Raw genomic sequence first — 71941 nt, forward strand, 5'->3', positions numbered from 1 at the left:
CAGACCAAAACTCATCATAGAGAACCAACTCTACCTAGGTATAAAACCTATGGGAGCCAGAAAAAAAAACAACTGAGCCAGACATCATCAGTACACCCAGACTTAGATGAGAGGACTTCACATTACAAGTCATGTGACTATACCCTAAAATTGGGGATCCAGGTAGGGAGGCACAAAAACTAACACAGAAGTTCAAATTTCCATGTAAAGGATACAGATTCAAAATGGGACTCAACTTATTTTAGTTATCTCCAAGTAATACATCATAACCACAATCAACCCAAAGAACCCTAAATCCACCTTATATGATACAGACCCACCTCTTGAAATTCATTTCAAGAGACAATACACACTGAGAAAACCAGAGTCAATACCTTAAGGGGTTCCAAAAGAAATTCAAGGAACCTTATACCAAATAAAGACATTTAAGAAACAGAAGGCATCTATTCTATATCCTCCTAATCATGCATAGACATAGCTTTGGTAACTCCAACAAGTACCTCAAAAGATCCACACTCAGCACAAGTTATGTACGACCTTCCACAGAAGACAGCGTCTCATACAGAGGACCCACTATATTCCTCAAACAACACATCATTCCTCAAACAACACACCAGTACATGTTTCCAAAAACCCACCTCAGGGTCCCATATTCATCTCAGAAAACAAGACTCAGCTAAGAGGATTGGAACTAGGATAAGGAGTTCCCAAGGCTTTATCAGGGAAGCCTCGCCATGTAAAAATACATCAGAGAACACATACCCAGAGGGCATTTTATTTGTGTGTTTTACAAATGACTAAAACAATTAGGACCTTAGACACCAACAACAGGTTCCAGAGCATCTCTCTAAAAAGCCAGGGAATACAAGTCTCATCCCAAGGAATAGCAAAGGAGTCTTTCCACATCAAATATCCAGAATATCATATGTATTTGAGAACTAGCACCATATTGAAAGGAGCAGAGGGTCATAATGGCTGCAGAATCACCTCAAATAAATCAAAATACACCTCAGGGATCCAGACCCACCTCAAAGCATCCAGAATTACTTAGGTCAACCAGGATATATTTCACATATCCAGAATAAACTAGGGCATCCACAACAATGGGATTTCAAAACATGTCTCAGGGCCCTCCAACAAAATTAAGAGAACCCATATTTGATTTATGGATGCAGATTAATCTCAGGAAGTGCAGACCAACCTCAGAGAACCCAGGTATTGCTGTTGAACCCCAGACTGACATAGGGAACCCACACTAAACACATGTAATGCCATACAATAAATCTTAAGTCCCTGAACCATCTGAGGCAGCCCAAGACCTCATTGAAGGATACATACTCACCTAAACACTGCACATGTAAGCACTTTTCTACCAGACTCAGGACAAGAGACTGTAGAAGTACTTAACAAAACAGTGAACTTGCTTTGAGATAATTAAAACACTGTAGGACACAAAACATTACAGGAGACCCTAGGCAATCTTAAGGGTCCCCAGACACATGTCCACCAACCCCAACACACCTCAGGAGGCCCAAACAACATGTGAAGATGTATACTCAGTTTAGGATCCAGTTCATAAGTGCCAGATTCAATTTGGGAGACTCTAGAACTACCTGAGGTAACCTAGATCAGCTCAAGAGACATCAGACCCACAAATCACCTAGGAGTATACCAGAGAAACCAGGTAAACTAGATTCAGATCAAGGACCCCCAGGCATCATTGTAGGGTCTCAGGCTTTCACAATAAACCTGTATATGCCTCACTGGATGCTGCTTTTGTTTGGGGAAACATACACTGCTCAAACATCCCTCAGACAATACTCCATAGTACCACGGGAAAAACATTTTATGGATTAAGATCTTTCTAAAAGATACAGATTAAGCTCAGGGGACCACTACATTAAACCTAATATCCAACTCTGTTCAGGAATCTCCAGATAAAACTCCAGATAAATGGGCTTCCTATTTATGACAGGGACTCAGTATTCCTCAAGAGTTTCAAACAGCTTAGGGCACACAAGACAATATAGCAGGTCATTCTAACCACAATCAGTCCCAGACCTACAGGAGGGTGCTTAAAACCTGTTACATATGATACAAGATGCAACAAAAGGAAATCATACTTACTATGTATCAATCCAATACAGGCATTCCCAAATGATATCTTTCCAAATCAACTCTTTCACAGAAAGGAACTCAACTTTCTCAAGGATCCCTGAACCCAAGTGAGGGAACCATGGAGACATTTCTCAGAATCCATACTCAGTTCAGGAAACCCTGGATAACACACCATAGAACTCCAGAGAATTTAAATGACTTCAGGAAAAATTAAAGGTCCTAGTATTCCTGGAGAAAAATATCAAAATAAAGGGAATAAGGCTTACTTCAGGTATCCACAAATAACACCATGAAAGTCTACAGTCAGTGCAAGAGTTATCAGACCCAACACAGGGAATCTCAAATCTACCAGATTCAGCAGAGTACTCACACTCAACTAAGAATATTCCAGACCCCGCTCTAAGGGACACAGAATCAACTCAAAGAAACGCAGAACCACATTAGGGTACCAGACTCATTTCTGGATGCAGAGAATATCCAAAAAAGAAATCATTCAGGTGAGAAAATAGCAGATAAGCCAAAGACACATAACACAGGTGAAAATAGTCTCCTCAAAGTTCTATAAATTATTCCAGACACCTTTCTGATCTTAGTACCTCAAAAGATGTCCCAGACCTAGTTCCCGGAACAAAGAGTTGGTTCAGAAGATATCAAAAAGGGGTGCCTGGGTGGCTCAGTGGGTTAAAGCCTCTGCCTTCGACTCAGGTCATGATCCCAGAGTCCACATCAAGCTTTCTGCTCAGTAGTGAGCCTGCTTCCCCGCCTGCCACCCTCACTCTGCCTGCCTCTCTGCCTACTTGTGATCTCTGTCAAATAAATAAATAAAATCTTTTTTAAAAAAAGATATAAAAAAGATACACATGCCACTCAGGCATCCCCCATACAACACATGAGGTGGAGGGGCCCAAGAGCACATTTCAAGGAACCTAAACACTCTCCTACAGGACTCTTGGACTAAACTCAATAAACTAAGATCTTTGACATTTGATTATATATCTACCTGTTGATTTCAAATTCATTCATTCCCACCAGGATACACTTCAGAGTTCCACCTGTCCTGAAGGAGATGTGATTCAATTCGAAGGATACTGACATAAAGCCAAGTAGACCCAGATCAATCTTACAAAGTTCAAGACTTAGATGAAGAGGTTAAAGAGCTAAAGAAGTCCCAGTGCCAACTTAGGAGACACATAGTCTGTTCAGAACCCCGACTCATCTCAGGCATTCCCAAATAATATACCAGTGGGCCTACACTCACCACAGGAGAATTTAGACACAACACAATGACTCAGACTCAGCTCAGGAGGTAGCAGCCAAATGGTCCCAGGCCAAATTCAGAGAACTACAACCCTAAAGAATGGGGTCAAGTACCCCTAGAGCAGATGCCACAGCTCTTGACTGACTAGGACTTAGCTCACACATGTACAAGTAATACTCAAAATACCCTCATTCAGTGTATGATAAATCAGACCTAGTTTAGTGAATAGATTCAGATACTCTGAATCAGGAACCCCAAACCTGATCAAAATACCTTAGTATACTTCAGAAACACCAGACTAAGCTCATATATTGCCAAGCAATATCTTAGGCTCAGAACTCACACTCAGCTAATAATATTCCAGATATAGCTCAGAGTAACCCAGAACCAACTCAAAGAAACAGAGAAGCACAATAGTGAATCCAGAATCAGGCCAATGCCCCTGTTAAGGGGCTCTGATACACTCTGTGGGTCCCAGAATAACTATATTGTTAGAACCACTTCGGGACTTTCAAAACACACTCTACAAACTGTGACTCAGCTCAGGCCTCTCCAGAAGACAAACAAGATCACACAAAACACAGGTTAGGAGATGAAAACCAAACCTAAGAGACTTATGTTATGCCAGAAAATAAAATATTAAATTTATGCCTACCAAAATGGCTAAATATACTCCCAAAACTACTTCAGGATTTTCAGATCCATATCAGAAGATATGGAGAACCAGAAAGGGCTCAAGAGTCTTAAAATTTCATACCAAGTAGACTGGACACAGCTCAGGTGTCCTGGGGTTAGTTCAGAAGATTAAATTCAATCTAAATATGGGGAGGTAGGTTCAGTTTAAAATATATCAGATCTACCTTGAAGATGACAGATCCAAAAACAAACAAGATCACAGATCCACTTCAGGGGACCCTATATACACTTCAGGACATTTCAAACCCATCTTCAAAAACCCCAAACCCAAACTACTTTAGAGAATCTAGAACCAACTAATGGGACACAGATTTAGAAGCCCCCAGACACAATTTGGATATCATAGATCCATCTTAGGCTCAGAGGATCATCCTATCAAGGGTACCAGATTCACCTCAAAAGTCTCAAGTCTACCTCAAAGGAACCTACCTGAATTACCAAGGGATTATGGCCCACCTCAAAGGATATATCCAATCTTACGCAACCAAGATTAGTTCAGGGGACCACATACAACATGCCAGGTGGCTTCAGACCAAATTATGGGAATTAGATTCACCAAAAAGCATTTCTGACCCATATAAGATAATACAGAGTAAGGAAAGGTCAATGTCACCCGCCTCCAGGAACATTCAATCACTTCAATAATATCAGACACTGCATAGGTATCCCCAAGCAATGTATCAGGTGACTCAGATACTCTTAGATCACACCAAGTCTGCTCAGATGATTCAAAACCATCAGAGATGACTATAAAAATTTCTTCAGAAGAGTATTAAGTTCAGGATGCCCCCAGATCCCCCTTGTAAATAATAGATACACATCAATGACCAAAGTCCCATTTTTGGAGTTACCTGGGTAAGTTCAGGAATTGATGGGCATATCTAAGAACACCCAAACACACTTTTTGTCTATATCCATATGAAATTCAGGTAACCTAGACTCAATTTAAAGGGCCAAAACTTACTTCAAGGATCCCAGACTCATTTCTGACATCCCTACATAACAACCCTCAGGAGTCTCAAATCCACATACACACACACAGACAGACACACACACACACACACACACACACACACACACACACAACCCCACACCAGAAAATCTATAACCAGCTCCAAGGAAGAGAAGCACAAATTAGAGAATGCAAGCTTATTTCTGGAGTTTCACATTCACCTCAGGAAAACATAGACTCATTTTACTGTTTATACACTCAGAATGGGAATCCAAAGACATTACTCCAAGTCTTAAAAACCCAGCTTATAGTGATATAAGTACTACTTACAAAACATGGATGCCTGAATGACCTAAACCCAACTGAGGAACTCTAATCCCAATTTAGGAGATACCAGAATAATACTTGGAAACAAAACATATATTCCCAACAACAACTATACATACAACAGAAACACATAACACATACAACAGAAACACATACAACAGAAACACATAACACATAACACATACATTTGCAGACCCAGACAAATAAAATATCCCCAGATGACATGCAGAGTCTGCCAGTGGGATATATACTCAGGCCAAGAGAGAATACAAGTAAATCCTATTTCTAAGGACTACACACCCACATTAAACAACAAAGAGTCTGATCAGAAGATCCAGGATTCATCTTTAAAAAGCCAAAACCCACTTCTGTGGAATCAGACTTTGCCAAGCATCCAAGACTCTATATTGGGAAACCAGACCAACTTCATGGCCTCTCCAGATGTACCAAGGTGACCCCTTACTCATTCCAGGACACCTGCCATAACTTCAAGAGACCTTGACTCATTTCAGGTCATACCAAAACCTGATGCACCTAAAAGTATTTAGACTTATTTCAGTCGACACTATACCAATCTCAGGCAACTATAGTCATCTCAGAAAATCCCTGATTCATTTCAGAAGTCTCCATCTCAGTGGACACCCGACCCCAAAGGAACTAGACTTACCTCAGGAGATCTAGACTTAACATAGGACTACCAGTCTTGGCTAAAGAGAACCTCGTTTTCCCTTAGCAGTTCCCAGATCCACTTTATGGGTCCCAGACCCATCACTGAGGAGCAAAATCCAAATCAGAGGATCTAGAATCATCTCAGAAGTCACCATCTCTACACACTAGAGCCCTAGACAAACCTTAAAGAAACACAGATATATCTCAGGAGTAATTCTCAGTCCAGGAGATCCCATATCCACTTCATAGATACATGGAAGGAACCCAGACCCATTACATGCATCCCTTGGTATAATTTCAGTTCCAGACCTCCCTCTGGAACTCCAAACTCATTTCAGGGGATCATATCCCATCTCTATGATAACAGCTTATCCCTAGACGAAATGCTAAGTGGGCAATAATATTTTCAGGGAGGTCATCTCAAAGGAACCAGATTCACCTCAGGGAACTTTAGTACAACTCTGAGAGGATGACCTAGTTCAGGATACTAGATATCCATCCTCAATATGGCAGACCTACCTTGCATAATGTCAGACTCATTTTAGAGAAATGTGCCTCAGTTTCATGGACCCCAGATACACCTTATAACACCTGAATTCACATTTATTTTCCCACACCAAAGATGAATCTAGCTCAATAGCTAGATACCCAACTTGTGATCCCAGACACACACACACACACACACATCTCATAGAACCCAGACTCAGTTATACCATCCTCACACAATACAGAAGAGTTCTGTGACCCTTAGAGTAGCCCAGCACCCACATGAGATGATCTGGAAACAGCTAGGGGACACATTATGTGTTCCAGCAAAGCAAGACAGCCCCTAAGGACCTGAAATGAACTTCAGGTAATTGAGACTGTTTTCATGGCACACAAACAAAACACAGGAGATCCAAGAACTACCACAGTGGATACCACACCCTAGATACTCAGGATACAGAATCCTATTCTGCTCAGGCCTTCCTATTTAAAATCCAGAGATCTGGAATCATCCTCTGGGGATCGAGACATCATCAGGGGGAACCAGACTTAGCTCAGAAGCCCCATTCAGCAACCTCAAAAAGAGAGACAATATTTACAGAGTCCACGGGTGCCTGGGTGGCTCAGCGGGTTAAGCCTCTGCCTTCGGCTCAGGTCATGATCTCAGGGTCCTGGGCTTGAGCCCTGCATCAGGCTCTCTGCTCAGCGGGGAGTCTACTTCCCCCTTATATGCCTGCCTTTCAGCCTACTTGTGTTCTGTTTGTCAAATAAACAGATAAAAATCTTTAAAAACAAAACAAAACAAAACCTTATGGAATCCAACAATCCCTATGATTCCAGACCCAGCACTGCGGACTGTCTTGGAATAAGAGCCTCAGCTTATCTCAGGACTGTCCCAAGGAAACCACAACAGACGCATGCCCAAGCCCTCCTTGTGGAATACAGACTCACAATTTGGGTCAATATTCAATATATTAATACTAAGAAACCTGATCCTATATCACCATAGGGAGCAAAGATATTCCTATATTTTCTGTATTTGGGAACCAGTGCTCAGCTGCAGTACCTACAGACACTACTGAGACTCTCCCATGGAAACCGGACTCACTTCTGGAGATCATGTACTTGCATAAAACACAAGACTCTTTATAAATCCATAGAAAATTCCCAAGGTAACCCCAGACACTTTTTGACATCCTAATCCCCAAGTAACTCAGGTTACTCAGTAAATGGACTCAAAATCAACTCAAGAAACTGAGACTGCTCTCAGAGGCTCTACCCCACTCTAGTTGACCTCAGACCCACATGATTCAATTCATGTATCTCTAGACTACAATCAGGAATTCCAAGATCCACTCCATAAGCCAAATATCTCTAGCAAAGAACAAATATTTTAAACATTTCCACCCATAACTCAGACTTTGCCTGGATCAGTTACAAATTGAAGATCCCCCTCTAAGCAACAAGCAAAGATTAGGCATATCCCGAAAATACTCCAGGAAAACTGTAGCTTCTCCCCCAGGCTCCACACTTACCTCAGGAGAACTCAATCCTACCATAGATGACCTTACACCCAATTCAGCAGTATCAACTCTGTTCAGGTATTTGTATATAGGTAGATCTACCTCATTACACACCATATTCACTTCAGGGGTTCCAGATGAATGTTTTCACATTTCAGGTGGCCAAAGACTGACCATAGGATAAACATAACTGAGGAAACCCCAGATCCATCAACGGAGATGCCAGCTCTATCTCAAAGGACCTTAGTCCTATTTAGTGTACCTAGACAATACCAACAGACTTATTAGCCACACCTCTTTTGGGGCCTACATATAGATAGAGATTCTAGACTCACCTGAGAGCAGGTAGGCCAAGCTCAAGAGACCCAAGACTTATCTTAAGGCTATAGATTCAGCTCAGGAATTCCAATATAACAACCCAAAATGCAGACCCATTTTGGTGGCTTATATCTGAGTCTGGGGGCTCAAAGCCCATTTTTTGAAAAAAGATAGACTTAGTTCGGAAATCAAACACATATCTCAAGCATAGAGTCAGTTCAGGTAATCCTGAGACAAGGTCCCAGAGTAAAAAACCCAATTCAGAGGCACAGATCCAAGATAGCAGATTTACATATAAACTTGGTGACTGAAAACTTAGCTCCAGAAACTAAGACTTAACCTCAAGGGAGCCAGACTCAACTTAGCCATACACAGAAAACACCACACAGCCACCAACATAAGAATTCAGCCCCAGGTATGCATGGGTGGCTCAGTCAGTTAAGCACCTGCCTTCAACTCAGGTCATAATTTCAGGCTCCTGGGATCAAGTCCCACATTAGGCTTCTTGCTCAGCAGGCATCCTGCTTCTCTCTCTGCCTGCCACTCCCCCCTGCTTGTGCACTGACACTCACTCTCTCTCTCTCTCTCTCCCTGGTGTAAATAAATAAATCAACAAATAATAAATAAATAAATAAATAAATAAATAAAACCTTAAAAAGAGAACTCAGTCCCAGCTCTCACCCCAGCTTATTACCAATTTAAACAAATCCACTTCAGGAGATACCAGATCCATTTACGAAACCCCCGACAAACCTCACAGGATTCACACTTATCTCCAAATACGTAAATAACATCAGGCGACCCCAGAATCATCTCTAATGACTAAAATTGTGGCAAGGAGACTCTAATCAACCACAGGAGAATTGAGATTCAACTATGAAGAATCAGACTCATTTCAGAAAACTCGAGATCCATCTTGGACAGCTTAGACCCTCCCTGAGAAAACTGGTTTATCCTGAAGAGGTCTCCTTCCATTTCTGGGACCTTAGTCCACTTTAGGGTTTGTAGATTCAGTTTGGTATGTCCCAGACTCATCAAACCTATTCAGGAGACCAAGTTCCTGCCCAGGATACCACAGAAAATACCATGCATGACACTAAGTCTATCAATAGCACCCCACCTTATGGAGAACCTAGATAAATCTCCGTGGAACTAATCTCAGCTCAGGAGACCCCAGACAAACTTTAGTGTGCTCAGAATTAGTGCATATGTCCCCTGACAACAACCACACGAGTCCCAGTATTGGCTCAGAAGAAACCAAATTGCCTCTTTGTGTCCCATATTTATCTAGAAGGACCTCGGAATATCTCAGATGGCACAGACTCCGCTCATGAGATCCTGGACCTACCTCAATGTATCCAGACTCAATTCAGACATATCCATATTTCACCCTTTCAGAAATTAGGTCTACCTCAGCTATCATAGATGCATTCTAAGGGGATCCACACCTAGGTCAAGGAACCCCAAGGAACTAGATAAAATCTAGTGAAGAAAACCCCACTACAAATAACAGTTCAGTTTAAGAAACTCTAGACATTCCCTAAGAGGCCACAGTCCAACCTCAAAGGTCGACAGATTTACTACATAGTACCTGAAATTAACCATGGCATACATTTACAATACTTCTGCAGGTCTTAGACTCAGGTGGGTCTCAACAAACATTAAGAAATCCATACTTAGCTCAAGAGCCTCCAAACCTACTCAAGAAGTACAGAGCCATTTCAGACCATAAACCCACCATATATATATATATATATATATATATATATATATATATATATATATATACACACACACACACACACACACACATATACATACATATATATGGATAAATATGCATGTATATGAATATTAATCAGCAATTAAAAAGTGAAATCTTGCTATTTTCAACAATGTGGATATAAGTAGAGAGTATTATGCCAAGCAAAATAAGTCAGTCAGATAAAAACAAATACCATATGATTTCACTCATATAAGGAAACATAACAAAATGAGCGCAGACAAAAAAGAGAGAGAGAGAAAGACACTTAACTACAGAGAACACACTGATGGTTACCAAAGGGAAGGTGGATTAAATATGATGGATGAGTGTTAAGGAATACAATTATGATGCGCATGAGGTGTTGTGTTGAAGTGGTGAATCACTATCATGCATGGCTGAAACTAATATTACTGTATGCTAACTAATTAGAACTTAAATAAAATCTTAAGAAAGTGATGCAAACTAAGCTCAGAAGCCTTCAGACAAAAGTAAAAGATCTAGCCTCAGCTCAGATTATCCAAATTCCACTTCATGGGATTCCAGAACCATTTCAAGAGCCTTCAGACCTACTACACAGAATCAGAGACTCATATCAGCAAACTAGATTAATTTAAGGCATCTCTGGAAACATACCAGGGACTCCAGATCCATCAAGGGACCCAGACTTTAGGTCACGAGAACCCAGAACCAATTCTTGATTTCCAAGACCCAACACAGAGGAGCATAAATCCATTCCAAAGGAATCAAACTCTACTCAAAGAGTTATCTAGGGAATTAGGATACCCCAGTCCTAACACAGAACTGGAGACCAATTTCAGGCAGAACCCCCTCTCACCTAAGCAGTCCTAAACCCACTTTAAAAGCCCAACCCAGTTCATCCAGATTCAACCTGCGATCTCAGACTCATTTCAAGTGAACATAGTTTTATCTTCATATTCTTGTTGTCCTCAAAGGACTAATTATATCTTCTATTGAGTGTGCTGCTAGTCTGACAATTGTTGATAAATGTACCTTGGAATATAATGAAACAGGACTACTATTTAAGGTTGGAAAAATATGTAAAACAAACAACTGAGCTTGAAGGGAGCCAAATGAGAAAACTCTAGTACATGAAGCCCAAAATGTCCTTAGATGCCAGCATAATGGTTAATCTAATCGATTTCCTAGTCATGGTTATTTCCTGAATCGGACCATGGAAGATGAAGGGACTTCTTTCCAAAGGTTATTTATAAGTAATATGCTGGAGCAATGAACTCTTCTAAGTTTACTTGCAATCTCTTACTCTCTTTTTCTATTTTTTAAAAGGTTTTTATTTATATAGTATTTATTTATTTGACAAAGCAGGACAGAGAATGAGAGCACAAGAAGGGAAAGCAGCAGAGGCAGAGGGAGAAGAGGGCTCCCCTCTGAGCAGGGGGCCCAATGTAATGCAGGGCTCAATCCCAGGACCCTGGGATCATGACGTGTGAAAACAGCAGAAACTTAACCAACTGAGCCACCCAGGTGTCACCCTCTTGTTCTCTTTCTGTAAGGCTTCTTGATAACAAGGTAAGCAACAAAGTTCACATCCACAGTTAGAGGGATATCTGTACTGATTTGCAGTTATCACATGCTTTTGCAGTTTTTAAAAAATAATCCAGTGCCCAGAAAACTTAAACCACAAGTAAAAGTGATTAAAGAAAGAAAAAAAGGCAGTCTGGCTAACATGTTCACAGGAACTAATGGAATTAATGCAATAATAGATGACACTCCAGTTAGTAGGAAGATACAATGCACATGTTCACCTGCAATAAAACATCTTATTAGCAACAACCTAGGACTTCTAAGAATAATTGTCAATGTATTTGTATTTTAGAGTTCATCTGATTCCTCTAAGTGGCTGTAATCCCATCTAATTAAAGAAAGTTCTAGAGGTTTTGTTTTTAGAACACACAGTCCCAAGTAAAGGTGGGATTACACTTGGATCATCTGAGTATTTTATACATATTAGGATCATCTGAGTATATTAGAACATGAATTTTTGTTCCCCATAATAAGATTGTATCTGTATTGTATTTAAAGTATTTGCATTGACAAAGTAATGTAGTTGAAAATGCATACATTTCTGAACCAACTCTTGGTTATATTACAGTGAAAGTATACACTGCTTCTTCTAAAAAGTACTGAGATTTATAGAGGTTCCTTTCAATGTCTAGAGAGAAAATATGAAGCCCCTTTCAAGTGTCAACATAATGGGCGCCTTTAAATCTGAGACAGTTGTAGGAGATTGGGGAAAAATGGAGCTTCCCAAAAGTATATAACAGGAATCAGAAGTAGAACTGTGAGATTTTGTTCTGAGTTGTGTAAAGGAATTCCATGGATTTGGGCATCTTTGGAGGTACAGAGGAATTATGAGGGAATCTATTTTGAGCAAGAAGAGCCAGAGATAGTGCAATGTAATTATCATTACGGGAAGCTATATTTGTAATGGGAAAAATTACATGGAAAACAAAGGTAATGTTGGAGTGAAGAGAAGTGAAAAAAAAAAAAAACAGAAAGGAAGACAAAATGGTGAGTACTGAAAGGTAAGAGTCTTCTGGGGGGTATGGACTTGTTCTGGTACCTTGGTGAGAAGCCAAGCCCTTCTTGATGTCATCTTCTCGATTCCAACTTCTTGGGAAAGCTATTTCTTTCATGGTGGTGTATATCCTGGCCTCTCAGCTTAAGTTCCCCAGTTGGAGTAGACTTCCACTCAGAGTAACTTTTATATCTTTTCAGTTAAACATGAAAAACAATCTGAGGGATTTGAAGTGGCGGGAGGGTGCAAGGTTGGGGTACCAGATGGTGGGTATTATAGAGGGCATGGATTGCATGGAGCACTGGGTGTGGTGAAAAAATAATGAATACTGTTTTTCTGAAAATAAATAAATTGAAAAAATTAATAAAAAAAAAAAGAAAGAAACATGAATCCAAAGTTGGGTCCTGAGAGTTTGGCAGCACTGTTAGCAGGATGAAGACTAAAAGGTCCTTAGCATTTTGTTCTAACACAAAACAGCAGAAACCTGAAAAAAAAAAACACAAACAAACAACAAATTGGGAATTAGATAAGAAAGCACAAAACTGCCTAATATAATAATGTTCCAATGTTATAATCCATAAGTAGCTCAAAATCAAGAAGAAAAAGTCTTTTTTTAAAAGGAAGGGATAAGCAGAGCTCACAGGAATTTACTGGCCGATAAGCGTATTGATGAACAGGAAGCAAAATAGATGCATTTTAATAGGAAATTTCTGAGCTGATACTATAATGGGGTGTTAGGAAATATGTTAGTGCTTGCCCAAAAAAGGTTAAGGGATTCTGAGCAGGAGAAAAGCTTGAATATAGTTAGCCAAGACAAGTACATAGGTAAGTAATGGGAATAGGTTGTTGGTTATCACATTACCAGATGACCTAAAAGCATATGAACAAACAATTTCTAAAATATCATTAAATAAATGTGTACTCATATTGTTTTTTTTCTTATGAGCAGTAAAGCATTTTAACAGTTTCTTTGAAATAGGATCCAAATAAGAATTGAACATTGCTATTAGTTTGTATACCTTTAAGAATCTTTTAAGGGTTAGCAAAGTCAGTGGGGTATCCACCTTCAGTTCAGGTCAGGATTCTGAGGTCCTGGGATTAAGTCCCACTGAGCAGGATGCTCAGAGAGAAGCCTGCTTCTCTCTCTTTTTCTGCCTGCAGTTATCCCTACTTGTATGCTCTCTCTCTGTCAAATAAATAAAATATTTTTAAAATAGCTTTCCCCTTCTTTTTTTTTTTTTGCTATTTTTTTAAACCAGGTTGATTACCCTATATAATTCCCTATAGTTTGAATTTTGTTTCTTGTATTTATTCATGTAGTAATTCAATATATTCCTTCTTTCTTCACAATATTTCTTCAAAATCACTAGCCAAATATATTGATTCTGCTTTATCATTTAATAAGAAAGCCATATTATCAGGTGTTCTTTTATTATTATGTAAAGTTTTTTAAAGATTTTTTTGTGTATATATTTTTTAAATTTTTATTTATTTTTAAATTTCTTATCACATTCCATAATATGTTGTTTATACACCACACCAAGAGCTCTATGCAATACATAATATCCACCACCTGGTTCCCCCAACCTCCCACGCCGCCGCCACTTCAAACCCCTCAGATTGTTTTTCAGAGTCCATAGTCTCTCATGGTTCACCTCCCCTTCTAATTTCCCCCAACTCCCTTCTCCTAACTCCCCATGTCCTCCATGCTATTTGTTATGCTCCATAAATAAGTTAAACCATATGATAATTGACTCTCCCTGCTTGTCTGATTTCACTCAGCAGAATCTCTTCCAGTCCCATCCATGTTGCTACAAAAGTTGGGTATTCGTCCTTTCTGATGGAGGCATAATATTCCATAGTGTATATGGACCACATCTTCCTTATCCATTCGTCCATGGAAGGACATGTTGGTTCTTTCCACAGTTTGGTGACCGTGGTCATTGCTGCTATAAACATTGGAGTACAGATGGCCCTTCTTTTCACTACATCTGTATCTTTGGGGTAAATACCCAGGAGTGCAATTGCAGAGTCATAGGGAAGATTTTTTTATTTATTTGACAGAGAGAGAGGTTGCAAGTAGGCAGAGAGGAAAACAGAGAGAGCAGGGAAAGCAGGCTCCCCTCTGAGCAGAGAGCCAGATGTGGGGTTGGATCCCAGGACCCTGAGATTGTGACCTGAGCCAACGGCAGAGGCTTAACCCACTGGGCCACCCAGGCGCCTGTGTACATATTTTTTGATTATCACTGTTTTTATATGCACTAAGACATCTCACTTACCATATTCAATAATCCTCTTTAATATACAATATTCTCTAAACTGTTCTTGATTGTTGATTTTTTTTAAATGTTGAATTTTTAAAAAACAAACTCTAAAAATTTGACCAGGGATGCAATGTACATTTGTATGAATTATTACATATTTAATATTACACATAAAACTATTATGCATTAAAAACTACATGTATGCATATACTTAGACATAATGCACACACACCTACATAAAAATATATATGTAAATACATATACATGCATGTTAAATATAGATATATATATCAATTTTAATATCTTCAGAGATTTTTTCTAAAAGATTTCTTTCCTTATTTTAATATTTTTTAAAGATTTTTATTATTTATTTGACATAGCACAAGCAGAGAGAGAGGGAGAAATAGGATCCCTGCTGAGCAGGAAGCCTGATATGGAACTTGATCCCAGGACTCGGATCATGACCTGAGCAGACAGAAAACTGGCTGAATCACCCAGTCACTCCTCTATTTTATTTTAGAGAGAGCACAAAGAAATGATCATGAGCTCAAGTGAGTAGAGAGAAAGGGCCAAGCAGACTCCTACTAAGCAGGGAGTCCAGCACAGGGCTGGATCTTACAACCCTGAGATCATGACCAGAGCTGAAATCAAGAGTTGAAAGTTTAACTGACTCAGACACTCAGGAACCGCCCATTGCATTTTTAATATTATTTTCACATTATTTAAGGTCCTACTGAAGGCATACTATAATACACATCTCCACATACTCAAGGCATTCTTCATGTATTTTTCAGTTTCCTTTTTCAAACAAGAAAAAATATAGTAAGAATTCAGTTTAAAAAAACAGTATTTTAATTAAATTTTAAATAAGAGGGGAACTATGCCTAACTCACTTTGCCACCTCACATTTGCCTAGGTAAATCTTTAGAATGCTTTTACAGTGAAATTTCTTGGTGACAATGAGAGAAACTCCACTTAAATAAAGATAGACATTTAGGGTTCTGATTCAAAGACAAAAAAGAGACTTCAGTTCATCCTTCATTTAAAAAAATTATAATAAAAAAGAAATGGTCATTGTTATTTTCCCCCAAAATAGTGATTATTCTATATCAAAGAATTATAGGAAATTTATATGGTTTGACTATCTTATACATACTATACCTGCCTAACATTTCTATGGGCCAATTTTTTTTATTATTCATGTATGTAGAAGAAATTTGTATTCAATTTGGAAAATATCGATTCTATTTGTTGGATCTGCTGCATTTAGCCATGTGACCCTTTGAATCTACTAAACTTCAGTTCCTTTAAATCTAAAATAAAAGATTAAAACTCAGTGTCTAGGTGTATCTCCAAATATAAGACTATATAATGGCCCCCCAAAAAAGAATAGTAATTTATAGTATAGTGGCAATAATCAAATGAGATAATCAAATTAAAAGTAAATGAAGACATTTCCTATAATATCAAGCAGAAAGTACTCATTATGTTTTTTTTTATTTTCAGCATAACAGTATTCATTATTTTTGCACCACACCCAGTGCTCCATGCAATCCATGCCCTCTCTAATACCCACCACTTGGTTCCCCAAACCTCCCACCCCCGGCTGCTTCAAATCCTTCAGATTGTTTTTCAGAGTCCATAGTCTCTATGTTTTTGCTTTTATTTTACCTTTGGGCCTGCAGTATTTATTTCCATTTAGGAAATGATCCTCTTTCTAATTTATAATTTGTATTATCATATAGTTCTTTTGTCTTATATTTGGAGGTTATGTCTGTAAAATGAATTGACATATTTAACTTTTGTCTCCTGAGTTCTACAAAAAACAAAATATTATAAAAATTGTATGTATGTTTGTTTACATTTATAAACTGTATAAATTTTTCAGACAACCTCTTCAAATTCACTATGAACTAATTATCTCAGGATTTCTATTTCTTCTTGCATAATTCTTGACAAATTATGTTTTTTAAATCTGTTATCTCATTTTCAAGTGAGTTCTATTACTAGAAGAAGGCACCAAATATTTCCTGTAATTCTTGTTAAATTTTTTCTATTGTTAATTTACTCTCTACTCCCAACTTGTGTGTCAGTGTTCTGTCATACCTTTCTATCCCTTTTTAAGGCATATTATTAGTGAAAGCATGTAATAATGATTCACTTTATGGAAAATATCCAGAGCAGCCAATTCTGTTTAAAATGCAGCTTTTTAAAAAAAATTAGTTTCAGAGGTAGAATTCAGTAATCCATCAGTTACATTTAATACCCAGTGCTCATTACATCAAGTGTCCTTCTTAACACCCATCTCCCAGTTGCCCCATTCCCTCACCTACCTCCACTCCAGCAACACTTAGTTTGCTTCCTAGAGTTTAGCATTTCTTATGGTTTGCTTCCCTCTTAATTTTCATCTTATTTAGTTTTGATAGTGTTTACCAGTCCCTAAACAATGTGTGGCTTTTAGACCTCCACTTAAAAGAAAGAACCATGAGAGACTGTGGACTCTGAAAAACAACCTGAGGATTTTTGAAGGGGCGGGGGGGTTGGGAGGTTGGGGGAACCAGGTGGTGGGTATTAGAGAGGGCACGGATTGCATGGAGCACTGGCTGTGGTGCAAAAACAATGAATACTGTTATGCTGAAAATAAATTTAAGAAATTAAAAAAAGAAAGGTAATTATATAATTTCTACCATTTTTTGAATTCTGTATTATGTTTCAGGTTTTGTGTTCACAGGGTGCTCAGGACATTATTTAACTTTAACTCAATAGACTTATTTGATAATACCACTATTATCTCTATTTTGCAGATTCAGTGAATTTAAAAGGTTAAGTATTTACTTAATTTCATAGAACTGCTACATTTTGAAGTTTAGATTCTTTTTGCTAACTCTGACTACTTTACAGTGTTTTGTTAATCAACAGATGCACTCTATTTTGTAGATCTTAATATTGCTGGTAAAAATTCTTCCCCCAGGTTGTCTTTTGCATTTAACATTGCATGCTTCTGTACCTTTTCCCAGGCAAATCACATTTTATAATGTTCCCTTTTTTCTCTTCTTCTACATTATTTTTAGTAATCCCATGACTCTGCAAATGTTATCCCTGTCTAGGATATTCCTTAAGTAGTAAGTCTTAGGCTATTTTTTAAAGATTTTATTTATTTGAGATAGATAGATAGATAGATAGATAGGCAGGCAGACAGACAGATAGACAGACAGACTGATTATGGGTGGGAGAAGGAGAAGGAGAGGAAGAGGGAGAGGAAGGAGGAGAAGCAGACTCCCCATTGACAAGGGGGCTTGATGCACAACTTGATCAAAGGACCCTGGGATCATGATCTCAGCTGAATACAAGACACTTAACCTCTTGAGCCACACAGATGCCCCATGTCTAATAAGTTATAATTCATTCAAAACACATCTCAGTAAATTTTTAACATGCATTTATGTAGCAGTTTTCTTTAACAACAAAGTATCTGGGGACCATTAGATTTAAATCTAAAGATTTAAATCATTTAGATCATTAGATTTAAATCATAATTTTTCTAGAGATAGATCCTTGAAACTAAAAAAGGTTTAATGTTCTGTTTGTTTCCTCTCTTGCAAAATGAACATAATGCTATTAGCCAGTTCCCAACGTTAACTGGCTAAGACTATATATAGAGATATTTTATCTAAATAGCTGATCCTGATAATTGTTTACAAAATGATAGTCACTAGTATGTGTACTACTTTTTAAAAAATAACTGGAACATTATCTCATCCTTTTTGTGGCCTATAACACATTGCATTATTTCCATGTCTACTTTCCCAATGAGGTACTTTCACTGGCTAATATCTTGATTGTTCATTTGTATTAACTATCAATTGGTAGTGATTTATTATTTAATTACTCATAATATTATTTATAACATTATTAGTAAAATTCATTAATAAAATCCATTTCCCCAAGAAAGGGGACATATTAATTATACAAAATTTTTTAAAAAGTAATTGTTAATGTTTATCTGACTATGGTAAAATTAATGTATTTCTGTTAAGAATATAATACATATGGGGATATGATGTTAGAATGGTTTACGAAATTGTCACTAAAAGCAAATTTCTAAAATAATATTAGGTATGAAAATAACTTTACCTTTCACACATAACTTCACTGCTGAGTTATTTACCTGAAAAAAATACTGAAATGAGAAATTAAGATTTTAGTGCAGAATGGTACATCTAAAAATTCTCAGCACTTAAAAATTTGAGAAATATTGTAAAAATTGACAGATAATAGGTTTGTTAAAAATTATATGAAAACTAAAAATGGTAAATATAGTACCATTTTTAACTTGTAAATTCTGATGTAAGACAAATTGTCTATGCTAAATGTGTTGACAAATTCTAGAGAATTTCACAAAAATAAGTTTTAGTTGTATTCTGCAGTTATTTAAATGTATTCTCTCATGTTAGGTTGCATTTTGCAAATGAATTAATTAAAAGGAATAATTTTATTATAACAAATAGTATCGGCTAGTAAGTATGTTTTTCAGGAACAGTAGTATATTTTACCACATAGAATTATTTATTAAGGATTGTGTTTATTATACAAAGATTGAGGTCAGAAAAATTGAGGTCACAGGTTTGTTATTTTTCTTAATTTTTATAAGTTTTGTTCAAACACTACATATATGTACTTACTGAGGATAACAGCATTACATTTTTCAAATACGTGTATTTCAAAGATAGTGAAGCTTTGGATTAGAAAATACTGTTACTATTTTTATTCATTTCTCTATTGTATTTTCCATCACTATTACTATTATTTTTCCTTTCCAGTCTTAAAAAGTTATTAGATACCATGTGATGTTACAGATGATTAATAATAAAAATTTGGTTCCTCCTTTACCTGGATTAAAGTCACCGGAGAAAGACACATTTTGTCTTTTAATCTTTTCTCAGTGTTTTCCCTCAGGATTCTCTCGGCTCACTCTTTCACATTACCCATTTTCCTTATTCCCTACTTCCTCTGCGGTTCATCATCCAATTACATCCGGGTTCCTTAGCGCTGTTAAATTGGTTGCGCAGTTGTTTTCGACCGTTAGTTGAGCTAGTGGTCGCTCGGCGAAGGGTTGAAGCGGGGCGTTAGGAAAGCTGGAGGAAAAAAGGTAAGGAATTCAGGGTTTTAAGGATGAAAGAGAAATTTATACCTCTGGAATAATAGCGAATACCGATATTGTGGTTTTTATATACTTAAGTTGTGGTAACTCGTTCTTTTAATTTTTCTCTCAAGCATTTTCAGTAAACCTTAAGAGCACGTGCACAATGTAGTTGAATATATGTGTGCATAGAATATTTAGAGGAGTTAGCTGCCTTTCTTATTGGAAAGTATGTTTATGCTTTTCTTCTGCTGGGGCATGTGTTCCTGCTGCAGCAGTGGAAAGTCCGTGAAGTTCTCGGCTTTTGTTCATGAATGGTGGGGGGATGGGTTAAAAATGTATAGGTGTAATGTTTGGAATTAAATATACAATTATAGAGTACCTTATACTCAGAGAAGTTTTAATTTAATGACCTTATGTACATGTTTTGCTGTATAACTTGGCTTTTTTCTTTATATCATGGTACGTCATTGTGGGTTGTCGGACATATAGCGAGGGCGCCATTTTGATTCATGTGCATTTTCTTGTATGATTTTTTAAATTAAGTTGATTTATTTATTTTCAGAAAAACAATTCATTATTTTTTGCACCACACCCAGTGCTCCATGCAATCCGTGCCCTCTATAATATCCAGCACCTGGTATCCCGACCTCCCACGGCCCGCCCCTTCAAACCCCTCAGATTGTTTTTCAGAATCCATAGTCTCTCAATATTCACCTCCCCTTCCAATTTCCTCCAACTCCCTTCTCCTAACTCCACATGTCCTCCATGCTATTTGTTATGCTCCACACATAAGTGAAAGCATATGATAATTGACTTTCTGCTTGACTTATTTCACTCAGGGGTTTAAGAAAATTCAGTTTAATTTCACTAAGGAGTTTAACAATACTCCTTAAGAAAAAAAAGTGCATAATCTCTGGAAGAGATTATGCACTTTTTTTTTTTTTAGGGAGTTTTCTTTATGATTCCGGTGTTAAGTGAGAAAATTGTATGCAAAATATTTAACCACTGTTTTTACAAACTTTTTTACTAGTCAGACATCAAAATATTGATTCACTACACAGGAATTCTCAAGTGTTTATCATCCATTAAAAAACTCACACAATTTTAACCAAAATTTGCTAAAGTCTTTTCTCCATATATATTCATGGCTTAAATTCCATCAATGAAGGTTTTAATTTGTGCCTTAATATTATGACTTAGCATTTTAGAAATTTTTGAATAAAGCAATTACCTATTGCTTTTGGAGAAAGCAATTACTTTGGTCACCTATTTGATAGGTGACCAAGATAAATGGAAATAGATTTGGGCAGGGGAAAACCTCTAAATAAATGTGTCATATTTATGTGCACTTAAGAAAAGTTTAAATGTTAAGTCTTAAGTGCAGAAACTCATTTGTTGTCACTTAAAAAAAAAACCCACACTATGGATGCCTGGGTGACTCAGGCTCAATGCCTTAGGTATCTAAGTTTCAGCTCAGGTCATGATACCAGAGTCCTGGGATGGAGCCTGCTTTGGCTCCTTTTTTTCCCACAGTGTCTGTTGCTCCCTCTCCCAGTTCCCTTGACTTGTGCTTCCTCTCTCAGGACCTCTTGTTCAAAAATAAGTCTTAAAATTATCCACACTTAAAAAAAAAAAAAGCCTGCATATTGCACACAAAACAAATGGAGTGGGCTTCAAAAACACAAGGTTTTTATGAACTACACAGGCATTTCCTCATTTTAAGTTTTTATTTATTTTTCAATAATCTCTAACACTGATTGTGGAGCTGGAACTCATGACTGTGACATTGAGAGTAGCATGGTGCTCTGTTGAAACAACTAGACACACCAAGTTGCACTTTTTTTTTTAAAGATTTTATTTATTTATTTGACAGAGAGAGATCACAGTACACAGAGAGGCAGGCAGAGAGAGAGAGGAGGAAGCAGGCTCCCTGCCGAGCAGAGAGCCCAATGCAGGACTCGATCCCAGGACCCTGAGATCCCCACCGGAGCTGAAGGCAGCGGCTCAACCCACTGAGCCACCCAGGCGCCCCCAAGTTGCACTTTTAACTAAAAAACAAAACAGAGCTTATTACCATTGCTTCATTTAAATTTTACATACACTTTATAACAAAATTAGGTCTTTTGGCTTATATGTTTTGTGATGTGTTTATGTTTTAAACCAGTTAACAGCAAAATGGTGGAAGCAGATAGACCTGGGAAGCTGTTTATAGGAGGCCTCAATATTGAGACTAATGAAAAGACTCTTGAAGCAGTATTTGGGAAATATGGTCACATAGTGGAAGGTAACAAGACCAATATCTCTGTAAATGTTTAAAGTAAATTATACTAAACATATAATTGAACAGCTAAGCTAAAATTCTTTTCTGTCTTTTTAATTTATATGAGCACTTTTCCTTAATATTTTTGTTTTATATTGGGAAAGCACTAATAGCAATAAATGAAAGTATCCACCTACAAGTCTTTTACCATTGAGAAGAGCAAATAAATAAAGTATGTATACTGTGGAGGTAGGGCTTAAAATGGGATAAAATAGACTAACTATAGAGTTCTTCAGTATTAATTTTTAGCAACTCATAATGATGTAAAATGTAAAGTTTTTAAGAGAACTAGCAAGTGTTTTTTTTTTTTTTTTTTTTTTTTTTTTACTGTTATATCCAGGATGTCAGTTAAGTTAAAAAGAACTTAGGGAAAATCACCAAAGGGTGAATTGATAATTTTCAGAATCTTAAGAAAGCATTTTTTATGTACATCAAGTTTAAAATTTTATATGCATTACAGTTCTTTTGATGAAGGATCGGGAAACCAAGAAGTCCAGAGGCTTTGCTTTTATTACATTTGAGAGTCCTGCTGATGCTAAGGATGCTGCCAAAGATATGAATGGGAAGGTAAAGGAGTCTCTTAAAAGTTTTCTAGCTCTATTTTTCATTGAATAGTATTTCTATGATGTTTTATTTTATTTTTCTAATTTTTAAGGTATCATAATGTGTATTCCAGAATTCTTTACTTGTCACTCTTTCTCACAAAAATACTGGAGATCATGGTTAAAAGGGCTGAAATGTACGTTAGCTTTAGCAGTATACGTTAATGCATTTCTACATTAACATTCCAGTATTTATTTTTTAAGTTCTTTTTTTATTATTATGTTAGTCACCATACATTAGGTCATTAGTTTTTGATGTAGTGTTCCAAGATTCATTGTTTGCTTATGACACCCAGATCTCCATGCAATATGTGCTCTACTTCAGCAGTTGACTCATTATTATTTTTCTCTCTTCAAAAATTGAGTGCCTATATGAAAGTAAGTGTTTTGTTCAAGTAATAACCTTTTTAAGAATTGTTTTCTTTATAAAACAGAAATTAATCTTTTCTATTTGTCTTGCTAGGTTTTTATACTACAGAACACTTCTATGAATTTCAATAGATTTTTATAAACTCTTCTGTATTATTTTTGTGCAGACTGAGCAGAACCTTTACATTCATACAGACATTCAATTCTTTTGTTTTAAAGATTTTTTATTTATATATTTGGGAGAGAGAGAGAGATCACAAGTAGGCAGAGAGGCAGGCAGGGGGTGCAGAGAGCCTGATGTGGGGCTCCATCCCAGTGCCCTGAGAAAATGACCTGATGTTTAACGCACTGAGCCACTCAGGCACCCCAGCATTCAATTCTTGAGGACAAAAAATAATAATGAGTAAACTGTTGAAGTGGTAATCAAAAAAATTACTTGGTCACCTTACCTAACTTTCCTGTTTTTTATTCTGTAATCAGTATTTTTTATTCTGTAATCAGTATTTTTTGTAAAATTGATAAGTGATTACTATAGTGGTTGAGGGTTTATTTAGATCCGGTCTTTAATGTACTGATAAATAAAGCAGATAGTCTTTAATGTACTGATAAATAAAGCAGATAGTCTTATTTTCTTTCTGGATTTTAAAGTCAATAATTATGTATCTCCTATATACTTTGAAGTTTTTCAGTGATTCTGTTAAAATACTGAATACTTTATTGCACTCTACATCATTCCATTCTATAATTTTTGGATTCTTTGTTTCTTAGATTATTCTAATCTATTTTATAGCTTTATTTTTTATTTTTTTTATTTTTCGTTAAGCTGTCCCCAACATTTGTTTGGACATGTCAATACCTGGGTCAGCCTAATAAATAGCATTTTGGTCTTCAAAAACTCAAATTGAATATTTATTCTAAAATTTTATCTTTTCCTTATTTTATATCGTAGGTGTTATCTTTTTATACTCATACTATAAGTTCATTTTCTAACTATTCAGTTATTTTATTTTTTAATATTTTTATTGTGTATATTTAGTTAATTTTAAATTATTTGAAGGACTTTTAAAGTTCACATAGTGTGGAATACATCTTAGTTTTCTTGTTTTCCCTGCAGATTGGTTTCTGGTAAAAAGCAGGTTCTCATTACATACTGACTTTTTTACTTTTATATTTTATGGCTATTAGCATGCAGAATTTGGGTTTGGCTAAGGATTTTGTATTATGTATGGAGGTAAATTAGACTTACTTAGAATAATTGATGATTCCTCTGTTTTCTGGTTTTTTAAGGGCAAAGGCATGGGTTTGTATAGACATTAATTACTAAATTCTTTCATTCAGTAGATGTTTTATTGAGAACTTATGTGTTAGCTTTTGATAAAGCAACTGAGTAATGGCTATAAATCACATTAGCTATTTTCTTGCATTTGAGACTGTATAAATAAAAATAATTAGTTCCATAAAAATAATTTAAAATAAAATAATAAATAATGAGCAACTTGTTTTATATGTATAAGAATTTCATAAGAAATAAAAGGAGTAATAGAATGTACAGGGGGAGTGGACAGGACATAGTTTTAATCCATAAAGATCAAGGTTTTAGGATTTTATAAAACTGTGTTTTATAAAGTAAGCAGCCATACATAACTTTGCAGAAAATATTTTGGACGCAGAAATAGCAAATGTATCCCTGGTGTTGGAACTGCTAGTTGTGACTATTTATTTTGGACTGTGGACCATACCTACCAGAAGCCTTGGTTTAGGATTTGAGATTCTTTTCCCAAAGTAATAAAAAATGGCCAGAAAAAAAAAATGGCCAAAATGTTTTATATGGGATAATTATTACAAATTAGGTTTTTAAAAATCAAATTGGCCCGGGAGCACAATAAACCATTCTGAAATTATTAGGAGATTAAGAAATACAATATTATCTCTGGAAAATGAGAATAATGAAATACCATATTAACAAATTGCTTTCTAGGGACATACTTAAAGCAAAGCTGAATAATAATGGAGTATGGCAAAACATTAAAACCAAATAGTGTTCTATTAAAAGCGAAGAAAGTTACAACAGTACCTAACAGTCATATTAGGAAATTTCCTTTTAATTTTTAACAGAACAAATACTAAAAAATAATACAGAATCTAAATCATTTTGAATAAGTAATAGTAACTTCTAATTGACAGTACACATTGATAAATATCCTTTGGATACTGGAAATTTTAAATGATAGAAATGCAAAAATGGGACCTATGTGCCTCAGTCAGTTAAGAGACTGCCTTCAGCTTAGGTCATGATCCCAGGGTTCTGGGATCAAGTTCCACATCCAGCTCCTTGCTCAGCAGAGATCCTGCTTCACCCTCTGCCTCCTCCTCTCTTTGTCTCTCATGAATAAAGAAAGTATGAAATAAGAAAAATGAAGGGAGTTATACATTAGAAAATGAATATTTTCAGGGAGCCTGGGTGGTTCAGTGGGTGAAACCTCTGTCTTAGGCTCACGTCATAATCTCAGGGTCCTGGGAGTAAGCCCCACATCCAGCTTTCTGCTTGGAAGGGAGCCTGTACCCCCCACCCCTGCATGGTACTCTGCCTCCTTGTGATCTCTCTCTCTCTCTCTCTCTCTCTCTGTCAAATAAAATATTTTTAAAAAAGAAAATGTATATTTTCATGATATGTGAGAGCAATTAATTATGATACTAGATACTTGAAGGAGTCTCAATAACCAAGACACATGTATGCATACATATTAGTTATCTTAATAACCAATAAAACTATACATACACTGTATACATATAATACAATAACCAACACATACATGTAGTCATTCTATACATAAGATGATTTAATGGAAAGCAGTTATTAGTTAAATGTCTAATATTTGGCAGATGAAGGACCGGATAGTTGTTTTCTTTAGTTGAACTTGATTTTACGTTCAGTAATGAGTAGATTTGTAAAATTTGCTAAATTGGTGCAATGTCCTGATATTTTAATCTCTTTAGTCTTTGGATGGAAAAGCAATTAAAGTGGAGCAAGCCAACAAACCATCGTTTGAAAGTGGTGGAAGACGGAAGCCACCACCTCCTCCAAGACACAGAGGCAATCCAAGAAATGTGAGGTGTGGAAGAGGAGGAAGTGGAGGAGCAAGAGGGCGTTCCTCACGTGGAGGACACTTGGGTAATGTGTTAAAATATAAGGATGCAACCATAGGACTGGAAAACAGTAAGTGTGAATGTATGGAAATACCTTATTTGGGGAAATATCTAGGGGAAACATCTAGAGCTTCTTTATATTTACTCAGAAAAAGATTAAAAGCCACTGCTTCACAAAGACATATGTATCTTTGTTGTGTGTATTGGAGGAATAATGAATCATTGAAAATGGTATTTATAGACTTTTTAGAGAATATGTTTTTTGTCCCATTTAAGGCAATTTTGTTTTTATTCACTAAACTGATCTTGAGAATATTTTACATATTTCTGCCACGTATAAAAATATTCCATGAGAGACTATGGACTCTGAAAAACAATATGAGGGTTTTGAAGGGGCGGAGGGTGGGAGATTGGGGGGGCCAGGTGGTGGGTATTATGGAGGGCACATATGGCATGGAGCACTGGGTGTGGTGCATAAACAATGAATTCCGTTACATTGAAAAGAAATTAATTAAAAAAAAGAATATTCAATTTTTTGCCTATGAAAATACTGAGGAATGAGAATACATCTAAACATTTTTCTGGTTAAGAAGGTGAAATGATTCTTGATTATTTAATATGCATTTTTGGATTTTATTTATTTCTTTATTTGACAGACAGATCACAAGTAGTCAGAAAGGCAGGCAGAGAGAGAGGGGAAGCAGGCTCCCCGCCGAGCAGAGGGTCCGATGTGGGACTAGATCCCAGCACCCTGAGATCATGACCTGAGCTGAAGGTGGAGGCTTAACCCACAGAGCCACCCAGGCACCCCTTAATATGCATTCCTAATATACCAGTAAAATTGAACATAACAAAATTTTTATTGGCTATTATTTAAGTGCATTATAAGAGTTTTATATTAACTTACTCTTTTAGATAAAGAATTTTGGTGCATCTTTCCTTTTAGATTTCAAATATGTTGCTTTATTGTGAATATAAAATGCTTCTAGTTGACTTTTTCTAGGTTTTCCAAACTTTCACAATACGTCTTTGATCTGTATCATGTAAGAAAACACTGTTAATTATGAATACTGAAGACCTTACTTAGTTTTGTTTAGTAAAAATTTTCAAACAATGATTGAAACTTAATTGGAGGGGAGAGGAACCATGACTCACCCTAACCCTAAGGTTAACCCTAACCCTAATAAACAAACTGAGGATTTTAGAGGGGAGGGGAGTGGGGAATGGGTGAGACTGATGGTGGGTATTAGGAAGGGTGTGTATTGCATGGAGCACTGGGTGTTATACATAAACAATGAATTTTGGTACACTATGTCAAAAACTAATGATATATGGTGAATAACAACACAGTAAAAATGTTGATTGTACTTCACTAAAAATATTTTATTTAAACACAGATGATGGAGAATATTCTCTTAACCTCCACATGAGTTCTTCCAGGGGACCCTTTCCAGTTAAAAGAGGTCCATCTTCCAGAAGCGGAGGTCCTCCTCCTAAAAGATCTGCTCCTTCTGCTCCCGGGCGTAGCAATAGAGGGATTGGAGGAAGAGGTAAATATTGTGAATTACCAAGAGAGTAGTTTATTATGAATGAAAATCAGTTATTTTTAGGATGGTGATTTCAAGAAGCAAAATGGAAAGTATATGGTCATATTTATTGATCACTATTTATTTTGGTTATGATCTAATTCTTTAGTTTTTAATTTTAGATGCATTAGGTGATTAAGAAACAGTGTTAGGACACTAAGTTTTGTATTAAATTAAATCCACATTTGCTTTAGAATGCCTCTTCATATTTTTAAAATTTCCTGCTAACATGCTTTTGTCAGTGGGTTCCTTATATTGCATGATTTCCAGATCAAGATTTTCTTGAAAATTAAAATGTCCTGTGAGAGAGCCTTTTGATGTGTAGCATAGTTGGATTGTGTATTTTGATCATCTGGTTTCTGTTAGTTATTAACTAGTTATAAATAATAAATGCAACTTGCCATATTTTTTCCTTTCTCTATTTGGACCATGATGGTGCTTTACTAAAAAGATTCTGTTTTTTAAATGCAGATGATGGTGGATACACAATCTGAGCATGAATTCTTTGAAAGTGTGCCAGTGATGTCCTAATCTAAGTTATTAGAAAGTTCAATTTTAAATTCCTAATTATGTGCAAGTATTGTTTTTGTTTTGTGAAAATACTAAGAAATGGATAAAAAGATTAGTTGCTTCCAAGAATCCTCTTCTTGGAAAGGAAATACCTAGTATTAAGGATTACATGATAAATAAATAAAAAAACATTTTGTTATTTAGACCATCAGAGATCACTATGGGGTTTGATGGTTACTTAAAAAATAAGCCTTGATAGACTTAAAACATTTAAATAATCGACATATAGACTTTAAATAATTATTTAAGTTGGAGGAAATCATAGAAGTACACTTAGTTATGAAGCTATTATCATATAGTTAAGACATATTTGAAGATACAAGTTCATCACTAAGGTTGATGAAGAGATGTTTTAAACCGTAAGGTAACTGTCCTTAGGAAATTTGAAATCACTTGAGAGAATTTAAAGCAGGCAAGAGATAAGTAGAATAAAATATAAGAACAGATAATTTTAAGAAGGAGGGGTAAGATCTTGGATTAAACAGAGTAGGAATCAAGAGGGTAAAGAATGTCTTAGTATAGAAATAGACAATATATTTTCAAATATAGAGAATGTAAAAAGTTCAGTTATTTTAACTTGTCATTGCTGTATCTATCTCTTAGGGTAGAAATTGTCATTATCAGATTTACCTTTCATATGTAGAAGATAAGTGAAACTAAGTATAATTTGCCGTTGTCTTAAATACAGAAGAAGCCTATACATTTCCTATGAAAGAATTAAAATAAAGGAGGGCTGAATTATAGGAACCAAGAATAATAATTCACCTGTGAAGAGAATATTTATGGGATAAAATTTCATATTTAGGATACACTGCTTTCCAAATAAGCTCTTAAATAATAATGCTAAAACAGCACTAGACATCAACATTGCCATCATTACAAAGACCAAGCTATTAGCCATTTGGTATGATAAATTAGAAAATATATGTAAAGAATTTGGCATCTAGTGCCCCAAGGAAAGGTAGTACTGTTGGTGCAAGTGGGATGAATTGAAATTAGTACTTTTTTTTAATCTGAAAAAAGATACATACGTATTTCAGTTAGTAAACAACTTGCAGGTTTTACATGTTTTCTTTGTGCTGTTAATATTCATGAACAATTGGTAGGAGAAGAAAAAGAAAATATCTTTGAGCTGGAGCAGCTTTAATGACTGAATTATGTGAATTTTTTGTTTAAGCTTTTGAGAAACACTGACCACAAAGGAACAGTGGACTACAGAAAGCTATGGGAAATACTGAGGTGATAAGGAATATTTAGGAATTAAAGAGAAAAACAGCATTGTAAATGTGCAGAGAGGTATAGAATGCAGGGTATATCACATATACAGAGTACTAGAAGTTTTGCAGTTGGGGCAGTAAATAGAAGATAATGGAGGGGTGCCTGGGTGGCTCAGTGGTTTAAGCACTGCCTTCGGCTCAGGTCATAATCTCAGGGTCCTGGGATTGAGCCCTGCATCAGGCTTTCTGCTCGACAGAGAGCCTGCTCCCCCCTCTCTCTGCCTGCCTATGATGCCTTTCTGTCAAATAAATAAATAAAATCTTTAAAATATTTAAAAAGGATTATTTAAAAGAGGAAATAATGGAGATACTTGATGAAAGCCAGAAAAGGCATAATTTGTTTCATGTAGTGGAGAGACAGTTTTAAGAAAAACAAGGATTTGTAGTAGAAACATATTTGAAATAATTAAAGTGACTACAGAGAAGACAGTAAAGGAAAGTGATGAATAATGGGATAATTACTTAATACCTTAATGTGACTCATAAATCCCTTTGCTTTGACAATAAGCAAGTATGCTTGGCAGTGTCAGTATGTATACGTGGGTAAACAAGAAAGCACATGGTGGGGAATCTCGAAATCTTAAAAAAAGATTATGAAATGACTAAGGTAAATAGGAAAATAGTTTGACACTTAATTGTAATAGACTAATAAATACTATGATCTTTGAGGAGCAATTGAAACATATCAGCTAATATGCTGATTTTTTTTTTTTTTACCTTCTGATGGTAATTTAAAGATTGCACAAGATGGACAGAGAAGGAGAAGATACCAGAAGATGAGACATTCAGAAATATGTAAAAAGCAGGCAAAAAAAAAAATCATAAATAGTATCTTAAGGGAGAAACCTTTAAAAATTGTGGAAAGTAATCTGTTTTGAATTTTTCTTTTTTATAAAAGTTACTGAGATACTTATTTAAGAATTTTTAAATTAAAGGTCCACAAACACGTGGAAGAGAAAATTATAGAGATCCTTCACGCAAAGAGCCAGTCTCTTCCCGGAGAGATGACTACATTTCACCAAGAGATGATGGTTACAATACCAAAGATAGGTAAATGAAAATAAAGTATATAAACTGTTAAGTCATAGTAGATCTTTTTTTGTTTTGAAGCGGAATTCACTAACTAGATATTTTAAAGTTAATAACTCAGTAATACTTAGTACATTTACAATGCTAAGCAGTTACCATCTTTATGTAGTTCTAAAACATTTTTACCATCCCCAGATAACACTTAATGTTACCCCCACCTGATTCCAGGGCCTAACAAACACCTCTCTTCTGTCTCTGGATTTCCCTATTCTGCATAGATTATTCAAATACAGTCAAAACATTGTAACATTTTGTGTCGGACTTCTTTAGCACAATTGTTTTTTCAAGAAACATGCATGTTATAGCATGAATTCTTATTATGGATTTTTTATGGGTTTTTATATTCCATTGTATATGCAATTACCACATATTTGCACCATTGCACAGTTGGAAGCATTAATCTACAAATATCTGAATACTGTTTTCAGTTCTTTGGGGCATATATTTAGGTGTGGAGTTTTGGGGTCCTATTGTTATTATGTAATATTTTAAGGAACCACAGGGACTGCGCTATTTTACATTTTTACTATCAATATACAGATTCTAACTTCTTTACATTACTAATATTTAATATTTTCTTTTTTAAAAAATCCAACGTATTAGGTGTAGTAAAGAAGTAACTGGTTTGTGTTTTGATTTGTATTTACCTAATGACTGAGTGAGCATCTTTTGATGTACTTGTCCATTTGTTTATCTTCATTAGAGAAAAGTTTATTCAAGTCTGCCAAATGTTTTGTCTTTTTATTGTCAGTTTTTTTATGTATATTCTGGATATAAGAAACTACATTTTAAAAATTTGCTGCTTTATTTTTAAGTTATTCGAGCAGAGATTATCCAAGTTCCCGAGACACCAAGGATTATGCTCCACCAACCAGAGACTATGCTTACCGTTACTATGGCCATTCAAGTTCTCGGGATGAACATTACTCTAGAGGATATAGGTACTATGAAAATTTAAATTTTTATCAAATAGCTGCTTGCAGTTCTTGTTGCATGAATGCCTTTTATTTTATTTTAGTGATCGTGATGGCTGTGGTGGTGGTCGTGATAGAGATTACTCTGAACATTCAAGTGGAGGCTCTTATAGAGAGTCATATGATAGTTATGGTAAGAGTCCAATTGTTACTGAATATTCATGCAATTAGATTCAGCAGACTAGATTGTTGGGCATATATTGTGACTTTTAATTTCACAGGCAGAACTACAGCATGGCCTTTTATTAGCTTGAAGATTCTTGAATTACTTTTTTATTGTCCATAACAGGTTCCTTTTGAGGGTAAATTGATAGTCTCATCAAAAACTTTTGTCATTTTTAAAGCATAATAAAAATATGAACGTCAGAATTTCAACCCCCTTTTAGAAGCTGTGACAGAACATTTACCATTTAACCTAAAACATGCTACATTTTCATTTCCTTTTAAAAAAAAAAAATCTCATTAGTGCAGCATATTATCTTTTCACCAGAGGCAGATGAAAACATAATTCTTCCAAATATTTAGTACTTAAACTATGATCATGGGTGTAATGATGCCACAAAAATTGTAGTGTAGTATTTTACTTTATCATTGACCTTACTACAGGTAGCTCCCGTGGTGCACCACCAGCACGTGGGCCCCCTCTGAGTTATGGTGGAAGCAGTCGCTATGATGATTATAGCAGCACACGTGATGGATATGGTGGAGGTCGGGAAAGTTACTCAAGCAGCCGGAGTGATCTCTATATAAGTCGTGAGCGTGGTGGCAGACAAGAACGAGGGTTTCCACCTTCTATGGATAGGGTCTACCCTTCTCCTCGTGAATCGTATGGTAGCTCAAGTTGTGGGGCTTCCAGAGGAGGTCGTGGGGGGAACCGATCTGAAAGAGGAGGCCGTAGTAGATACTAAAAATAAGTTCTCTACCAATTTAAGGGAAAAATTAAAGAGAAAACTTAACTGCAACCTTTTTTTCTGTTATTCTAGTACTAATAAAATTAAAGTGTTACTTAAATGAGAAAGGCATACATTAACTTGCCTTCCATGAATTTTTGGATAAGATGTATAAGATGAAAAAGAAGTATTCAGAGTAATTTCACAATTGTTAATGTTAATTGATGAAAACTAGATAAGCTGTTTGAATGTAATGTTTGCATTGTTAAAATTTTTAGAATAAAAATTGCCATGAAATGTTATTTCTTGTCTGAATTTATTACTGACTTAAAGTAAAAGCAAAAGAAAAAAATAGGAAAACAAATTTTTATGGAAGGTGAAATACACTGTTTGCCTAAAATGTCTTTTACTGACACAAGTAACATACTGAAAAGCAGTATGTTACTTCTCCACAGCAAGGGGAACCTATTTTCTACTTGGGCATACTAAGCCAATTGTGTGTTCTTTTTTGTTAACATAGGTGTGTAAAAGATTTGCTAAATCTCCAAAAAGGCTACAAAAGAATGTGTTTGCCTCATTACTCAAGTGTCCTCCTAAATAAATGATGTAAGTTGAAAGAAAAATTAGATCTTGCAGGATAAGAAGTTGAGGAAATAAAGAAGTAAGCATCCATTTCTTACCCATATTAAAGCAGCAAATGACAAGGGTGGGAGTAATGATGGTGAAACCAGTTTTTCATCTATATCAAAACTTGAGACAGTTAACTTTAGAGAGAATTAAGATTTAATTAAATAAATGTTCCTAGATTTAAAAACATTGGTAAACAAGCAAAAGTATTGGTAAACAAATTTTTGTTCTGGAATTACTCATGAACTATCTTGGGACTATTTGAAAATGTAACTCAAAGGCTTCATATATTCTCTTACAAACATTGAGTTTTCGGTAAAATTAGGTGAAAATCAATAGGAAGTTTAAAAATTCATTTTTTATGTTTGGAAGCTGAGTGTCTACAAAGCCTTGATAAGCCTGCCTAATTGAGTCTGGAAAAATACAGGAAAATTGGATTTTTTTAAGGAAAACCATAAGGGAAAACACATACTGGAGCACTGGAAGTTTAACTAAACTAAAAATTCCCTTATGATACTGAAATGGTAAATGGGGACAAAAGGGAAAAACCCAAATTTTGGACTAAAGTAAAAAATCAATTTCACAAGTACTTCCAAAGTACTTAACTTTTAATTCTTAAAAATGCAGACTAAGGGCATCTGGGTAGCTCAGTTAGGCATATGCATTTGACTCAGGTTATAATCTCAGGGTAATTTGACCCATCCCTGCATGTTTGCCTGCTCAGCCAGGAGTCTTTCTGTTCATCTCATGCTTATGCTACCACATGCATGCATAAGCTCTCATTCTCCTTCACATAGTTGTTAAAAATACAGACCAATTTTACAAGAGGGAAGTATTTTCATGAGTAAATGTTGATTAAGATCGGCAATAGGAATACTCAAAAGTTTAGTTAATTTGAAAAACTTAACCCCAAATAGTATTTTTCAAAGGAACCATTGCCATCTTTGTATATTTGGGTGAAATTTTTACCGTTACGAAGATGTTTTTATTCACTAATGCTGTAGGTGTATGAAGATTGAACAAGAAGGATATGAATTTCTCAGCAATCTTGCCTATTTTTACAGTGGAGGACAGGAAATAGCATCTGTGATATTCCAATCTGGGGGCTTTAAACTCCAGAAAGATTCTTGACAAGATGTTGTCATTATGGTAATATAAGTTACGTGGGAAGAGAATAATAACCCAAAATATAAAATTTCTCTCCCACTCATTAACAAGTTAGAGTAAATGTTGAATGAAAATCATAACCAGAACTGAAAGTGTATTTCCTTAAAGTTTTCATAGGAACATAATTCTCAGGGAATAAATTTAACTGTAATGCAGAGTAGAAATTTATTTAAATTGGACTTTTTTAAAATTTATTTTTTAGGACTAATTTTCATTTTATAGGACTAATAAAAGGAGATGTTTTTGAGTCGGTTCTACATATAGCTTACATTAGTTGGCTTTGAAAGATAGCAATCATAAAATTCCTAATTGAACAAACTTGAGTCAAAGTTAATTATGGGGATGTCTGCGAGGCTCAGTAGGTTAAAGCCTCCGCCTTCAATTCAGATCATGGTCTCTGTGTCCTGGGATCAAGCCCCACATATGGCTTTGTGCTCAGCAGGGAGCCTGCCTCCTCCCTCTCTCTGCCTGCCTTTCTGCCTACTTGATCTCTGTCAAATAAATAAAATCTTTAAAATGTTAATTATGTGCTGTTCTTGATTCTAGTCATTAAAACTGGTTTGTTATCTTAAAGCATATTATGCTGCTTTTAGAAACTATGTGCAAACAAGGCCACAACAAGTTTCCTGTGTTTATTGATTCAGGAATCAATGTGCATGATCATTCGTAGGTGCTAAACATAACAGCAGTGTTTAATATAGATTCTCTTAAAAAAATGGTAATTTTTAAAAAAATTTTTAAAGGAGCTGTAGGTTGATAAGGAATAAATTTCCTCTTTTTAAAAAATCCTAGCTGGAGTATGAGTGACATTTATATGAGGCAGATTAAGAGGAAAAAATTTAACTTTGTGTCAATGGGCAATCTTCACAAATATGAAATTCCAAATGATGTAGGAAAAACCTTTGGGTTCAAATCCAATGGCCAAGAAAGAATTATTGAGACATCTTTGGTGCAAAAACGTAAATAAAATACAGGGACAGGACCTGTGGGTAGAAAGCTGCACCAGGGTCATGAGGAATGGCCCATTATATACTTTCAAGTTGGGAGAGGTTTAGGGAGAGTGCAAGTCTCTAAGGAGTCTTAGAAACAAGGATTCCAGGATCTTAAGGGGCTAGCTATTGTTGGGGGAAAAGTCATCTATTACCATTTAATAAAACCTGAGTCATGAGAACCTTCAGATGTATATTTGCGGGCCATATGCTTGGAGAATGATTGCCAACATATAGCTTGGTGGGGGGCAGTAGAGATAAAGAAGTTTCCAGAGGAATTTTTATATGTTAAAGAAGAGTTAAAGGATCTTGGGGGTCAGGATCAGGGGGTCAGATCTTGGTTGTTTTTTTTTAATCTTCTATTGATTTGCATTTCTTCCCTCAAGGGCCCAGATTCCCAGCCCCTTCTTAGCACAGAATATAGTGACATATATTGCATTTATCCTGTCTTTGTGATGTGGGAAACAAAGGCAGAAGAAAAATTATTAAATTCCCTTACTCCCTAGAGCTCACTCACAAGTCCTTGAAACAGGCAGAGTGACATTCCTTGAGGAGCACAACTACCTCCATGTTAATAACTTGCTAAGAGATAACCTCTAATTCTGTTCCATGTAATAGGGTACCCTATCATTTCATTGTTTTTTCTTTCTGCCTCTGCATAGGTAAGTACCAAGCGATACATTATAGAGGCTTTGAATCTTTTCCCCCTTTTCTCTTTTCTTTTTTTTTTTTGAAATTTCCTTTTATTTTAAGCATAACAGTATTCCTTTTTTTTTTTTGCACCACACCCAGTGCTCCATGAAATCCATGCCCTCTATAATACCCACCACCTGGTACCCCAACCTCTCACCAACGGTCAATTCAAACCCCTCAGATTGTTTTTCAGAGTCCATAGTCTCTCATGATTCACCTCCCCTTCCAATTTCCTCCAACTCCCTTCTCCTAACTCCACATGTCCTCCATGCTATTTGTTATGCTCCACAAATAAGTGCAACCATATGATAATTGACTCTCACTGCTTGACTGATTTCACTCAGCATAATCTCTTTCAGTCCCGTCCATGTAGCTACAGAAGTTGGGTATTCATCCTTTCTGATGGAGGCAGAATACTCCATAGTGTATATGGACCACATCTTCCTTATCCATTCGTCCGTTGAAGGGCATCTTGGTTCTTTCCATAGTTTTGCGACCGAGGCCATTGCTGCTATAAACATTGGGGTACAGATGGCCCTTCTTTTCACAACATCTGTATCTTTGGGGTAAATACCCAATAGTGCTATTGCAGGGTTATAGGGAAGTTCTATTTGTAATTTCTTGAGGAATCTCCACACTGTTCTCCAAAGAGGATGCACCAACTTGCATCCCCACCAACAGTAGAAGAGGGTCCCCCTTTCTCCACATCCCCTCCAACACATGCTGTTTCCTGTTTTGTTAATTTTGGCCATTCTAACTGGTATAAGGTGATATATCAATGTGGTTTTAATTTGAATCTCCCTGAGGGCTAGTGATGATGAACATTTTTTTCATGTGTCTGATAGTCATTTGTATGTCTTCATTAGAGAAGTGTCCATCCATATCTTCTGCCCATTTTTGATATGCTTGTCTGTTTTGTGTGTGTTAAGTTTGAGGAGTTCATTATAGATCCTGGATATCAACCTTTTGTCTGTACTGTCATTTGCAAATATCTTCTCCCATTCCGTGGGTTGCCACTTTGTTTTCTTGACTGTTTCCTTGGCTGTGCAGAAGCTTTTGATTTTGATGAAGTCCCAAAAGTTTATTTTCGCTTTTGTTTCCTTTGCCTTTGGAAACATATCTTGAAATATGTTGCTATGGCTCATATCGAAGAGATTACTGCCTATGTTCTCCTCTAGGATTCTGATGGATTCCTGTCTGACATTGAGGTCTTTTATCCATTTTGAGTTTATCTTTATCTCTGGTGTAAGAGAATGGTCGAGTTTCATTCTTCTACATATAGCTGTCCCGTTTTCCCAGCACCATTTATTGAAGAGACTGTCTTTTTTCCACTGTATTTTTCTTTCCTGTTTTGTTGAAGATTAATTGACCATAGAATTGAGGGTCCATATCTGGGCTCTCTACTCTGTTCCACTGGTCTATGTGTCTGTTTTTATGCCAGTACCATGCTGTCTTGGTGATCCTAGCTTTGTTGTAAAGCTTGAAAGATGCCCTTAGTTTTATTTTTGTTTTTCATCATTTCCTTAGCGAATTGGGGTCTCTTCTGGTTCCAAACAAATTTCTGGGTGATTTGCACCAGCTCTTTGAAGAATACCAGTGGGGTTTTGATCAGAATAGCATTAAAAGTATATATTGCTCTAGGCAGTATAGAAATCTTAACAATGTTTATTCTTCTGATCCAAGAGCATGGAATGGTCTTCCATCTTTTTGTGTCTTTTTCAATTTCTTTCATGAGTGTTCTGTAGTTCCAGGAGTACAGATCTTTAAGCTCTTTGGTTAGGTTTATTCCCAGGTATCTTATTGTTCTTGGTGCTATAGTAAATGGAATCGATACTCCCTTTCTGTATTTTTGTTGTTAGTGTATAAGAAAGTCACTGATTTCTGTACATTGACTTCCAGTAGTTTGGGGGTGGAGTCTTTTGGGTTTTCCATATAAAGAATCCCGTCATCTGCAAAGAGAGAGTGTGACTTCTTCGTTGCCAATTTGGATACCTTTTATTTCTCTTTGTTGTCTGATTGTGGTTGCTAGAACTTCTAATGCTATGTTGAACAAGAGTGGTGAGAGTGGGCGCTCTTTCGTGTTCCTGATCTCAATGGGAAGGCTGCAAGCTTTTTCCCATTGAGGATGATATTTGCTGTGGGCCTCTTATAGATAGATTTGATGAAGTTCAGGAATGTTCACTGTATACCTTTACTTTGAAGCATTTTAATAAGGAATGGATGCTGGATTTTGTCAAATGCTTTTTCTGCATCAATTGAGAGGACCGTGTGGTTCTTCTCTCTTCCCTTATTAATTTGTTCTATCACATTGATTGATTTGCAAATGTTGAACCATCCTTGTAGCCCAGGGATGAATCCCACCTGATCATGTGGATAATATTTTTAATGTACTGTTGGATCCTGTTTGCTAGGATCATGTTGAGAATCTTAGCATCCATATTCATCAGTGATATTGGTCTGAAATTCTCCTTTTGGTAGGGTCTTTTCCTGGTTTGGGGATAAGGATAATGCTGGCTTTATAGAAAGAGTATGGAAGTCTTCCTTCTGCTTCAATTTTTTCAAACAGCTTCAGGAGAATAGGTGTTATTTCTTCTTTGAAAGTTTGGTAGAATTCCCCAGGACATCCGCCAGGTCCTGGGCTCTTGTTTTTGGGAGGTTTTTGATCACCCCTTCAATCTCGTTACTAGATATTGGTTTATTCAGGTTGTTGATTTCTTCCTGTTTAATTTTGGTAGTTTATAGTTTTCCAGGAATGCACCCATTTCATCTAGGTTGCTAAGCTCATTGGCATATAACTGTTGATAGTGACTTCTGATGATTGTTTCTACTTCCTTGGTGTTCATTGTGATCTCTCCCTTTTCATTCATAATTTTATGAATTTGGGCTTTCTCTCTTGTCTTTTAAATAAGTGAGGCCGAAGGTTTGTTGATCTTATTGATTCTTTCAAAAAACCAGCTTCTAGTTTCATTGATATGTTCTACTGTATCTCTGGTTTCTACCTCATTGATCTCAGCTCTAATCTTGATGATTTCCTTTCTTATGTGTGGAGTTGATTTGATTTGTTGTTGATACTCCAGTTCTTTAAGGTATAGAGACAGCTGGTGTGTTCTGGAATTTCAATTTTTTTTGAGCGAAGCTTGGATGGCTATTTATTTCCCCCTTAGGACCGCCTTTGCTGTATCTCATAGGTTTTGGACTGAAGTGTCTTCATTCTCATTGGTTCCCATGAATTGTTTCAGTTCTTCTTTGATCTCCTGGTTGATCCAAGCATTCTTTTTTTTTTTTTTTTAAATTTTTTATTTTTTATAAACATATATTTTTATCCCCAGGGGTACAGGTCTGTGAATCACCAGGTTTATACACTTCACAGCACTCACCAAAACACATACCCTCCCCAATGTCCATAATACCACCTCCTTCCCCCAAACCCCCTCCCCCCAGCAACCCTCAGTTTGTTTTGTGAGATTAAGAGTCACTTATGGATTGTCACTGTTGTCGGGCTTTTGCCCTGGAACAATCCAGCGGTGGAGGGAGCCAGGAGCCTACCACCAAGCTGCTGCGTGCAGGGACCACTCCCCTCCACACCCCAGCACCACCCCGTTCCACCCAGCTTTCCTTCAGAGAAGGAATCTGCACACAATGTCCTGGCCCTTAATTTTTTTTTTTCTCTGCAATTTTTTTTTTAAGATTTTATTTATTTATCAGAGAGAGGGGGGGGGAGAGAGCACAGGCAGGCAGAGAGGCAGGCAGAGGCAGAGGGAGAAGCAGGCTCCCTGCTGAGCAAGGAGCCCGATGTGGGACTCGATCCCAGGACGCTGGGATCAAGAGGGCCAGGAGGACCCTGGCCCCAAGAGCCACAGTCCCTGGCCACCAGGGTGCACACAGAGCTTCTAAGCCGGCCCCAGCCAGATCCCCCACTGGCACTGGGAGGCATGCTAACGGGCCAGACTTTAAGTCCGAGGACCAACTGCATCTTTCTGGGAGCCTGCCGCTTCGAAAACCCTTTCCCGCTGGACTTTCCTCTGCCCGACCTCTTTCCCTTTCCCGTCTGTGTCTCTTTTCCTCTTTGCGTTCTCATCCGTCGCCGCCAGACCTTCATCCAAGGGCACTCGGGGTCTTCCTTGCAACTTTGCTCCGAGTGCTCCCTTTGTCTGGGTCCATCGCTGAGTGGAGTACCAGCCGGGGAGGGCATGGCGCACCCACCAGGTGCGCATTGACAGCACATGTGTCCTTTCTCAGCACGTCCTTCGTGTCCGAACCACCCCTCATGCAGGTGCACGCCAGGGGGGGATCATGGGCCACATAGGACGCCGGCCACCGGAGGTGTGAGGAAGTCCCCGCGGGGCATGGCAAGGCTGCCAGCCTTGCCCTTGCCTCATGGGAGGGCCTCACATACCAAGGATGGGTGGGTGTGTCCTGGGTGTTTTGGAGCCGAAAGAAGCAGGAGGAGCTTCCTTGAGATGAAGGGCAGGCTGCTTGGTGGGCCCAAGTGTCTCCGTTGCCCACGTTAGCTGTCAGTGCAGAGAGGGACGCCTGCAGTGAGCAAAAGGCATGGCCGCCTGTGGCGAGCAGGCAAATTATCTGAGACTGTCCCTGAAAAGGTCCCGGCGTTGGTGTGACTGGTGCAATCCAAACTGACCTAGAGGAGGGTCCTGAGGGTCCAGAGGCAGAAGTGCCCTCGAAACAGCACAGCCTTGCAGATGGGGGAGGCTGCGGTGGTGACAGAGAGAGGGGGAAGCCAGGGAGCCTGGGAGGAGAGCACCATAGCCCAGGGGGAGAAGAAGAGCTGGGGAGCGAGGGGGGCGATGGGATTGACGGACAGAGTTCAGGACAGACACGAGTGTGCAGGTGTGGGGATGGAAACACAGCGACGGAGCGAGGAAGGCCGGAGGCACAGAGGGAGGCTTTGGTCGTACAGAGGGTGCAAGGCGTACTGGCCCGAAAGTCATACCGCCTATGCAGAAGGGACCCCCCCAACACACACCCGATTGCGGAAGCCAACGGTCCGCTGAGCAGAGCTCCATCCAGTGGTGTCAAAGAGGTCAGCAATCGTGTTCCCTGAAAACACCGGTCAGACAGCCACAGAGGAAGTCACGGCGGCGGAGGAGAGGGTGGAAACAGACAGGGGCTTACACAGGAACCGGGTCTAGCAATCGTGGGCGCGAGGCGGCCCCGGTCAGTAAGGAGTCTTCACAGCCATCTAGGACATGTAGACGACAGCACAACGGGCAGCTTTTAAAAAGCTTCCCCTGCCTACGCTCCGTGCGAGAGACTGACCTTTTCGTCCCGTAGCCACAGAGCATTTGAAAGTGGGACGAGTGAGAGTGATGAGTGACCTGAAGACCTAGGCGTGGCCCCGGAGATCCCTCCCCCTCGCTGGCCGGCTGTAAGAGCGGGGCTGTTCCTCTGTTCCCAAGGATGCGTCAACACATGGCTTATGGCGCTGGCAGCCAAGGACTCCTCAAAGACTACTGAGACAGCCCCGGCCTCATCTCACTCCACGTTGAAGAACACGGGGCCCAGGGCCCAGGCAGGTTGTCTCCGCGATAGAAATTCATACAAATCCAAGTCGGGCCAACAGCCCCGCATCTGTGGCAAAGCAGAGACTCACCAGGGCCAAAGGTCATTATGCAGCCCCAGCTACGCTGATATGGGCCAGGCAGGGATGCGACATCAGAGACGTGACGGCACAGGCCTGGCCTCCACTCCCTCCACAGCATTGTTTCTGTGCCGGAGAGGATGACCATGTCAGCAAGAGGCAGGCCCCTTGCCAGACTGGTAGCGAGCACGGGCACTGGGGTCCAAGGGACAATGAACTACAGGCCCAGCCCTGCTGTGTGCAGTGGATGTGCTTGAGGACATCCCCAGGGAGCCCTCTGGAGGACTGGCATCGCCATCCCCCAAACCCAGACACTGGCCATGTTTGGCGCTGGCTCATCCTTCCCTAGCCTTGCACTCTGTCTTTACCCCAGGGAAGACATGGGACCTGATAGCTGGCCTTTTGTTCATCAACTCCCGCTGCCCAGCACCACCATCGGCACGGGAAGACCTCCCCCCGCTGGGATGCCGTCCCAGAGCTTATGTGTCCTAGACCTCTGGGCAAGCATGAGGGCCCATCCCTTCCTCGGAATGGGGATTCCAAGGCAGCATCGTAAGCACCAACCTTACACCAGGAGCTCAGGCACACCACCTGCTCCTTTCTGAGAAGGAGCTCATTCGTGAGCCTCCACACAGGAACATACAGGAACACGGGTGACATCGGTCTTCTACATTTCAGTGGTTTTCCTCGGGGGCCTCAGTCGACCTTGTCTTTCACCCCGGCACCAGGCTCCGTGGGAAGTTTTCACGGCTTCTGGTCAAGGGCGATGCTTCCTCATATGCATCTCAGCAGCGTGAACCTCCCTGGGTGGGACAGATATGCAGACACACACACACGGACACACGGGCACTCAGGCACTCAGAAGGGGGCTCCGCATTCCCACACCTGGCCCCTGAAACAAAAGAAAGGAGATGGCACATGTACACACAGACACACACACGGCTGCACACATACGCGCGCACACACACACACACACACACACACGGAGTGAAAATACAAACACACCCCATCGGGCTCCTTTCAAACACACAGACACACACATACACACGTGCTCACGCAAAAACACCGAACACACTAAATACACACATGTATCTCTGCAACTCTGGCATGTACACCAGACATGCATGCAGGCACAGAGGTGCTCGTAAGCACACACACACACACACACACACACACACACCATAGAGCTCTCACAGAACGTCTCTGGCACAGGCATAGACATTTGTTCCCAACTCAAAAGGACGTTCCCAGGTGTGACCTGGGACACTCGTAGTCACACACACACAAGAGACCACATCCAAAGCCTCTGGCAGACAGGCATACACAACTGACCCCAGCACATCGGAGCATGCACACTCACACAAACTTACCCTTGAGGAAAGGGCAGAATGTAAGCAAATCCCTTGTTCTGCATCCTCAAAGAACGCACGTGTATACAAGCCTGCACACACACACACACACACACACACACGCAGACAGGCGAGCGGTTTGCGAACCCACTGTACACACTACATACACACTCGTGCATATGGATCTGAGGCCTGCACACCATCCCTTGCATGGAGACACATAGGCGCTTGCAAAAACACTCGGGACACACCCAGTTGCCACAAGGTCTCTGGCACAGGCATACGCATTTGGCCTCACCATAAAAATCATACACGTGTGTGCCCAAAAACACTAACATGCATTCCCCACCACCTCTATGGCCTCGAGCCCACAGGCATAATAACGTGACACATCGGCGCATGCACAAACGCTCATAGCCCTAAGGGTACAGAAGCATGTAAACAAAACCCATCATCTGTGTCATAAAGAACACACACGTAGCCACTCTCTCAATCTCTCATACACACACACACACACACACACACACACTGACACAATTATACAATCACAACGAGCTCTACGCTCATACACAAAACACACACACGGAGCACACGCAGGCATGCATCCCTGCCCTCCCCCACACACAGCTATGCTTGCAAGCACACGCACACACGACAACACATCCAAGGTCTCCGGCATAGGCGTACACAGTTGACCCTGCTCAAAAAAGAAGTCTGCCCCTGGTGCCCTGCAATCCATAAACATCCACAGAATTGGACACACAGACATTCTCACCTGTCTAAAACACATACTCCAACGCACACTCCCTGAGGATGCAGACACATGCGAGGAAAACACACGACCTCCCTGACATAGAAATGCACACTCAACCGCTCAAGCACACCCACACGTGCACGCACGCACACAAAAGCCCATGCAAACCCACACTCATTCCCAGCACACATCCTATCTCTGTCACGGACTCATGTACCCTCAGCCCAAACACTGGACACAGAACTGCGCATGGAAACATACACCCAAAACACACAGCATAGCTGTCCAGCCCTTGTACAAAGGAGGCCCCAGAGAGACACAGACACACACACATGCACTACAGATTGTTTACTGAGGGGAGGCACACAATGCATACACATGGTCGAGGGCATAGGGCCATTCCCCATTGCCCCTTCACACACACACTCACACACACACACACACACACACACACACACACACGTCCGTGTGCAGGCGCAGACCTGCCCTCAGCGGCTCCCTCACACATAAACACTCAGGATGTCCGCCATCCCATGGAGCACACCTGCGTTCCCTCACACATCCGTGGAACTGTCCCCTGCACTGCAGGAGGATCTGTTGCCACAGGGAGGGACCGTGAGCGACCGCCTCATCTTTGCTCCTCCCACGACCCTTGGTTTTGCGCTGGAGCTGACCAAGAAGATGCATGGCATTGCAACTCAGCAATGCAGGGCACAGTTCCAGGTTGAAGGGCAACAGAATAAGCTCTCCGAGCCATGTGAATACGGTGGTACGAGGAGCCCAGGGGACCCCAGGGCCCCACTCGGTAGCACCTTACCCCTCCTGTGTGCCCCGCTCTACAGAGCAAGACTTCCCAAGAGAGCCCCGCCTCTTCCCTTCCTCTGCCAGATCCTGCTTGGAAGGGTGGGGTTCTGTCCGCAGGCCAAGAACGGCTGTGCCCTGGCCCCTTGCTCTCCATCACCCCACCCATGGAATCCAACAGGATGGGGGTTGGAGGGTCCCACCAGGCTTCTTGCCTCCTTGCCATTTCCTGTGCCCCCAATATAAAACCACACATGGACACAAGGTGCTTTGTAACTTGTTTATGGCCCTTCTCCCTGACCCTGCAGCTAGGGGCAGGATCCTCTCTAGCGCTGCCCCTGCTGATCCTTGTCCCTTTTGCTGTCCCGTGCAGGCTGAGCACCACGGAGAAGAGCCCATGCAGGTCTCTCAACGGTGGAGGCCTCATCAGATTCTTCTTGGTGGTGCAATGCGGATGCTCTGTGATGTCCACTTCCACACGGCTGCCATGCCTTGGCACACACACACAGACACACACACACACACGCACACACACACACACACACAGAAACATGAAATTACACACAAAAGTCTTAGCTATTTGTGAAAATGTATGATGCCAGGGATAGTGAACGTGATGTTGTGAGCATGCCTTGTACTCGTGGGATCCCAGTTCCTCCACAGCCAGGGCACCGTGACCCTGCTTGGGATGGCCTGGGACCATTCCCAAGGACATGTGAACGATGTGGGAGGACACGCGGTGCTCAGGCATGTGGACGGCCGTCAGGGAGTCGTGGTCCAAGAGTGGGCTGGGACAAGGAGCCCGACTCCCAAAGACAGGCAGGCCATCGCCAACCGAACGAGCGGCAGGAGGACCGAGAGAGAGGCCGACAGCCATGGGAGACACTTCAGGAAAATGGGCTGGGGGAGCCTTGCTTGTCCGGATTGGCCAGGGGTTTTCCGAAGGACAGCATGGCAGGCATGAACCTGCCGGACTAGACCCATCCTCGGCCCTGTGTGTGCGCTCTGAGTTCCCGCAGGCTCACTTCCCACCCTGCCCCCTGCTCCATGGGTCCAAGCTCCTCTGAGCCTCAGTTTCCCCGCCACTAAATTGACTGTCCCCTGGCACCCCTGCCCACAGGGCTCTGGACCCAGCCCTCCTGGCTCCTCACCGACAGGTCGTCCTCTCAGCTCATTCCCAGGCGCCGCCTTCCAGCCTCGGGTAGTACTGCAACGGATTGGGCCACAGGTCCTCGATGATGATCTGGTAGGGGACAAAAGGTGAGCTGAGCACGGGGCCCCCGACCCCGTTGCCCAGCAGTCGGGACTCCAGCATCTGCGCTGCTGACGAAGGCGCAGGGGCCTCACCCCGGCGATCCTGTTGGACCCTGGGCAGCTGGGGTCACACAACCAGTTGAAGAAGTTCAGGCCGCTGGGGTCTCGCCTGCGGCTGGCAGCACCACGTTCATAATCCCAGAACCACTGGACTGGAGTGCAACGAGTCTCCCGATATCCTGCGGGACGAGGAAACTTAAGGGAGGCTCTCCGAGGCCTAGGACCCACGCCAGCTCTCGCTCTCAACCGACGACCTGTCCCCCTTCCTGTGCCAAATCCCTGCACTGCCCGAGGACCCCACACTCTTCCCTTTCCACCCCCGGGCCCTCATGCCGGGAAGCCCTCCGCCAGCTCCTCTGCACCTCAAGCCCACACCTACCGCCGATGCTAAGGTGATACTCCTTAACGATCACGTCGTTGTGGAAGTAGGGGTTGCTCCCAAAGTAAAACATCAACCTGCAGCGGTACTTGGGACGACCCAGTTCCTCCACCTGCCGCAGGAAAGCAAGAGAAGGGGGAGGGGGAGGGGTCGTTGACCCTAGGTGTTCTGCGTGACTGACTGACCGCAACTCTCAGCAACTCAAACGCACCCACTCCAGCTCCACCCCCACTCCCAAGGCACCACCGCTGGCCTCAGGCTCCAGGGCTAACCTCTAAATTGGTCATGTAGCTGAGCATGTCTGTGTCCTGGTCACCTATCACAGCTGATAACTGGGGGTGATTCAGGATCTGCCTTGGGTCAAGGAGCCTCGACGTCAAGGGCGCCGGGAAGAGAACCAGGAACGCCCCGGCCCTTCCCGACTGAGAGCCAGGGACGGAAGGCGGCCTGTGCAGAAACAGCAGGCACTTCCCCGTCCCAACCTCCCCAGCGCTTGCCCTTTCGTCACCCATGCTCTGCCCTGGGGCATCGCAGGGCTTGGAGGATCAACAGGGCTGAGGCTCCCGGGGCCCAGGAGGGCAAGGTCAAGAGCCCGTCCGCTCTCCCTGCCTACGTCCTCTCTGGCCTGTGCCCGTGCTCGGCTGGGCCAGGAGGCAGTCAGTCACCACTCTGGATGTTTGGATGGTCTCGGTCCCCCTCACGGCCCCGTTTGCTTGTGTGCTCACCCGAGGCCCTGGGCCCTTGAGGGACCTTCTGTGCCCACAAGGGGGCTGCTCCGCTCGCTTGCAGCATGGCTGCACACCCAGGGTCTCGAGCAAGGGCCTGGCAGAGTCAGCCACAAAGGGAGGAAAGGGGTACGGCGGGAGGAAGGAGACAGAGAGACAGAGACACCCAAACCCTGACGACAGACATAGACGGAGGGCTGGGAGGGTTGAGAGAGAGAGACAGAGAGAGAGCGAGCGAGCGAGCGAGCGCGGGTGGGGGACATGGAGAGGGAGAGGCAGGGAGGGAGGAAACGTGTCTGGGAACACCTGGGCCAGGGGCCTCGGCCGGCTTCAGGAGGGCCTGTGGAGACAGAGTTGGTAGCACCCGGGGCACCGTGTCCAGGGTCCCGGGGCCCGCTGAAATCAGGCAGCCTGCTGACTGACTCTCAATGAGTGCAAGCGCACCACAGAACCGGAGGTCTCCGGGAACTCGGCAACGATACACGGTTTGAAGGACACGGAACGAGGCGGGCAGCCTCTCCATCTGCCCCATTTACCCCAAATCCTTTCCTTCCAACATGTGCTCTGAGCCAAGTGGGCTGGGCTTCACTAGGGGTCCAGAGTGTTGACACGGGTTCCGGGACCGCAGAGGCGTGTGGGGGTGCTGCAGCCCCAAAGCACTGGCGCGGAGCTTCCACTCACAGAGGACTCCACAGGTCTCAGGCTCTGGCTTTCCCGCCAACGCGCACACCCGCACCCACCTCCTCCCGGACCACCCACTGCTGGACCCCGGCCCCCTAGGCAGTGCAGTAGAAGGGTAGACCCAGGGCTCAGGGCTTTGCGCTCCCTGCTGGCCCAGCAGCCTACTGCTGGCAGGTGCCCATTGCTGGAGGGGTGGGTGCCATGGTTGGGGGAGCCCGGCCCAGCTTCGCACTTCTCTAGCCCCTGGCTCAGGCTCAGGCTCTGCTCCCTGCTGCCCTGCTCCCACTGTCCTCCCCAGGGGCCAAAACCGAGCGGGCGCGATGAAGGAAGGATACGGCGCGTGCCCAGAAGCCAGGGATGCCCTGGATGATGGCCCTCCTTCGAGCCAGGTGACCACTCCGCTTCTGATTCATCCTGCGCTTGAGCCGCAGGTAGGCCCTGGTGGCTTGGACATCCACAGAGCGGAGCGCTTCCTGAACCACCTGCAGCGCGGCAAGGGCGGCCCCGGCTGTGTCGGGCCGCGGCACCGGCTCTGCCTGCGACAGCTCCTTCGGCTTCTCGACCCGCTCTGCTTGCGCCACCTCCTCGTCTTCCACCGCCACCACCTCCTCGTCTTCCACCGCCAGCACCTCCTCGTCTTCCGCCGCCACCACCTCCTCGTCTTCCACCGCCAGCACCTCCTCGTCTTCCACCACCACCAGCTCCTCGCATTCCACATCCAGCACCTCCTCGTCTTCCACGGCCAGCACCTGCTCGTCTTCAACTGCCAGCACCTCCACGTCTTCCACCGCCCGCACCTCCTCGCATTCCAGCTCCACCTCCTCGCATTCCACCTCCACCCCCTCCTCGTCTTCCACGGCCAGCACCTCCTGGTCTTCCACTGCCACCACCTCCACCTCCCCCACGATATCCAGCACCACAAGCACCAACACCTGCCCAGCGCCGGCCTCCTCTGGGCCACGCGGGGCCTCAGCTTCCCGCACAGCCGCTGCCACCAAACCGGCAGCCTCCAGGGCCAGAAGCGCCCCCGCGTGCCCGCAGGAGCCGGTCTCCCTGAGGGCAGCCGCCTCCTCACCGCCCCCGTGTGGGACCAAGGTGGTCCCGGATTCTGGGGCAGCTCCGCCTTCCCCGGACCCAGACTCCCTCTCCATGTGGCCCTGCCCCTCAACCAGGCAGCTGCGGAGGGCAGGCGATAGAGGCGGTAACCGCAGGCTCAGGTCCGCGCCCGGCGTCGGCGGTGGGCAGCAGCCGCCTGTCTGAGTGCGCGGGCCTGGGGCACGCATGCGCACAGGGACCCGGGGCGGTGGCTGACGCCACCAAGCGGCGCGCGGCGCGGCGTGCCGGGAGGAGTCACACATGCGTCCTGGGAGCGATAGAGACTCGGAGCCCCAAGAGGATGGGGGTGCTCCGGGGTCTCGCCCAGGATAGGGCCGTGGGCGTGGCCACCACCCTCCTGGGCCATTGCAGGCGCCAGAGCTAGCCAGGAAGGCCGCCCGCGACGCTCCCCAGCGGTGCCCTCCGTGCCTCCCAACCCCTAACGTTTCTACACAGACACCTCGTAGGCCTTCCCGCGGTGCCCTCGTGTCACAGTCCCGCTCGTCCCTTTCACATCCGTCCCTCTGGGACCCCTCGCCTCTCGCTAGCATTTGAAATCCAGCGGCTGAATCCAGTGTCTCCCCGCAGCCCGAAAGCCTCCCACGCTGCTTCTTAGCGGAACCCGGGGAAAGCCCTGGGGGCATCGGCTGGTGCTCCAACGGTGCCGCGTCACTGTTGTCGGGCTTTTGCCCTGGAACAATCCAGCGGTGGAGGGAGCCAGGAGCCTACCACCAAGCTGCTGCGTGCAGGGACCACCCCCCTCCACACCCCAGCACCACCCCGTTCCACCCAGCTTTCCTTCAGAGAAGGAATCTGCACACAATGTCCTGGCCCTTAATTTTTTTTTTAAGATTTTATTTATTTATCAGAGAGAGAGGGGGGGAGAGAGCACAGGCAGGCAGAGAGGCAGGCAGAGGCAGAGGGAGAAGCAGGCTCCCTGCTGAGCAAGGAGCCCGATGTGGGACTCGATCCCAGGACGCTGGGATCAAGAGGGCCAGGAGGACCCTGGCCCCAAGAGCCACAGTCCCTGGCCACCAGGGTGCACACAGAGCTTCTAAGCCGGCCCCAGCCAGATCCCCCACTGGCACTGGGAGGCATGCTAACGGGCCAGACTTTAAGTCCGAGGACCAACTGCATCTTTCTGGGAGCCTGCCGCTTCGAAAACCCTTTCCCGCTGGACTTTCCTCTGCCCGACCTCTTTCCCTTTCCAGTCTGTGTCTCTTTTCCTCTTTGCGTTCTCTTCCGTCGCCGCCAGACCTTCATCCAAGGGCACTCGGGGTCTTCCTTGCAACTTTGCTCCGAGTGCTCCCTTTGTCTGGGTCCGTCGCTGAGTGGAGTACCAGCCGGGGAGGGCATGGCGCACCCACCAGGTGCGCATTGACAGCACATGTGTCCTTTCTCAGCACGTCCTTCGTGTCCGAACCACCCCTCATGCAGGTGCACGCCAGGGGGGGATCATGGGCCACATAGGACGCCGGCCACCGGAGGTGTGAGGAAGTCCCCGCGGGGCATGGCAAGGCTGCCAGCCTTGCCCTTGCCTCATGGGAGGGCCTCACATACCAAGGATGGGTGGGTGTGTCCTGGGGGTTTTGGAGCCGAAAGAAGCAGGAGGAGCTTCCTTGAGATGAAGGGCAGGCTGCATGGTGGGCCCAAGTGTCTCCGTTGCCCACGTTAGCTCTCAGTGCAGAGAGGGACGCCTGCAGTGAGCAAAAGGCATGGCCGCCTGTGGCGAGCAGGCAAATTATCTGAGACTGTCCCTGAAAAGGTCCCGGCGTTGGTGTGACTGGTGCAATCCAAACTGACCTAGAGGAGGGTCCTGAGGGTCCAGAGGCAGAAGTGCCCTCGAAACAGCACAGCCTTGCAGATGGGGGAGGCTGCGGTGGTGACAGAGAGAGGGGGAAGCCAGGGAGCCTGGGAGGAGAGCACCATAGCCCAGGGGGAGAAGAAGAGCTGGGGAGCGAGGGGGGCGATGGGATTGACGGACAGAGTTCAGGACAGACACGAGTGTGCAGGTGTGGGGATGGAAACACAGCGACGGAGCGAGGAAGGCCGGAGGCACAGAGGGAGGCTTTGGTCGTACAGAGGGTGCAAGGCGTACTGGCCCGAAAGACATACCGCCTATGCAGAAGGGACCCCCCAACACACACCCGATTGCGGAAGCCAACGGTCCGCTGAGCAGAGCTCCATCCAGTGGTGTCAAAGAGGTCAGCAATCGTGTTCCCTGAAAACACCGGTCAGACAGCCACAGAGGAAGTCACGGCGGCGGAGGAGAGGGTGGAAACAGACAGGGGCTTACACAGGAACCGGGTCTAGCAATCGTGGGCGCGAGGCGGCCCCGGTCAATAAGGAGTCTTCACAGCGATCTAGGACATGTAGACGACGGCACAACGGGCAGCTTTTAAAAAGCTTCCCCTGCCTACGCTCCGTGCGAGAGACTGACCTTTTCGTCCCGTAGCCACAGAGCATTTGAAAGTGGGACGAGTGAGAGTGATGAGTGATCTGAAGACCTAGGCGTGGCCCCGGAGATCCCTCCCCCTCGCTGGCCGGCTGTAAGAGCGGGGCTGTTCCTCTGTTCCCAAGGATGCGTCAACACATGGCTTACGGCGCAGGCAGCCAAGGACTCCTCGAAGACTACTGAGACAGCCCCGGCCTCATCTCACTCCACGTTGAAGAACACGGGGCCCAGGGCCCAGGCAGATTGTCTCCGCGATAGAAATTCATACAAATCCAAGTCGGGCCAACGGCCCCGCATCTGTGGCAAAGCAGAGACTCACCAGGGCCAAAGGTCATTATGCAGCCCCAGCTACGCTGATATGGGCCAGGCAGGGATGCGACATCAGAGACGTGACGGCACAGGCCTGGCCTCCACTCCCTCCACAGCATTGTTTCTGTGCCGGAGAGGATGACCATGTCAGCAAGAGGCAGGCCCCTTGCCAGACTGGTAGAGAGCACGGGCACTGGGGTCCAAGGGACAATGAACTACAGGCCCAGCCCTGCTGTGTGCAGTGGATGTGCTTGAGGACATCCCCAGGGAGCCCTCTGGAGGACTGGCATCGCCATCCCCCAAACCCAGACACTGACCATGTTTGGCGCTGGCTCATCCTTTCCTAGCCTTGCACTCTGTCTTTACCCCAGGGAAGACATGAGACCTGATAGCTGGCCTTTGTTCATCAACTCCCGCTGCCCAGCACCACCATCCGCACGGGAAGGACCTCCCCCCGCTGGGATGCCGTCCCAGAGCTTATGTGTCCTAGACCTCTGGGCAAGCATGAGGGCCCATCCCTTCCTCGGAATGGGGATTCCAAGGCAGCATCGTAAGCACCAACCTTACACCAGGAGCTCAGGCACACCACCTGCTCCTTTCTGAGAAGGAGCTCATTCGTGAGCCTCCACACAGGAACATACAGGAACACGGGTGACATCGGTCTTCTACATTTCAGTGGTTTTCCTCGGGGGCCTCAGTCGACCTTGTCTTTCACCCCGGCACCAGGCTCCGTGGGAAGTTTTCACGGCTTCTGGTCAAGGGCGATGCTTCCTCATATGCATCTCAGCAGCGTGAACCTCCCTGGGTGGGACAGATATGCAGACACACACACACGGACACACGGGCACTCAGGCACTCAGAAGGGGGCTCTGCATTCCCACACCTGGCCCCTGAAACAAAAGAAAGCAGATGGCACATGTACACACAGACACACACACGGCTGCACACATACGCGCGCGCGCACACACACACACACACACACACACGGAGTGAAAATACAAACACACCCCATCGGGCTCCTTTCAAACACACAGACACACACATACACACGTGCTCACGCAAAAACACCGAACACACTAAATACACACATGTATCTCTGCAACTCTGGCATGTACACCAGACATGCATGCAGGCACAGAGGTGCTCGTAAGCACACACACACACACACACACACACACACACCATAGAGCTCTCACAGAACGTCTCTGGCACAGGCATAGACATTTGTTCCCAACTCAAAAGGACGTTCCCAGGTGTGACCTGGGACACTCGTAGTCACACACACACAAGAGACCACATCCAAAGCCTCTGGCAGACAGGCATACACAACTGACCCCAGCACATCGGAGCATGCACACTCACACAAACTTACCCTTGAGGAAAGGGCAGAATGTAAGCAAATCCCTTGTTCTGCATCCTCAAAGAACGCACGTGTATACAAGCCTGCACACACACACACACACACACACACACGCAGACAGGCGAGCGGTTTGCGAACCCACTGTACACACTACATACACACTCGTGCATATGGATCTGAGGCCTGCACACCATCCCTTGCATGGAGACACATAGGCGCTTGCAAAAACACTCGGGACACACCCAGTTGCCACAAGGTCTCTGGCACAGGCATACGCATTTGGCCTCACCATAAAAATCATACACGTGTGTGCCCAAAAACACTAACATGCATTCCCCACCACCTCTATGGCCTCGAGCCCACAGGCATAATAACGTGACACATCGGCGCATGCACAAACGCTCATAGCCCTAAGGGTACAGAAGCATGTAAACAAAACCCATCATCTGTGTCATAAAGAACACACACGTAGCCACTCTCTCAATCTCTCATACACACACACACACACACACACACACACTGACACAATTATACAATCACAACGAGCTCTACGCTCATACACAAAACACACACACGGAGCACACGCAGGCATGCATCCCTGCCCTCCCCCACACACAGCTATGCTTGCAAGCACACGCACACACGACAACACATCCAAGGTCTCCGGCATAGGCGTACACAGTTGACCCTGCTCAAAAAAGAAGTCTGCCCCTGGTGCCCTGCAATCCATAAACATCCACAGAATTGGACACACAGACATTCTCACCTGTCTAAAACACATACTCCAACGCACACTCCCTGAGGATGCAGACACATGCGAGGAAAACACACGACCTCCCTGACATAGAAATGCACACTCAACCGCTCAAGCACACCCACACGTGCACGCACGCACACAAAAGCCCATGCAAACCCACACTCATTCCCAGCACACATCCTATCTCTGTCACGGACTCATGTACCCTCAGCCCAAACACTGGACACAGAACTGCGCATGGAAACATACACCCAAAACACACAGCATAGCTGTCCAGCCCTTGTACAAAGGAGGCCCCAGAGAGACACAGACACACACACATGCACTACAGATTGTTTACTGAGGGGAGGCACACAATGCATACACATGGTCGAGGGCATAGGGCCATTCCCCATTGCCCCTTCACACACACACTCACACACACACACACACACACACACACACACACGTCCGTGTGCAGGCGCAGACCTGCCCTCAGCGGCTCCCTCACACATAAACACTCAGGATGTCCGCCATCCCATGGAGCACACCTGCGTTCCCTCACACATCCGTGGAACTGTCCCCTGCACTGCAGGAGGATCTGTTGCCACAGGGAGGGACCGTGAGCGACCGCCTCATCTTTGCTCCTCCCACGACCCTTGGTTTTGCGCTGGAGCTGACCAAGAAGATGCATGGCATTGCAACTCAGCAATGCAGGGCACAGTTCCAGGTTGAAGGGCAACAGAATAAGCTCTCCGAGCCATGTGAATACGGTGGTACGAGGAGCCCAGGGGACCCCAGGGCCCCACTCGGTAGCACCTTACCCCTCCTGTGTGCCCCGCTCTACAGAGCAAGACTTCCCAAGAGAGCCCCGCCTCTTCCCTTCCTCTGCCAGATCCTGCTTGGAAGGGTGGGGTTCTGTCCGCAGGCCAAGAACGGCTGTGCCCTGGCCCCTTGCTCTCCATCACCCCACCCATGGAATCCAACAGGATGGGGGTTGGAGGGTCCCACCAGGCTTCTTGCCTCCTTGCCATTTCCTGTGCCCCCAATATAAAACCACACATGGACACAAGGTGCTTTGTAACTTGTTTATGGCCCTTCTCCCTGACCCTGCAGCTAGGGGCAGGATCCTCTCTAGCGCTGCCCCTGCTGCTCCTTGTCCCTTTTGCTGTCCCGTGCAGGCTGAGCACCACGGAGAAGAGCCCATGCAGGTCTCTCAACGGTGGAGGCCTCATCAGATTCTTCTTGGTGGTGCAACGCGGATGCTCTGTGATGTCCACTTCCACACGGCTGCCATGCCTTGGCACACACACACAGACACACACACACACACGCACACACACACACACACACAGAAACATGAAATTACACACAAAAGTCTTAGCTATTTGTGAAAATGTATGATGCCAGGGATAGTGAACGTGATGTTGTGAGCATGCCTTGTACTCGTGGGATCCCAGTTCCTCCACAGCCAGGGCACCGTGACCCTGCTTGGGATGGCCTGGGACCATTCCCAAGGACATGTGAACGATGTGGGAGGACACGCGGTGCTCAGGCATGTGGACGGCCGTCAGGGAGTCGTGGTCCAAGAGTGGGCTGGGACAAGGAGCCCGACTCCCAAAGACAGGCAGGCCATCGCCAACCGAACGAGCGGCAGGAGGACCGAGAGAGAGGCCGACAGCCATGGGAGACACTTCAGGAAAATGGGCTGGGGGAGCCTTGCTTGTCCGGATTGGCCAGGGGTTTTCCGAAGGACAGCATGGCAGGCATGAACCTGCCGGACTAGACCCATCCTCGGCCCTGTGTGTGCGCTCTGAGTTCCCGCAGGCTCACTTCCCACCCTGCCCCCTGCTCCATGGGTCCAAGCTCCTCTGAGCCTCAGTTTCCCCGCCACTAAATTGACTGTCCCCTGGCACCCCTGCCCACAGGGCTCTGGACCCAGCCCTCCTGGCTCCTCACCGACAGGTCGTCCTCTCAGCTCATTCCCAGGCGCCGCCTTCCAGCCTCGGGTAGTACTGCAACGGATTGGGCCACAGGTCCTCGATGATGATCTGGTAGGGGACAAAAGGTGAGCTGAGCACGGGGCCCCCGACCCCGTTGCCCAGCAGTCGGGACTCCAGCATCTGCGCTGCTGACGAAGGCGCAGGGGCCTCACCCCGGCGATCCTGTTGGACCCTGGGCAGCTGGGGTCACACAACCAGTTGAAGAAGTTCAGGCCGCTGGGGTCTCGCCTGCGGCTGGCAGCACCACGTTCATAATCCCAGAACCACTGGACTGGAGTGCAACGAGTCTCCCGATATCCTGCGGGACGAGGAAACTTAAGGGAGGCTCTCCGAGGCCTAGGACCCACGCCAGCTCTCGCTCTCAACCGACGACCTGTCCCCCTTCCTGTGCCAAATCCCTGCACTGCCCGAGGACCCCACACTCTTCCCTTTCCACCCCCGGGCCCTCATGCCGGGAAGCCCTCCGCCAGCTCCTCTGCACCTCAAGCCCACACCTACCGCCGATGCTAAGGTGATACTCCTTAACGATCACGTCGTTGTGGAAGTAGGGGTTGCTCCCAAAGTAAAACATCAACCTGCAGCGGTACTTGGGACGACCCAGTTCCTCCACCTGCCGCAGGAAAGCAAGAGAAGGGGGAGGGGGAGGGGTCGTTGACCCTAGGTGTTCTGCGTGACTGACTGACCGCAACTCTCAGCAACTCAAACGCACCCACTCCAGCTCCACCCCCACTCCCAAGGCACCACCGCTGGCCTCAGGCTCCAGGGCTAACCTCTAAATTGGTCATGTAGCTGAGCATGTCTGTGTCCTGGTCACCTATCACAGCTGATAACTGGGGGTGATTCAGGATCTGCCTTGGGTCAAGGAGCCTCGACGTCAAGGGCGCCGGGAAGAGAACCAGGAACGCCCCGGCCCTTCCCGACTGAGAGCCAGGGACGGAAGGCGGCCTGTGCAGAAACAGCAGGCACTTCCCCGTCCCAACCTCCCCAGCGCTTGCCCTTTCGTCACCCATGCTCTGCCCTGGGGCATCGCAGGGCTTGGAGGATCAACAGGGCTGAGGCTCCCGGGGCCCAGGAGGGCAAGGTCAAGAGCCCGTCCGCTCTCCCTGCCTACGTCCTCTCTGGCCTGTGCCCGTGCTCGGCTGGGCCAGGAGGCAGTCAGTCACCACTCTGGATGTTTGGATGGTCTCGGTCCCCCTCACGGCCCCGTTTGCTTGTGTGCTCACCCGAGGCCCTGGGCCCTTGAGGGACCTTCTGTGCCCACAAGGGGGCTGCTCCGCTCGCTTGCAGCATGGCTGCACACCCAGGGTCTCGAGCAAGGGCCTGGCAGAGTCAGCCACAAAGGGAGGAAAGGGGTACGGCGGGAGGAAGGAGACAGAGAGACAGAGACACCCAAACCCTGACGACAGACATAGACGGAGGGCTGGGAGGGTTGAGAGAGAGAGACAGAGAGAGAGCGAGCGAGCGAGCGAGCGCGGGTGGGGGACATGGAGAGGGAGAGGCAGGGAGGGAGGAAACGTGTCTGGGAACACCTGGGCCAGGGGCCTCGGCCGGCTTCAGGAGGGCCTGTGGAGACAGAGTTGGTAGCACCCGGGGCACCGTGTCCAGGGTCCCGGGGCCCGCTGAAATCAGGCAGCCTGCTGACTGACTCTCAATGAGTGCAAGCGCACCACAGAACCGGAGGTCTCCGGGAACTCGGCAACGATACACGGTTTGAAGGACACGGAACGAGGCGGGCAGCCTCTCCATCTGCCCCATTTACCCCAAATCCTTTCCTTCCAACATGTGCTCTGAGCCAAGTGGGCTGGGCTTCACTAGGGGTCCAGAGTGTTGACACGGGTTCCGGGACCGCAGAGGCGTGTGGGGGTGCTGCAGCCCCAAAGCACTGGCGCGGAGCTTCCACTCACAGAGGACTCCACAGGTCTCAGGCTCTGGCTTTCCCGCCAACGCGCACACCCGCACCCACCTCCTCCCGGACCACCCACTGCTGGACCCCGGCCCCCTAGGCAGTGCAGTAGAAGGGTAGACCCAGGGCTCAGGGCTTTGCGCTCCCTGCTGGCCCAGCAGCCTACTGCTGGCAGGTGCCCATTGCTGGAGGGGTGGGTGCCATGGTTGGGGGAGCCCGGCCCAGCTTCGCACTTCTCTAGCCCCTGGCTCAGGCTCAGGCTCTGCTCCCTGCTGCCCTGCTCCCACTGTCCTCCCCAGGGGCCAAAACCGAGCGGGCGCGATGAAGGAAGGATACGGCGCGTGCCCAGAAGCCAGGGATGCCCTGGATGATGGCCCTCCTTCGAGCCAGGTGACCACTCCGCTTCTGATTCATCCTGCGCTTGAGCCGCAGGTAGGCCCTGGTGGCTTGGACATCCACAGAGCGGAGCGCTTCCTGAACCACCTGCAGCGCGGCAAGGGCGGCCCCGGCTGTGTCGGGCCGCGGCACCGGCTCTGCCTGCGACAGCTCCTTCGGCTTCTCGACCCGCTCTGCTTGCGCCACCTCCTCGTCTTCCACCGCCACCACCTCCTCGTCTTCCACCGCCAGCACCTCCTCGTCTTCCGCCGCCACCACCTCCTCGTCTTCCACCGCCAGCACCTCCTCGTCTTCCACCACCACCAGCTCCTCGCATTCCACATCCAGCACCTCCTCGTCTTCCACGGCCAGCACCTGCTCGTCTTCAACTGCCAGCACCTCCACGTCTTCCACCGCCCGCACCTCCTCGCATTCCAGCTCCACCTCCTCGCATTCCACCTCCACCCCCTCCTCGTCTTCCACGGCCAGCACCTCCTGGTCTTCCACTGCCACCACCTCCACCTCCCCCACGATATCCAGCACCACAAGCACCAACACCTGCCCAGCGCCGGCCTCCTCTGGGCCACGCGGGGCCTCAGCTTCCCGCACAGCCGCTGCCACCAAACCGGCAGCCTCCAGGGCCAGAAGCGCCCCCGCGTGCCCGCAGGAGCCGGTCTCCCTGAGGGCAGCCGCCTCCTCACCGCCCCCGTGTGGGACCAAGGTGGTCCCGGATTCTGGGGCAGCTCCGCCTTCCCCGGACCCAGACTCCCTCTCCATGTGGCCCTGCCCCTCAACCAGGCAGCTGCGGAGGGCAGGCGATAGAGGCGGTAACCGCAGGCTCAGGTCCGCGCCCGGCGTCGGCGGTGGGCAGCAGCCGCCTGTCTGAGTGCGCGGGCCTGGGGCACGCATGCGCACAGGGACCCGGGGCGGTGGCTGACGCCACCAAGCGGCGCGCGGCGCGGCGTGCCGGGAGGAGTCACACATGCGTCCTGGGAGCGATAGAGACTCGGAGCCCCAAGAGGATGGGGGTGCTCCGGGGTCTCGCCCAGGATAGGGCCGTGGGCGTGGCCACCACCCTCCTGGGCCATTGCAGGCGCCAGAGCTAGCCAGGAAGGCCGCCCGCGACGCTCCCCAGCGGTGCCCTCCGTGCCTCCCAACCCCTAACGTTTCTACACAGACACCTCGTAGGCCTTCCCGCGGTGCCCTCGTGTCACAGTCCCGCTCGTCCCTTTCACATCCGTCCCTCTGGGACCCCTCGCCTCTCGCTAGCATTTGAAATCCAGCGGCTGAATCCAGTGTCTCCCCGCAGCCCGAAAGCCTCCCACGCTGCTTCTTAGCGGAACCCGGGGAAAGCCCTGGGGGCATCGGCTGGTGCTCCAACGGTGCCGCGTCACTGTTGTCGGGCTTTTGCCCTGGAACAATCCAGCGGTGGAGGGAGCCAGGAGCCTACCACCAAGCTGCTGCGTGCAGGGACCACCCCCCTCCACACCCCAGCACCACCCCGTTCCACCCAGCTTTCCTTCAGAGAAGGAATCTGCACACAATGTCCTGGCCCTTAATTTTTTTTTTAAGATTTTATTTATTTATCAGAGAGAGAGGGGGGGAGAGAGCACAGGCAGGCAGAGAGGCAGGCAGAGGCAGAGGGAGAAGCAGGCTCCCTGCTGAGCAAGGAGCCCGATGTGGGACTCGATCCCAGGACGCTGGGATCAAGAGGGCCAGGAGGACCCTGGCCCCAAGAGCCACAGTCCCTGGCCACCAGGGTGCACACAGAGCTTCTAAGCCGGCCCCAGCCAGATCCCCCACTGGCACTGGGAGGCATGCTAACGGGCCAGACTTTAAGTCCGAGGACCAACTGCATCTTTCTGGGAGCCTGCCGCTTCGAAAACCCTTTCCCGCTGGACTTTCCTCTGCCCGACCTCTTTCCCTTTCCAGTCTGTGTCTCTTTTCCTCTTTGCGTTCTCTTCCGTCGCCGCCAGACCTTCATCCAAGGGCACTCGGGGTCTTCCTTGCAACTTTGCTCCGAGTGCTCCCTTTGTCTGGGTCCGTCGCTGAGTGGAGTACCAGCCGGGGAGGGCATGGCGCACCCACCAGGTGCGCATTGACAGCACATGTGTCCTTTCTCAGCACGTCCTTCGTGTCCGAACCACCCCTCATGCAGGTGCACGCCAGGGGGGGATCATGGGCCACATAGGACGCCGGCCACCGGAGGTGTGAGGAAGTCCCCGCGGGGCATGGCAAGGCTGCCAGCCTTGCCCTTGCCTCATGGGAGGGCCTCACATACCAAGGATGGGTGGGTGTGTCCTGGGGGTTTTGGAGCCGAAAGAAGCAGGAGGAGCTTCCTTGAGATGAAGGGCAGGCTGCATGGTGGGCCCAAGTGTCTCCGTTGCCCACGTTAGCTCTCAGTGCAGAGAGGGACGCCTGCAGTGAGCAAAAGGCATGGCCGCCTGTGGCGAGCAGGCAAATTATCTGAGACTGTCCCTGAAAAGGTCCCGGCGTTGGTGTGACTGGTGCAATCCAAACTGACCTAGAGGAGGGTCCTGAGGGTCCAGAGGCAGAAGTGCCCTCGAAACAGCACAGCCTTGCAGATGGGGGAGGCTGCGGTGGTGACAGAGAGAGGGGGAAGCCAGGGAGCCTGGGAGGAGAGCACCATAGCCCAGGGGGAGAAGAAGAGCTGGGGAGCGAGGGGGGCGATGGGATTGACGGGCAGAGTTCAGGACAGACACGAGTGTGCAGGTGTGGGGATGGAAACACAGCAACGGAGCGAGGAAGGCCGGAGGCACAGAGGGAGGCTTTGGTCGTACAGAGGGTGCAAGGCGTACTGGCCCGAAAGACATACCGCCTATGCAGAAGGGACCCCCCAACACACACCCGATTGCGGAAGCCAACGGTCCGCTGAGCAGAGCTCCATCCAGTGGTGTCAAAGAGGTCAGCAATCGTGTTCCCTGAAAACACCGGTCAGACAGCCACAGAGGAAGTCACGGCGGCGGAGGAGAGGGTGGAAACAGACAGGGGCTTACACAGGAACCGGGTCTAGCAATCGTGGGCGCGAGGCGGCCCCGGTCAGTAAGGAGTCTTCACAGCCATCTAGGACATGTAGACGACGGCACAACGGGCAGCTTTTAAAAAGCTTCCCCTGCCTACGCTCCGTGCGAGAGACTGACCTTTTCGTCCCGTAGCCACAGAGCATTTGAAAGTGGGACGAGTGAGAGTGATGAGTGACCTGAAGACCTAGGCGTGGCCCCAGAGATCCCTCCCCCTCGCTGGCCGGCTGTAAGAGCGGGGCTGTTCCTCTGTTCCCAAGGATGCGTCAACACATGGCTTACGGCGCAGGCAGCCAAGGTCTCCTCGAAGACTACTGAGACAGCCCCGGCCTCATCTCACTCCACGTTGAAGAACACGGGGCCCAGGGCCCAGGCAGATTGTCTCCGCGATAGAAATTCATACAAATCCAAGTCGGGCCAACGGCCCCGCATCTGTGGCAAAGCAGAGACTCACCAGGGCCAAAGGTCATTATGCAGCCCCAGCTACGCTGATATGGGCCAGGCAGGGATGCGACATCAGAGACGTGACGGCACAGGCCTGGCCTCCACTCCCTCCACAGCATTGTTTCTGTGCCGGAGAGGATGACCATGTCAGCAAGAGGCAGGCCCCTTGCCAGACTGGTAGCGAGCACGGGCACTGGGGTCCAAGGGACAATGAACTACAGGCCCAGCCCTGCTGTGTGCAGTGGATGTGCTTGAGGACATCCCCAGGGAGCCCTCTGGAGGACTGGCATCGCCATCCCCCAAACCCAGACACTGGCCATGTTTGGCGCTGGCTCATCCTTCCCTAGCCTTGCACTCTGTCTTTACCCCAGGGAAGACATGAGACCTGATAGCTGGCCTTTTGTTCATCAACTCCCGCTGCCCAGCACCACCATCGGCACGGGAAAGACCTCCCCCCGCTGGGATGCCGTCCCAGAGCTTATGTGTCCTAGACCTCTGGGCAAGCATGAGGGCCCATCCCTTCCTCGCAATGGGGATTCCAAGGCAGCATCGTAATCACCAACCTTACACCAGGAGCTCAGGCACACCACCTGCTCCTTTCTGAGAAGGAGCTCATTCGTGAGCCTTCACACAGGAACATACAGGAACACGGGTGACATCGGTCTTCTACATTTCAGTGGTTTTCCTCGGGGGCCTCAGTCGACCTTGTCTTTCACCCCGGCACCAGGCTCCGTGGGAAGTTTTCACGGCTTCTGGTCAAGGGCGATGCTTACTCATATGCATCTCAGCAGCGTGAACCTCCCTGGGTGGGACAGATATGCAGACACACAGACACGGACACACGGGCACTCAGGCACTCAGAAGGGGGCTCTGCATTCCCACACCTGGCCCCTGAAACAAAAGAAAGGAGATGGCACATGTACACACAGACACACACACGGCTGCACACATACGCGCGCACACACACACACACACACACACACACACGGAGTGAAAATACAAACACACCCCATCGGGCTCCTTTCAAACACACAGACACACACATACACACGTGCTCACGCAAAAACACCGAACACACTAAATACACACATGTATCTCTGCAACTCTGGCACGTACACCAGACATGCATGCAGGCACAGAGGTGCTCGTAAGCACACACACACACACACACACACACCATAGAGCTCTCACAGAACGTCTCTGGCACAGGCATAGACATTTGTTCCCAACTCAAAAGGACGTTCCCAGGTGTGACCTGGGACACTCGTAGTCACACACACACAAGAGACCACATCCAAAGCCTCTGGCAGACAGGCATACACAACTGACCCCAGCACATCGGAGCATGCACACTCACACAAACTTACCCTTGAGGAAAGGGCAGAATGTAAGCAAATCCCTTGTTCTGCATCCTCAAAGAACGCACGTGTATACAAGCCTGCACACACACACACACACACACACACACGCAGACAGGCGAGCGGTTTGCGAACCCACTGTACACACTACATACACACTCGTGCATATGGATCTGAGGCCTGCACACCATCCCTTGCATGGAGACACATAGGCGCTTGCAAAAACACTCGGGACACACCCAGTTGCCACAAGATCTCTGGCACAGGCATACGCATTTGGCCTCACCATAAAAATCATACACGTGTGTGCCCAAAAACACTAACATGCATTCCCCACCACCTCTATGGCCTCGAGCCCACAGGCATAATAACGTGACACATCGGCGCATGCACAAACGCTCATAGCCCTAAGGGTACAGAAGCATGTAAACAAAACCCATCATCTGTGTCATAAAGAACACACACGTAGCCACTCTCTCAATCTCTCATACACACACACACACACACACACACACTGACACAATTATACAATCACAACGAGCTCTACGCTCATACACAAAACACACACACGGAGCACACGCAGGCATGCATCCCTGCCCTCCCCCACACACAGCTATGCTTGCAAGCACACGCACACACGACAACACATCCAAGGTCTCCGGCATAGGCGTACACAGTTGACCCTGCTCAAAAAAGAAGTCTGCCCCTGGTGCCCTGCAATCCATAAACATCCACAGAATTGGACACACAGACATTCTCACCTGTCTAAAACACATACTCCAACGCACACTCCCTGAGGATGCAGACACATGCGAGGAAAACACACGACCTCCCTGACATAGAAATGCACACTCAACCGCTCAAGCACACCCACACGTGCACGCACGCACACAAAAGCCCATGCAAACCCACACTCATTCCCAGCACACATCCTATCTCTGTCACGGACTCATGTACCCTCAGCCCAAACACTGGACACAGAACTGCGCATGGAAACATACACCCAAAACACACACCATAGCTGTCCAGCCCTTGTACAAAGGAGGCCCCAGAGAGACACAGACACACACACATGCACTACAGATTGTTTACTGAGGGGAGGCACACAATGCATACACATGGTCGAGGGCATAGGGCCATTCCCGATTGCCCCTTCACACACACACTCACACACACACACACACACACACACACACACACGTCCGTGTGCAGGCGCGGACCTGCCCTCAGCGGCTCCCTCACACATAAACACTCAGGATGTCCGCCATCCCATGGAGCACACCTGCGTTCCCTCACACATCCGTGGAACTGTCCCCTGCACTGCAGGAGGATCTGTTGCCACAGGGAGGGACCGTGAGCGACCGCCTCATCTTTGCTCCTCCCACGACCCTTGGTTTTGCGCTGGAGCTGACCAAGAAGATGCATGGCATTGCAACTCAGCAATGCAGGGCACAGTTCCAGGTTGAAGGGCAACAGAATAAGCTCTCCGAGCCATGTGAATACGGTGGTACGAGGAGACCAGGGGACCCCAGGGCCCCACTCGGTAGCACCTTACCCCTCCTGTGTGCCCCGCTCTACAGAGCAAGACTTCCCAAGAGAGCCCCGCCTCTTCCCTTCCTCTGCCAGATCCTGCTTGGAAGGGTGGGGTTCTGTCCGCAGGCCAAGAACGGCTGTGCCCTGGCCCCTTGCTCTCCATCACCCCACCCATGGAATCCAACAGGATGGGGGTTGGAGGGTCCCACCAGGCTTCTTGCCTCCTTGCCATTTCCTGTGCCCCCAATATAAAACCACACATGGACACAAGGTGCTTTGTAACTTGTTTATGGCCCTTCTCCCTGACCCTGCAGCTAGGGGCAGGATCCTCTCTAGCGCTGCCCCTGCTGCTCCTTGTCCCTTTTGCTGTCCCGTGCAGGCTGAGCACCACGGAGAAGAGCCCATGCAGGTCTCTCAACGGTGGAGGCCTCATCAGATTCTTCTTGGTGGTGCAACGCGGATGCTCTGTGATGTCCACTTCCACACGGCTGCCATGCCTTGGCACACACACACAGACACACAGACACACACGCACACACACACACACACACAGAAACATGAAATTACACACAAAAGTCTTAGCTATTTGTGAAAATGTATGATGCCAGGGATAGTGAACGTGATGTTGTGAGCATGCCTTGTACTCGTGGGATCCCAGTTCCTCCACAGCCAGGGCACCGTGACCCTGCTTGGGATGGCCTGGGACCATTCCCAAGGACATGTGAACGATGTGGGAGGACACGCGGTGCTCAGGCATGTGGACGGCCGTCAGGGAGTCGTGGTCCAAGAGTGGGCTGGGACAAGGAGCCCGACTCCCAAAGACAGGCAGGCCATCGCCAACCGAACGAGCGGCAGGAGGACCGAGAGAGAGGCCGACAGCCATGGGAGACACTTCAGGAAAATGGGCTGGGGGAGCCTTGCTTGTCCGGATTGGCCAGGGGTTTTCCGAAGGACAGCATGGCAGGCATGAACCTGCCGGACTAGACCCATCCTCGGCCCTGTGTGTGCGCTCTGAGTTCCCGCAGGCTCACTTCCCACCCTGCCCCCTGCTCCATGGGTCCAAGCTCCTCTGAGCCTCAGTTTCCCCGCCACTAAATTGACTGTCCCCTGGCACCCCTGCCCACAGGGCTCTGGACCCAGCCCTCCTGGCTCCTCACCGACAGGTCGTCCTCTCAGCTCATTCCCAGGCGCCGCCTTCCAGCCTCGGGTAGTACTGCAACGGATTGGGCCACAGGTCCTCGATGATGATCTGGTAGGGGACAAAAGGTGAGCTGAGCACGGGGCCCCCGACCCCGTTGCCCAGCAGTCGGGACTCCAGCATCTGCGCTGCTGACGAAGGCGCAGGGGCCTCACCCCGGCGATCCTGTTGGACCCTGGGCAGCTGGGGTCACACAACCAGTTGAAGAAGTTCAGGCCGCTGGGGTCTCGCCTGCGGCTGGCAGCACCACGTTCATAATCCCAGTACCACTGGACTGGAGTGCAACGAGTCTCCCGATATCCTGCGGGATGAGGAAACTTAAGGGAGGCTCTCCGAGGCCTAGGACCCACGCCAGCTCTCGCTCTCAACCGACGACCTGTCCCCCTTCCTGTGCCAAATCCCTGCACTGCCCGAGGACCCCACACTCTTCCCTTTCCACCCCCGGGCCCTCATGCCGGGAAGCCCTCCGCCAGCTCCTCTGCACCTCAAGCCCACACCTACCGCCGATGCTAAGGTGATACTCCTTAACGATCACGTCGTTGTGGAAGTAGGGGTTGCTCCCAAAGTAAAACATCAACCTGCAGCGGTACTTGGGACGACCCAGTTCCTCCACCTGCCGCAGGAAAGCAAGAGAAGGGGGAGGGGGAGGGGTCGTTGACCCTAGCTGTTCTGCGTGACTGACTGACCGCAACTCTCAGCAACTCAAACGCACCCACTCCAGCTCCACCCCCACTCCCAAGGCACCACCGCTGGCCTCAGGCTCCAGGGCTAACCTCTAAATTGGTCATGTAGCTGAGCATGTCTGTGTCCTGGTCACCTATCACAGCTGATAACTGGGGGTGATTCAGGATCTGCCTTGGGTCAAGGAGCCTCGACGTCAAGGGCGCCGGGAAGAGAACCAGGAACGCCCCGGCCCTTCCCGACTGAGAGCCAGGGACGGAAGGCGGCCTGTGCAGAAACAGCAGGCACTTCCCCGTCCCAACCTCCCCAGCGCTTGCCCTTTCGTCACCCATGCTCTGCCCTGGGGCATCGCAGGGCTTGGAGGATCAACAGGGCTGAGGCTCCCGGGGCCCAGGAGGGCAAGGTCAAGAGCCCGTCCGCTCTCCCTGCCTACGTCCTCTCTGGCCTGTGCCCGTGCTCGGCTGGGCCAGGAGGCAGTCAGTCACCACTCTGGATGTTTGGATGGTCTCGGTCCCCCTCACGGCCCCGTTTGCTTGTGTGCTCACCCGAGGCCCTGGGCCCTTGAGGGACCTTCTGTGCCCACAAGGGGGCTGCTCCGCTCGCTTGCAGCATGGCTGCACACCCAGGGTCTCGAGCAAGGGCCTGGCAGAGTCAGCCACAAAGGGAGGAAAGGGGTACGGCGGGAGGAAGGAGACAGAGAGACAGAGACACCCAAACCCTGACGACAGACATAGACGGAGGGCTGGGAGGGTTGAGAGAGAGAGACAGAGAGAGAGCGAGCGAGTGAGCGAGCGCGGGTGGGGGACATGGAGAGGGAGAGGCAGGGAGGGAGGAAACGTGTCTGGGAACACCTGGGCCAGGGGCCTCGGCCGGCTTCAGGAGGGCCTGTGGAGACAGAGTTGGTAGCACCCGGGGCACCGTGTCCAGGGTCCCGGGGCCCGCTGAAATCAGGCAGCCTGCTGACTGACTCTCAATGAGTGCAAGCGCACCACAGAACCGGAGGTCTCCGGGAACTCGGCAACGATACACGGTTTGAAGGACACGGAATGAGGCGGGCAGCCTCTCCATCTGCCCCATTTACCCCCAAATCCTTTCCTTCCAACATGTGCTCTGAGCCAAGTGGGCTGGGCTTCACTAGGAGTCCAGACTGTTGACACGGGTTCCGGGACCGCAGAGGCGTGTGGGGGTGCTGCAGCCCCAAAGCACTGGCGCGGAGCTTCCACTCACAGAGGACTCCACAGGGTCAGCCTCTGGCTTTCCTGCCAACGCGAACTCCCAGCACCCAACTCCTCCCGGACCACCCACTGCTGGACCCCGGCCCCCTAGGCAGTGCAGTAGAAGGGTAGGCCCAGGGCTCAGGGCTTTTCGCCCCCTGCTTGCCCAGTGGCCTACTGCTGGCAGGTGCCCATTACTGGAGGGGTGGGGGCCATGGTTGGGGGAGCCAGGCTCAGCTTCGCCGTTCTCTAGCCCCTGGCTCAGGCTCAGGCTCTGCTCCCTGCTGCCCTGCTCCCACTGTCCTCCCCAGGGGCCAAAACCCAGCCGGAGCGATGAAGGAAGGATACGGCGCATGCCCAGAAGCCAGGGATGTCCTGGATGATGGCCCTCCTTCGAGCCAGGTGACCACTCCGCTTCTGATTCATCCTGCGCTTGAGCCGCAGGTAGGCCCTGATGGCTTGGACATCCACAGAGCGGAGCGATCCTGAACCACCTGCAGCGCGGCAAGAGCGGCCCCGGCTGTGTCGCGCCACGGCACCGGCTCTGTCTGCGACAGCTCCTTCGGCATCTCGACCCGCTCTGCTTGCGCCACCTCCTCGTCTTCCACCGCCAGCACCTCCTCGTCTTCCACCGCCAGCAACTCCTCGTCTTCCACGGCCAGCACCTCCACCTCCCCCACTATATCCTGCACCACAAGCACCAACACTTGCCCAGCGCTGGCCTCCTCTGGGCCACACGGGGCCTCAGCTTCTTGCAAAGCCTCGGCCACCAGCCCGGCAGCCTCCAGGGCCAGAAGCGCCCCCGCGTGCCCGCAGGAGCCAGTCTCCCTGAGGGCAGCCGCCTCCTCACCGCCCCCGTCTGGGACCAAGGTGGTCCCGGATTCTGAGGCAGCTCCGCCTTCCCCGGACCTCGACTCCCTCTCCATGTGGCCTTAGCCCTGAACCCAGGCAGCTGTGTAGGGCAGGCGATGGAGTGGTACCGGCAGGTTCAGCTCTGACACCCGGGAACCATGTTGGGCAGCAGCCTCTTATCCAAGTGCACGGGTCTGGGGCACCCATGTGCACAGGGCCTCCGTGCATCCGGGGCTGAGACAGCGGACATGGCGTGCTCGCGGGGAGTCACGCATGCGGCCCGGGAGGGATACAGACTCCGATCCCTGTGCAGAACGCTGGTTGCTCCGAGGTCTAACCAGCTATGGGGCAGGGGGCTTGGTTACCACCAGCCTTGTCCCTGCAGGCCCCAGAGCCAGCCAGGAAGCTTGCCCTTGCCCGCCACCGCGGTGGCTTCCGCGCCTCTCAACCCCTCTCTCGTTTTTTTCGGAGACACATCTCAGGCCTTCCCCACAAGTGCCCCGGTTATCACAGGGCCACTCACCCCTTTCTCATCAGTCCATCCAGGACCCCTCGCCTGTCACCCGCAATTGAAATCCAGCAGCTGAATCCCGAGTCTGCCCCGAACGCCTCCCGCGCACCTTCTCAGCAGAATGGGGGAAAAGCCCTGGGGGCATCAGCTGGTGCTCCAACTGAGCCACATCACTGTCCTGTGGTTTTCCCCTTGACCTGCCCAGTGGTGGAGGGAGCCAGGAGCCTACCACCAAGGTGCTGGGTGCTGGCACCATCTGCCTCCCGTGCCCACCACCTCTCTCCTGGCTTTCCTTAAAGAAGGACACCGCACACAAATATTTCTCTGAATTAAATTAGCGAAAAGAGCCAAGGACCCTGGCCACCTGGGTGCCCACAGAGCCGCAAAGCAGCCCCAGGGGAGGTCCGGGGTGGGACTGGGCAGCATGCTAATGGGCCAGACTTTTAATCCAAAGAGAAACTCTGCACACTGTCTGACCAAGCCAGTGACCAAACTCTCCCACTGTGCTTTCCTCTGCCCGACCCCTTTCCCTTTTTCTCTGTGTCTCTTTTCCTCTTTGCTTTCTCCTTCATCACCGGACTTTCTTGCTAGGGCTCTTGTGTCTTTCCTCTAGCTCTGCTCCAAGTTCTGCCTTAGTCTGTGTCCGCCACTGAGTGGAGTACCAGCCGGGGAGGGGACGGACAAGTGAGCACTGACAGCACATGTGCCCTTTCTCTGGTACTCACCACGTCCTTCCGGTCCGAACCACACCTCATAGAGTCCAAGAGCCAAGGGGGACGGGGGTACTGTGGTGGGCGGGATAGGACACATGCCGCCTGAGGGGTCATGAAGGCCTCCTGAGTGACGGCAAGGCCATCAGCCTTGTGGTTGCATCATGGGAGGGCCTCCTTTAAAAGGAATGGGTCAGTGTGTCCTGGGGTGGTGGTGGGATTTTGACCAGAAAGAAGCAGGAGGAACTCCCTTGGCGTGAAGTGCAGGGTGTGTGGTCGCTACAAGTGTCACTCTCTCAATCTGCCTCTGAACACAAACAAACAGCCCTGCAGGGAGAAAAATTCATGGCTGTCTATGGGGAGATGAAAAAATGTCTGAGACAGTCCTTGAGACTGCGCAGACTGTGGAATTCCTGGTACAATCTAAACTGACCAGCATGTGCCTTCCTGCCCAAGCCGTTGGAGGAGGCTCCTCCTGGGATTACTGCAGGAAAAGGAGCAAAGCCCTGGAGAGGGAGAAGGCTCTGGTGGAGACAGCGGGAGGGGGATGAGAGGGAGCCTGGGAGGAGAGAGAGAGAAGCCCAGAGGAGAAGAAGAGCTGGCGGAATGGGAGGGAGGGAGAGAAGGGAAGAGAGGCACAGGGGCAGGTGGGAGAGGAGTGTGCTGGGATGGGGAGGGAGAGACAGGCAGGGAGCTGCGAGGAAGGGTTAGGCAGGGTGGGAAGGACGGGTAGGCCTCCAGCTGAATTCATACTTTGCAAGGCGTATAGACCCAGAGGACACATTGCCTGTGAGGAAGGGACCCGCCCCCCAATCGTGGGAAAGCCAAAAATGGGCTGAGCAGAGCTAAATCCAGTGGTGTCCAGGAGGGCAGCTGTCACGTTTCCCGAAAATATGAGACAGCGAGTGAGGAAGTCACAGAGGAATAGAGGGTGGAAACAGTCAGGGAGTACACAGTCACCGAGTAGTGCAATTGTGGACTGCCCTGTGTCAGTAATGGGGCTGCTCAGTAATGGGGCTTCATGGCACTGGAGTACGATGTGGACGACAGCAGAACGAGCAGGTTTTGAAAAGCTGGCCACGTCTATGCTACGAACGAGAGACTGGCCTTTTAGTCCCAAAGTCACAAAGAATTTGAAAGTGGGAGGAGCTAAAACCTCCGAAGATGGACGCTGCCCTACATGGTCGTGTGTACTTGGCCCTTAACCAGGGGAGCTTGCTGCATGGGGTGTTGGTGAGGACTAGGTGTGCCCTCTGGGGACTACAGGGTGCACCCTTTGGAAGGGCAGAGACAAGAAGCTGAGGCCGGCTCCTAGGTGACACAGCATGTAGGCCCATACCTTCACTTGCAGAGACAGCGTGTCTTCCGTTGCCATCGGGTGAAACTTCAATGCCATGGGGAAGGCGTTCCCAGCCTGTCTGCCTACAGAGGAGAACACATCTTCTCTAGCCTTCCCCTGCAGCTGAACAGGTCAGGCCGCGAGCTGAACTTCAGGCTGGGCAAGCACGTCCCCAGTGCTGGCCCCCACTCATGGAGAGAGGATACCCAAAGTGTGGCTTCGGGCCAACAAGGTAGGCTTGGGGAGCCACAAGTTGGTGTGGAGCCATTGCAAGCCGGTCTCCCCCAGCATTACAGCAACAGACGGGTTTCTTACAACCACATCTCAGTCATCTCAATCATCAAAGGGCCACATATGCCGCGTCCTGTACAAGGAAGTGCTGGTTGTGGTTGCTCTGGCGGTTCTTCAACCTCTATGTGTACCCAGCAGGTCCATACCGATTCTTCCCGCCAGCCACGGCTTCTTCTGTACCCTCGCACAGGTCTTCTTCGGCTCCGTCTCCTGAATCCGCGGTGGATGCATGGCTCTGCGCCGTGGCTCCACTCCTAGGGCGGCCGGACTAATGTTATCGCGGGGGTTCGAGCTGTGCAGAGTTCATGCCGGCTGCACTCTGAGGTGCCAGCGGTGTTCAGTACAGCCGTGGGCTGACATGCCCATGTGTGTTCAGACCAAGGTTTCTTTGTGTGCCCACAGGTACACGTGTATGCAGCTGGATGTGACACCGTGGGGGAAGGGGTACAGAGGCGTTGCCTTCCATGTACACACAGGTGCACGTGGAAGCGTGTGCACCGACCGGCCTATTCCGTTCCCAGCCGGAAATCCAAGGGTTTGCCGTGGACTGGATTT

At 46.7% G+C, this 71941-nt stretch overlaps 3 protein-coding genes and 2 long non-coding RNA genes across 5 annotated transcripts; 1 reads left to right on the forward strand and 4 right to left on the reverse strand.

The window, feature by feature from the left end:
- The first annotated feature begins 20023 nt into the window (after positions 1 to 20023).
- On the forward strand, positions 20024 to 32986 carry LOC131822470 (RNA-binding motif protein, X chromosome-like). Its single transcript, XM_059158787.1, has 9 exons — positions 20024 to 20082; positions 22241 to 22360; positions 22857 to 22963; positions 26365 to 26584; positions 27912 to 28064; positions 30883 to 30997; positions 31852 to 31977; positions 32055 to 32143; positions 32617 to 32986. Exons 2-9 carry the CDS (start codon positions 22252 to 22254, stop codon positions 32916 to 32918), a joined length of 1221 nt encoding a protein of 406 aa, XP_059014770.1. The 5' UTR covers positions 20024 to 20082; positions 22241 to 22251; the 3' UTR covers positions 32919 to 32986.
- A 12165-nt stretch (positions 32987 to 45151) lies between these two features.
- LOC131822479 (testis-specific Y-encoded protein 1-like) lies at positions 45152 to 48739 on the reverse strand. The gene is made up of 6 exons (XM_059158792.1): positions 48314 to 48739; positions 46845 to 46922; positions 46573 to 46684; positions 46227 to 46372; positions 46031 to 46122; positions 45152 to 45370 (listed from the first exon to the last, which is right to left on the reverse strand). The coding sequence occupies exons 1-5, from the start codon at positions 48389 to 48391 to the stop codon at positions 46051 to 46053; spliced, it is 486 nt and encodes a 161-aa protein (XP_059014775.1). The 5' UTR covers positions 48392 to 48739; the 3' UTR covers positions 45152 to 45370; positions 46031 to 46050.
- Positions 48740 to 55026: 6287 nt separating this feature from the next.
- On the reverse strand, positions 55027 to 56222 carry LOC131822502 (uncharacterized). Its single transcript, XR_009350283.1, has 3 exons — positions 56089 to 56222; positions 55893 to 55984; positions 55027 to 55232 (listed from the first exon to the last, which is right to left on the reverse strand). It is a non-coding gene; the product is annotated as an uncharacterized LOC131822502 (long non-coding RNA).
- Positions 56223 to 64881: 8659 nt separating this feature from the next.
- LOC131822481 (uncharacterized) lies at positions 64882 to 66030 on the reverse strand. Its single transcript, XR_009350282.1, has 3 exons — positions 65944 to 66030; positions 65748 to 65839; positions 64882 to 65087 (listed from the first exon to the last, which is right to left on the reverse strand). It is a non-coding gene; the product is annotated as an uncharacterized LOC131822481 (long non-coding RNA).
- Positions 66031 to 66299: 269 nt separating this feature from the next.
- On the reverse strand, positions 66300 to 68109 carry LOC131822480 (testis-specific Y-encoded protein 3-like; the record flags this gene model as incomplete). The annotated part of the gene is made up of 3 exons (XM_059158793.1): positions 68032 to 68109; positions 66562 to 66639; positions 66300 to 66401 (listed from the first exon to the last, which is right to left on the reverse strand). Coding segments are annotated over exons 1-3 (258 nt in total), but the record flags the coding sequence as incomplete, so codon positions are not given.
- Positions 68110 to 71941: the final 3832 nt, after the last annotated feature.

Source organism: Mustela lutreola, chromosome Y, assembly GCF_030435805.1.
Source record: "Mustela lutreola isolate mMusLut2 chromosome Y, mMusLut2.pri, whole genome shotgun sequence".
Lineage (NCBI taxonomy): Eukaryota > Metazoa > Chordata > Mammalia > Carnivora > Mustelidae > Mustela > Mustela lutreola.

Coding starts and splice junctions, on each gene's coding strand:
- LOC131822470 (XM_059158787.1), top strand. CDS start 22,252: ATGGTGGAAGCAGATAGACCTGGGAAGCTGTTTATAGGAGGCCTCAAT. Junction 22,964..26,364: donor CCAAAGATATGAATGGGAAG/GTAAAGGAGTCT, acceptor TAATCTCTTTAG/TCTTTGGATGGAAAAGCAAT. Junction 30,998..31,851: donor GGTTACAATACCAAAGATAG/GTAAATGAAAAT, acceptor TTTATTTTTAAG/TTATTCGAGCAGAGATTATC.
- LOC131822479 (XM_059158792.1), bottom strand. CDS start 48,391: ATGAATCAGAAGCGGAGTGGTCACCTGGCTCGAAGGAGGGCCATCATC. Junction 46,923..48,313: donor CTGGCTTCTGGGCACGCGCC/GTATCCTTCCTT, acceptor GACCCAAGGCAG/ATCCTGAATCACCCCCAGTT. Junction 46,373..46,572: donor GTATCACCTTAGCATCGGCG/GTAGGTGTGGGC, acceptor CTCGTCCCGCAG/GATATCGGGAGACTCGTTGC.